The 71,545-nt window shown below is 47.2% G+C and overlaps 2 protein-coding genes and 1 pseudogene across 2 annotated transcripts; 2 read left to right on the top strand and 1 right to left on the bottom strand.

The window, feature by feature from the left end:
- The first annotated feature begins 347 nt into the window (after window positions 1–347).
- LOC149331113 (sulfotransferase ssu-1-like) lies at window positions 348–1,249 on the top strand (annotated as a pseudogene).
- Window positions 1,250–6,337: 5,088 nt separating this feature from the next.
- LOC149331112 (neprilysin-2-like) lies at window positions 6,338–10,813 on the top strand. Its single transcript, XM_089555870.1, has 2 exons — window positions 6,338–6,373; window positions 8,798–10,813. The coding sequence occupies exons 1-2, from the start codon at window positions 6,338–6,340 to the stop codon at window positions 10,811–10,813; spliced, it is 2,052 nt and encodes a 683-aa protein (XP_089411996.1).
- A 3,687-nt stretch (window positions 10,814–14,500) lies between these two features.
- LOC149331111 (phospholipid-transporting ATPase ABCA3-like) lies at window positions 14,501–69,883 on the bottom strand. Its single transcript, XM_089556333.1, has 23 exons — window positions 69,635–69,883; window positions 61,589–61,777; window positions 56,291–56,475; window positions 55,218–55,343; window positions 53,002–53,119; window positions 51,363–51,517; window positions 49,144–49,299; window positions 46,721–46,893; window positions 45,682–45,895; window positions 43,682–43,850; window positions 41,284–41,543; window positions 40,959–41,158; window positions 39,451–39,745; window positions 36,434–36,587; window positions 34,905–35,030; window positions 32,976–33,233; window positions 29,140–29,396; window positions 26,298–26,459; window positions 23,722–23,880; window positions 22,678–22,859; window positions 22,076–22,249; window positions 19,021–19,243; window positions 14,501–15,003 (listed from the first exon to the last, which is right to left on the bottom strand). The coding sequence occupies exons 1-23, from the start codon at window positions 69,870–69,872 to the stop codon at window positions 14,626–14,628; spliced, it is 4,551 nt and encodes a 1,516-aa protein (XP_089412459.1). The 5' UTR covers window positions 69,873–69,883; the 3' UTR covers window positions 14,501–14,625.
- Between the last annotated feature and the right edge of the window lie 1,662 nt (window positions 69,884–71,545).

Raw genomic sequence — 71,545 nt, 5'->3', positions numbered from 1 at the left:
GTGCCCTGACACCTCCCAGTACACGGGCCTCTAGAATTTTGCCTTCATCGAAATTCGGCCACCGTTGCCGGGATTGAACATGCGATTTTCGGGTCCACAGCCGAGCGCCATAACCACTAAGCCCCCACGGCGGCACCATGAAAAAGACTTTTGAATAGCGGCGAATCATGAGCTAGTTGATAAAACTGAAAAATGTTAGTGCGAATATTACGGGACTGCGAGCTTCGTCCGTCGGCCTTCTTTCCTGTACCTTATTTGTCGCCCTATTAATTTTAAAGACTGCTTGCGAAACACGAATAAGTTTTGTTTGTTCTCAGGTCTCCGATACCAAACCTGTTACACGCAATGTCTACGACGAGGTCGACGGCTTGTACCTTGGATGCGGCTTCACGGAGAAGAATATGCGATCTGCCTTTTCATACAAGCCCCTTGATGGCGTCGTGTTCATCGTAAGCTACCCCAAATGCGGCACCACGTGGTTGCAGTTCATCGTCCACGGCATCTTCAGCGGTGGTGCGGGCGTATTCCCAAGCGTTGAGGAATACCGGAAGGCGATGCCATTCTTGGAGGCTACAGGAGCCGAGGGAGCAACCGCCATGCCTCGACCAGGGGCCATCAAGACTCATCTACCATTTCACTTACAGCCATACTCCGCAAGGGCCAAGTACTTGTACATAACCAGGAACCCGTATGACTGCTGTGTGTCATATTACTACCATATGAAATCCCTGCCACCCTACGAGTTTCAAGATGGAACTTTTGACCAGTTTCTGGACATGTTTATTCGTGGAAGAGTGGAGTTCAGTGACTACTTCGACCACTTGCTCTCCTGGTACGAACATCGCGGAGTGAAGAAAGACACTTGTGGTTGGATATTAAAGATTGCGGATTTCCTCGGAAAAGACGTCTATGGGGACACAATCAGAAAGGAGCCGCAAGTCTTGGCAAAGATACTGGACTTGAGTAGTTCGAAAACATGAAACGGCTGAATACCGAATTGAGGAGATGGCATAAACAGACTGATGCACTGCCACCGGCGTCTTGGACTGAAGCCATGAAGTCCTCGAAAGGAACTCTGGGCGCCGTCGCGAGGAAACCACCAAAAGGAGACCATATCCGTAAAGGAATAGTAGGAGATTGGAGAAATAATTTCACACCAGAGCAGGTGGCAAGAATGAAGGAACGCATAGAATTTAAGACGCGCGAAAGTGACGTGATGAGTCTCTGGAAGGACACAGATATTCCTTGAATACCATAAAATGTTGTGTCCTTGATTTTTATGATATGTGCCAAGAATTATTGTGTGTATGTTCACCCTGTCACTGTTACCAAACACAACAATAATGTTCTTCTTTGACTCACGGCTTTCAGGGCTAGTGCAATATTTCCACTTTAAAAACTTTTAGTTCATTGTTTTATGCGGTCATCGCGAGCACCACCAGCTTTAGGTGCGATTGTTTACGCGTTCGGCAAAGATTCCTAGCATGAAAATTTAAAGATGAGGACTTAAACTAAGGCTTCGTGGTTGATGGCGGAGCTCTGTTTCTATATTGTCAAAGTAGATTGTCATTATCCGTGCACCGTTTTGACGACGACGAAAAAAAATGTTTCAACACTAGCCAAGGATTTCTGCTCGTTAGTAGTCAGTGAAGCTAATGGGCGACTTGAAAGCTCATTGTGAAAGCGGCAGTGATTGAAACACTGAACGGAAAGAGAGTGATGGTTTGTCTTCTATTTTGTGATTGAAATGCTATGTCTTTCAGCCTCATCTGTCCTGTAACAGAATGGAACTTCTCTATCTTGAGCGTGCTTCTAGGCTAGCCACCATCTTCGCTACTTTCTCTTATGCCTGCGATATCGCTACAGTGGCTGGCAATATTGGCAGGCGCTTACTCTTCAGACAGCTACGTAGCTTTCTTTGGTAGGTGAAGGTGAAAGATTAGCTAAAGCATGCAAACCTCAAGGAACACTGAACTCGTTAATTGCCACACGGAAAACTGAGTGTGTGCTCAGCACTCAGAAGAAAGTGTATTATTTAACTTTAGAAACTAAATCATATTTACAAGAAAGGGGAGGACAGCAGCCTCGGAATGACCAGCAGCACGCAAGCGCCACGTTTCAATGCAAAACAAGAGGCATCCGTTCGAGAAAGTTGAAAAAAAAAAGAAAATAAAATGTCCCTGCACAAAACAGCCCAAATTCAAGGGGCTGGAAAAATATTAGAAAAATAACAATATATCATACTTTTCGGGAGACACTCGGTCCTTTCGTTTCATTTTTAATGCTTTAGCCTAAGAAGGATTTATGCAAGCATTAATGACCACCGCCGTCACACGAGGCTATGTGCCCACGTGGCCGGATAAGATTTAGATAGGTATGCCACCTTACATATAACGTACCTTAGTGTGTGAACCTCGGGTATAAAAAGCCTAAGTATGCTACCTCGGATATAACAATGTCATGTGCTGACCTTGGATATAACCAACCCAAGCATGTCACCTTGGATATAACGAACTTTCGAGTCTTGATATCGAGCTTAAGCGCACCACCTCGGATAGAAGGTACTTTAGCATATCAAACTTGGTTATAAGGAGCCTGAGCATATACCACCACTAGAAAAAGAACAGTCAGTGTGTGTGTGGTCCATAGAAGCAGGACACCATGGTATAAAAATGCAAAAGACCTATGAACAGAACATCCTAATGCATTTAAACCATCATGGCCTAAGAGTTTGATTATCTATCTATTTATCTATTTATTTATTTATTACTTACCACAATGCACCGAAGTTCTCCGTTTAACCAACTCGAACGACCATTCCTCAGTGGTTGAGGTGCAGCGTGCCCCGCTCACGACCCAAAGGACAGCGGTTCGAGCCCCGGCTCTACCATTTTTCTTTTGAGCACAATTTTCCTCAGTGGTTGAGGTGCAGCGTGCCCCGCTCACGACCCAAAGGACAGCGGTTCGAGCCCCGACTCTACCATTTTTCTTTTGAGCACAATTCCTTTTCGTTCATTAGAGGCAATACATTATGGTGGTGGAATGACGTCACGACTCTGTAGACCAATGAGGAATTGGGTAGTGATGTCATCACTACCTCGGATATAAGGTACTCTAGCATATCAAACTCGAGGGTGGAGTGGGTGAGGGAACAAACGCGGGTTAATGACGTCCTAGTTGAAATCAAGAGGAAGAAATGGACTTGGGCATGTAATGCGAAGGCAAGATAACCGCTGGTCCTTAAGGGTAACGGAGTGGATTCCAAGAGAAGGCAAGCGTAGCAGGCGGCGGTAGAAAGTTAGATGGGCGGATTAGAATAAGAAGTTTGCGGGGATACGATGGCCGCAACTGGCAAAGGACAGGGTTAATTGGAGAGACACGGGAGAGGCCTTTGCACTGCAGTGGCTGTAATCAGGCTGATGATGATGATGATGTCATCACTGTATTACTCTGTGATCGCTGTGGGGCCTCTGTGACGCCACGCCCTCTCGACCAATCCCGAGTTTCTCGACATGCCAATACGACATGCCAACATGCCAACAACAACATGCCAATACGGCGGTTTCTCTACTGAACGGGGACCCTTAACGATGCCGCGATAATAAACTGATTCCCCAAAATAACTGCACTTATTCTCGCCGTACGAAGGCGTACATGGAAGTGAAACGTAAGAGGGGGACACGGAGAAATTATCAGTGTAACACTAGACTTGAAAGCAATCAATCCACACTCAAAAACTAAGTGTAGAATGGCAGAATTTACAACCTTGATTAGAAATGAGTCGGAGTAGTCAAGAGAGGATGTCGAGATATGTCGCGCCGAAAGGCACTGATGTTTTGTAAGAAAAAATATCGAAAAGAGCCCAGCTAAGAAGTCACATTTGGCAGAAGTCCATTGATAAAGAAGCATGTTGCGCATGATACGCTGGGAAATCAAAATTTATGCAAGCAAGAGTTTGGATGGAACTGACGCAAACTGAGTCAGATCAGAGGCTCCCCTGTGCTGGTGACCATCACGGTGCCGAGGGCCACTTTAACGAGACGAGCCCCGAGGTAGTAACTCATGCCCTGCCCGAGTGCAAGAAAGCGAGAGCATCCAGAAACAATGACACGCTGGTGAAAAAGCTAAATAAGACGTTCACATCGAGGACAGCATCATCTCACACCTGTGCAGTTGCAGTCGCTGTTGCTGACGTTGTCCTCATCAGAGACGGCACATGCCCACGAAGGTAGGATTAGCTAGGGTCTGGAAATACAAAAAAAATGCAGCAGTGATAAAAGCCAGAGGGTTGGTTTAGGCGCATATCATCAATACGTGTGAAAAAGACAGCGAAGAAAAAACTTAAAGAAAAACAGATAGATTGTGTTGGAACAAAGGAAACAGAGACGCTGAAAGCGTGACTGAATTTGGAGGAATCACGAAAAAATGCCTGTGGCTTAGCTTGGTTAAGCACGGTAATTGCGAAAGCAATATCCGTAGCTACGCCATGGTTCAGCTGGTAGTGTAGCTGGTGGTGATGCTTGTGGTTAGACTTGTGGTGATGCATCGGCTATCCAATTCAATCCAATCAAATCCAATCCAATTCAATCATATCCAATCCAATCCAATATGCTAATATGGTAGCTACCGGCCTCGCTACGCGACGGGCTGAAAGTGCAACTAGTATTGCTTTCGAAATAAAAGTTTAGCGCACTCACGACGAACGACAAGGTGGACAAGACAACACAGGCGACAAGGTAGACAAGTCAACACAGGCGCTTGTAGTTCGTCGTGAGTGCGCTGAACTTTTTCGTGATGCATTACCAACTAGCTCAGATGTCGATCCTTATTTGGAGGAATATTGTAGCAGCTAACAGTGGATTCCGCCGAGTGAAATAATGAAGCCATGTAGGCACTGACAAACCGGTCTCAACGCATATCCCCGTGAAGATTGCAGCGAAGAGGCGAATTGGAACTGACAGATTAAGTTCTATCCTTTTGAGGAGAATCTCCAGACAAGTCCTCCTCTGAAGTGCGGACCGTCGGCAAGGCAACATGCAATGCTCTAATCATTTAATTTCCAATCACAGTCCGCAAAGGTTCGTCATGAATACATAAATACAAATTTAGGCGGAGTATTTAGCATCGCATTAAAGTCGCATTAAAGTCTAAAGTCGCACAAAAATAAACCACTGTCATCAATTACAAACCGTATGCACCGCAGAAAACACACAGCGAACGAAAACAGAACTTACATGCAAGTACGCGCTGACGTTCCAGGCTCCCGAGGCGAAGTCTCGCTGTTGAAACCGAAATCCGACGTTTGTACATCGTTGCCAGACTAATAACCGCTGCTTTCGTTGCAAAAAATGGAACCGGAACCGGCCGACGTGCTCGGTGTCAGCTTTCGCTGTCGAGGAGCGCGCGGCCATGCGCGCGGCAATGCGGACGCCATTTTCTTCGGCTGACGCTGCTGCGGCCGTTCAAAGTTTTATTTTTCACTGCGCCCCCTCATGTCAACACACTAAAACCAAGGCTGCAATCGAAAGAGTCATTGTTTTTCTCACTAACTAGATGGCAGCGCACGTCCACGATGCTCCAAAACGAGCTATTTTGCGCGGGGGATTTGAATCGATCACATGCGAACGATGGCCTATGGCGCGATAGCGAAAGTATCTGCCATGAGTATCCGCGTATTGCGTTGCTAGAGCACGTATCAAAGCCGACGTAGATTGAAGCCTTACCACGGAGCCCTGTTTGCCAGCACTTTTCTCCCTACCCTCTTTTTTCACCCCTTTCGAACTTCCCTCAAGGCGTGGTGAAGGTGTCTGCTTGGAGCGGGCGGTGTCTTCTGGGGGATAAATAGCGGAAACTGCAAATATAGCGCTTTTCCTTACGCCTTAACCTCGTCACGCATTGATGATGCAATGCGTGCAAGTTATTCCCTGGCCTGATGATGCTCGGCTTCATAGGAATGATATGGTTGAAAAGCGGTTCTTTATCCCACCTTGAGGCGAAAACACTTTGTGCCTTGGCGCTTTTTGGCCACTGATGTCCTTGCGTCAAAAAAATTCACTATCTTCGTCATCCTCTTCGTTAAGCTGTAGGTGTTTCGTATTCCTCGGCCACTGCAATGGAGATGGAGCAGGTGGAGGCGGACGTTTTAGGTTAGGAAATCCTAAGCTTTCAACGTAAATGCTGGCACCGATCACCTTGCAGCAAGTCCCCTTTTCGGATATCGTTGTACAGAATGAAAAATTTTGGAAAAGGAACAAAAACCAGTTACCGCTGGGTAGTAGTAGAAGAAGAAGTTGCGTGCCTCGGGCTGCCCACGTCCGCCATTGAAACCATACCTGTGATGAGGACTGACTCTCATCGGTCTTTGGCGACATCGGTAAGTCGGACGCCCTGTGCTCTGAATCTGCGCTCTTCCCAGTTGAAGCTTCAACTGGCTGCAGCTATAATGTAGGGCCTTACTAAAATCAATATGAGCTGTAGAACAATGCTTAATGGGCCGTCGCCAGCTGTTGCTGCCTTAGGCTGGGCTGTAAGGCTCGTCCAAGTGAGAAGTCTGAGCATGTCGTGGTCTGTTCTTACAACCGAAATTCTTTTGCCATTCAGTCCCTCATTTGCGACTGCGAGCTCCATAATTTCCAGATCACTTCGTGAAAACTGCGAGTCTTGCTTTAATAAGAGCCAAGACTGCAGCAGAGCGTTATAACCAAGACCTACTGAACTGCAGACCTTCACACATGGCGGGGTCCTCTGGAGTAGCGTGCGCAAATTTTCGTTAGCTTTTTGGCCGTTGAGAACGCTCGGTTGACCTGTTGGTCCGTTATGATCATCATCACCTTTTGCCATTTTGTGCATGCTATTTAATACATTTGTTTTGTCTTTCTCTGCTATCTTAACATCAGCAATGAAAATAGCCATAATAACGACTTTTTTTTTTTGCTCCCGAAGGGCATAAAAAAAGTTCTTTTGTCCGCTTTATTTTCATTGGCATCACGTGCCCAGCATAGATAAATGGATGATAATGATTACGTGGACAACGAGAAAACTTCCTTGTTGATGCGAACATTGTAAGGAAAATAATTGAGCCGTTTCGCGTAGCAGTGCCTCTGAATTATGAGATGAAGATTTTGCTCTATTTGAATCATCGCATTGGCAGACTGTGTTCGCCGCCACCTTATACTCCGCGAACAGTAGGGCAATTACTGTGACTCAAGAGGAATTTCTTTTCTTTACGTATTTATAGGCAGACATGCCGCACGCGTGCGCAATATGTGCTCTGTTCATTGTTCCGGGAAGCAGCTCCTGAGACTGTTATACCCGCATCTACATAAAGATCGAAGAGTGCTAAGCGAATTTATATTCGTCCATCGAGTGCGAAATATTTAGTGAAAAGAATGAACTCCACTTAGCTGTGTGGCTTATTAAAGTAGTGCGGATCTTAACTGAGTGATTTTTCCATGAGGCGAACGATGGCGGTTTTGAGCATTGTATTTCTGGTTAATTCCTTTAGGCTTATCATACGGTGCACACGAATGGCGCTAAGTTTGATAGTGATGCGTTGGCTGGGGTCCTCATGTTAGATATGCTCCGTGTTGGGTGGCATTGGCTTCAGACATCGCTAATGTGCAGCTAGCCTCAGTCCCTTCTGTTCTGGGAATGTGCGCAGAAATCGGTGTGGTATTCTCACAGACATTTTTTCGGAACTTTCCGAATTGGCTTCTCTGAAAACGGGCTTTTGCTCTTCCGTGCGTGTTTGTGATAACATGCTTTGATTCGGATTGTCTACCTTCGAAGAAGCGAGAGCGGATGAAGTCGTTAGACTCATCGCAGAGCAGGCCGTTCCATCAAGAGTGGAGGAAAAACGACAGGGCTTTCACAAGCTTGACAGAAACAAAAGAGAAAAACGGAAGTAGTTAATATTCGTAACGTCATAACTTCACAATAAGTAACATTGTGTCTTTTCACCGCCACGCATATTGTATGCAGTAAACTAGAATATAGGCAGAACATTCGATTTCGCTTTCAGCGGCGAGGTGCACTGCTTCTTGGGGCAGAAGAAGGAAACTTTGACCGCATTGTCTTATAGTTATGAAAGACTGCATACCTCTGTGAGCTCCAGTTTCTGATAATTCAGCAAAAAGTGAGCACACTTTTTTTTTTTCTAAAATTCATTGTTTGTCGGGTCGGTGGCAGCTTACTCAGTGTTCGCAGCAGAAGGCATGCAGCACATTTGAGAAGTATCTAGGTTCCGACCCCTTGCACGGCTCGCAGCTTTTTTGATTTGAGAGTGTTCTAACTTTAGTTTGGCCACCAATGCCGTGTGAAGAAAGGAACTATCATAGATGACTATAGCCGAATGACGTGAACGCCGGAAGGTGCCTGCAGCACACGGAAATGAGAAAAATAGAATATGATGGCTTGTACAAAGTTTTTGCACAATACTTGACACTATTTTGTTCACCGTCAACTTATGATCCCAACGAGTGTATTAATACGATATCAGTCGTGAAATTTACGCATTAATACAATATCAGTCGCGAAATTTACTAAACCAATGTATATTCCCCAACCTTTCTTAATAACAGCCCGACCGAAACGCGAGTATATTGCAAGCATAGCAAAGATAGTTGCTCCCTCATATTGTCCAGTCTGCCTTGCGCCTCTAAAAAGGGCTCTCTGGCTTCTGCATGGTTCATGCGCAAGACAAGGAAATGTTCCCAATAGGTTCTTGTCATCTTGTATGTTCTCCTTGCCACGGACTTCGGAAGTGTGGTTAATAAAATTTTCTTCTTCTTCCTCTCAGTGGTCCTCTTCGCAACACAGAAGCACCCAGAAGAAGTCTGCTTGTAGCCTCAGCTGTTGGGCGTGCGTTGTCGTCGCATCCATGGCCGTTGTAGGAATCGCCACTTTTTTCTCTGTTTTCTACCTGGTGGCAACGGCATTCGCTGGAGCTCGCAAAGAAGAATACTTGACGAGCCTCAGCTGCAACAGCAGCGACTGCTTCAAGATCGAAGGCCTGCTTGGCGCGTCTCTGAATGCCACGGCCAAGCCATGCGATGACTTCAAGGCGTACGTGACATCCCGCTGGTTGCCAGATCCGCGGAGCCAGGTGACTGAGCAGTGGAAGTATCAGTGGCACGTCAAGTACGCCTGGCTGCGCATGCTGGCCGACGAGATTCGTAGCCGTCCCTACTCCACGACATCGCTGGGCGCCATGGTAGCGAAGTCCTTCAGGGCTTGCGAGAATCGCTCAACAGAGAACACTGAAGAGACACGCAGGCTGTTCAAGCAGCTGACGCGAAACCTGAGTGTTCCGTGGCCCGAGGTTCCACCACGAGACGCAGACCCATTCGAAGCCCACCTCAATTTGTGTGTCCGGTGGAACATGCCGCTCTGGTTTGACGTGACCCTTCTCCCAGACCGCACCGTTGCCGGAAGACAGAGAATTTACATCGGCCCTAGTGTCTACGCCAAGTTCTGGAGGAGCCAGTACAGTTCCATGAACAGCGACTCTGTGGTGAGCCAGTACCTAAATCAATACCTGGCGAACTTCCTCGATCAGAATGATACAGGTCATAAAGCGCAGACGGTTGACTACAAGAAGGTCTTCAACTTTACGAAACAAGTGGTGTTCAAGCTTGAGGCTGTCCACGGGAACAAAGGTCCGGAATTCTTCTCATTCGAGACACTGGCAAACGCGCTCGGCCAAAAGGCGGACCACTTTGTCTCGCTAATGAACCGATACCTTCGTCCAAAGCACGCATTCGTGCCAGACGACGTGGCCATTGTGAAGAAAAAAGGCACAGCGGAGGTTGCGCGCTACATCACCGCGAACCACGACCCCGCGCTAGTCCTCAGTCACCTGGGTTGGTGGGTTCTTCAGATATATGCGCCGATTGCGGATGCCAGATTTTTCGTTCAAAAATACGGCAGCAATGAATTAGCGGACCTTCTACGTCCACTCTTCTGCGAAACGCAAATGGAGAGTTCCTTCAAGGTACTGCTCCTTTCCAAGCATGTCGCTTTGAATTTTCCGTACAAAGTCAGGCAAGACATTGACGGGGTCCTCCACAACGTCCGAGAAGTGGCCGCCAACATGTACGAAGAATCCAACTTAGCGCCAACCATGAGCTCAAGTTTGGCGCAGAAGATACGAAATATGGGTGTTGACTTGTGGCCAAAGCCGGAGTACAGTTCTAGGGGCCTGCTTCAAAAAATTTACACTTACCACTACACAAGCAAGAAGACGACACTAGACCACTGGATTACCGAGCGCAAAGCTAACGCCGATCTCATCGGTACCGAAGCCTACTTCGAAGACAAGAGACTGCCCCATTCATTCTCCAAGGACTCCGTCTATTATGACACGCTGCTAAATGCCGTCAGCATGTCGATGATCGTGGCGCATGATCCCTTCTACTACCCGAACGGTGAAGCGGCCATCAACTACGGAGGCCTGGGAGCCGCATTCTCGAAGACTATCGTGGAAGGCATTACCACTGAACTTGACGCCAAGAAAGTTGGCCCAGTAGAAATGGATGCCGCGAATAGCAGCTTGACAACGGAAGTGAACGAAACAGCCACAGTCTCGTTGCCAATCAAGGGATTCCTGCCGGCCTTTCGTGCCTTTCAAGCGCACAAGCGAGGTTCGGCAGCATTGCATGGGTTTACTCCGGAGCAGCTGTTTTTCATCAGTTACTGCCACACTCAGACCAGGATTCGGGCGGCCGCCGACTGCAATAAGGAGCTTCGAGGTGTCGTAGACTTTATATCTGCTTTCCAGTGCGAGAAGGGCTCGCGTATGAACCCTGAACATTAAAAAGAAGTAAACAAATACTCCTATAGAATTTGCTACCGTCGTATAGGCTGGAATTTGCTACCGTCGTGTAGGCTGCAAATCTCACGATGACATATCTTATGGGCCTCTTTTTTTCTTACAGCAGAGCACTCTGCCGATGGAAGCTTTCGTAGAATCTGCTCTTAAGGTACAGTCTTTGTCAAAAGTTGAGCCCTGGGGGTTTGTTTCTGAGCACTATTGTGGCGCTCCTGTAGGACTTGGAAGACCCACGCATCCGAGGGAGCAGGACTAAAAATCTTCTTGCCTTGAGGACATTTGGGACCCTGAGGACTCATTACGAGCAAAGCAGTGTGGCCCAGAAGCAAACCCCCTGTGCTCTAAACTTCTGACAAAGGCTGTACGTCCTTACGCTGATACTGACAGCCGCTTGGGGACAATCATTCTTTACTGCTCGTATGTAAAATGCCAAGTTTAAATTCGTTTCCTGTGTGTCAGGTAACTTATGCGCCGTAAGAACAAAGGAGTCCATGACACTTATGCTCACAAGGTGTTTTTTTAGCGCGCTTTCATTAGAGGGGGCGCTAGAGAAAACGCCGTCACTCCGTGTTGAATCCTCTGAGTAACTCGTGTAAGTTGTGAGGAGGGTCGCGCTATCTGTAGTGAGTGGGAGGAAGCTGGGGCAAGCTCGGAGGACCATCAAGCAGCTGCATGCAATGGGATAACCTCGGGGAAAGCTCGGAAGAGCATCGCTCCAGCTGCAGTTGAGTAGAGAGGGAGGGTGTAAAACTAGCGAGAAACGCGGTTGTGTGCATATGCAGACGGCAGAAAGAAGAGGAGAAGGACGAAGTCTCCGGATGAACATGCAGCGCAGCAAACGGTAAACTTTGGCTGAAGCGCCTCCTTCCACAGGCTACGAAGCCGAACGACGTCCATTGCGAGTGGAAGAGCAGCACAAAAGTAGAGAACACCAATGTCAGTAAACCGATCGAGTGGATATAGCGAAGCGGCAAGCCGGAGCAGAGGGGAGAAGACAGTATAACCTTACTAAACGGAAGCGGAAACGGGTGAAGAGCGACACAGAAGAGGCGAATGATGAAGTCGCCGGTGGAGCTGGTAGTGGAGAGGTGGGTAGAAGTTACTCCAGAGACCACCGAACGGAGGGTATGGCGGCTCGAATCGCATCGGGCAGCTCAGGCGGTGTATCGCGAGAGGAAAGCCGAGGAACGACTGCAAGAACATTTGGATGCAACTCAAAATTCAGGCTTATAAAAACACAAGGAAAGCTAAAAAAGTGTGCACGTGCAAGCGCACCTAAGTCCTGATCCAGGTAAACAGAGGATAATATTTAGTAATTCTGTTTTGCTTGATTTTGATTTCGAGAAGAGTCTGCAAATCGATTATTTTTTTAAATAACTAAGGCCCATCGTCTGGGAGACGACTAGGGTTTTTTCTCATAACCTAAACACAATCTCTTCATTTTTCCAAGTTTAGGGACATACCTTTTAGCATTGTTCCAGCCTAATCTACAGTACGCTTTAAACCTCAATCCCTAATCTTATGACTTCTGTGATGAGGACATAAAATACAAGACACTCCGAAAATTTACTGTACTAGCTAAACTCACAGCTGCCGAAATTCTAAGCTGGTTCTAAGGAATTTTGTGGTTTTGTTTTATTTTTAATTTCGTTAAATCCGTTGGAAATCCTGCATCAGCAAAGCGGTCTGTTTGTGGATATCAAGTATCAGCAAACCTGTTGCAGGCGTCACACGGCTCTAGATTTTCCAAGTACAGCTTCATATGCTTTTTTTTTTCTGTGTATTGCATATGGCGCAAGTGGCGTGAAATTTTCTGCTGTTTGTTGTGACGAAATCCCAAAAATGCAATTCAGCCCAACTGACATTAAAGTTACATTTATAAACTATTGAGCAATAAATACGCTGCGCGGGAACAGTCTGCTAGTGTTTGTTGAAGCCTTATCATCAGTTTGCAATTTAATTCAAAATAGATGATAAATTAGTGACTGAACTTTTGGGGCAACTGTAATATAAACAAAATGGTCGCCCTGTAGTATCCAAGAGTCCCCTCTAGTTCACTGTCTGACGAACACGCAGTGCATATGATGCTCATGGACACAAGAAAATGTCCGCTTAGATAACCACCGTCGCACAACCGCATTTTATTCATGGGAGTAAAATATTCAGCGTCAACAGTCGCGAGACTCCTCCGTGCAGTTCTCTCGAATCTAACTCGAGGCACCAATTCTTGTCTCCAGTATCTTTACATACCCACATTGCTTCCCGTTTTGCGGACAGTGTATCATGCGGTGGTGACCTGTAACGATCAAGCAGGGAGTTAGACGGGAGCTTCGAATAGCAGCGAGATTACCGACGTATCGTATCGAAGATGGGACGTTCGACCAGTTTTTCTACTTGTTTATGGATTGCAAGTTCGACTTCTGGGACTATAAAAGAGCTGCAGATTCGGCTAGTTGGTGTAGATTCATAATGATGGTTCAACAGCGCTGTTGAGCCATCATTGATTCTGGGACTACTTCCACCACTTGATGCACTGGTACGAGCACTGCAGCGATCCCAGCGTGTTTTTTGTCACTTACCAGGTACTCATGAAAGACACCGCGGCTACCTGAGCGCACTTGCACCGTGTCCTTAGTGGATAGAAGTTGCTGGAGGGTGGTGGCAGGCGGCCTTAATACCGCAGAATACGTGAGCCCATTCAGCCTCACGTATTACTGTTCCCGTTAGTAGGGACAGCGATGAGTAGAAAATTTCACCTGCCCTCACACCTATTTTCTCCGCAAGACACTAGACAAAGGCAATGCGAAAGTGCAAATTCCGTAATGGTTTGGTTTGGTTTATGCGGTTTAACGTCCCAAAGCGACTAAGGCTATGAGGGACGCGGTAGTGGAGGGCTCCGGAAACTTCGACCACCTGGGGTTCTAACGTGCACTGACATCGCACAGTACACGGGCCTCTAGAATTTCTCCTCCAAAGAAATTCAACCACCGCGGCCGGGATCGAACCCGCGTTTTTCGGGTCAGCAGCCGAGCACCATAACCACTGAGCCACCGCGGCGGCAATTCCTAAATGAGAAACTCTTTCTCTGTGTGGTTTCATGCTTTACGGTGGAAAGGTGCCCGGTCCATTTGCCATTTTCCGAATTGCATGAACTGCGGTGAAGGAAAATCTCGTTCTGCATCTTGCCCTAGGCTTAAAAGTTACAACCGTATGCAGCAGCTATCAGCTGACCGCAAATAGAGAGTTTAATTAAAATTTTTTGGGCTAGTTCGTGCATATTTATTTGTGTGGGTGTGCAGTTGCCCTGTGGCTGCCTATGTTCGCGGTATAACCTTCCACTAAATAACACATAGTTGTTTGGACATGTACAGTCTTAACAGGAGATACAGGCACTCCATGCCGTCATAAGGCACAACCAGGAGTCTCACGGACCACTCAAAGCATCAGCAGTTATTCAACTTAAACCGCATTTTTCTAAGCTTATGTTGACCAGAATAATACGCTTGGAGCTTGCAAGGTTGTCCAATTTCCACTTCAAATCCAGCAAGTATGCAGAGAAGAATGTCGTGAGCAGAAAGCGTTGTTTTTGTTATTTTTTCTTCATTGTTTTTACTACGGACGACTCAATTCACGCACAATTTTTTGGGGGATTAAAGTGCTTATATTAGAGGCGCGAGTGTGTACTGTTAAATCACTAATTTTAGAATCCCCCACCTCTCTACATTTGAAAGGGGGGTTGAGGTTTTGGGCACATAAAACTTTTGTCATGACCTCACGAAGAAGGGCAATAAGAAGTATTAAGACTGAGCAAAGGCGGGGCTATTACGAGTCTTCGTCCCATATAACTGACACGTATAGACACCGGACTCCAAGCGTGGTGTATTTGTTCTGAGGGGCACTGAACCCCCGAATGAGCGAGACGCAAACTCTCTGCTAGAATCCCAGCGTGAGGCCATCATGCGCCCCGCCACAGCCGGCTGCTGCTGCAGCTGTTTTTCGGCCGCGGCTGCCGCTTCGCTGGCTTCTTTACGCGTCACGCTGCGGAAGATCTCCGCCAGGGAGGTGTCCGCGATGAAGAACTCCTTGAGCTTGAACAGCCGCTTGATGCGCGCCATGCGGGCGAACATCTGGCTCCACGGCATTCGCACCCGAGACATGCGGAACTCCAGCACGCCCTGCGAAGACAGTACAAGGCGGCGCTCGGAGCGGGCAGGCGTCCAAAAAAGTAAACATTTAAGCGAATCATTGAAATCAAGGTTATCCATATTTGCAAATCACCTCGATAAAAACTATTTTTTCTTCCCAAACAGCATGGTTTCAGGGCAGGCTTCTCATGTGAAACACAACTTTTCGAATTCACAACTGATCTTCATCTAAGTCTAGATTATTTCAAACAGACGCCATTTACCTAGATTTCTCTAAAGCATTTGATTGCGTTCCTCACCAACGTCTCATCTGTAAACTTGCATGCCTGTCACTCGACCCTTTAGACTTTTCCTGGATTCGCTGCTTCTTGACCAATCGCTCGCAGTTCACCGTCATCGCTAATCACGCATTCGGCAAACTACGTAGTTATCTCCGGTGTACCCCAGGGTTCCGTCCTTGCTCCGCTGCTCTTCCTAATCTTCATCAACGACCTGCCATCTGGAATCTCGTCATCTGTCCGTCTTTTTGCGGATGATTGCGTCATTTATCGCCGCATATCTGATAACACTGACCAGAAATTATTACAGGGACGACCTAAAAAAAATACAGAAATGGTGCTCCGACTGGCTCATGCAGCTTAATATTTCGAAATGTTAATGCATGCACATATCACGCAAACGTTCCATTACTAATTTCCAGTACTCCCTGAACTCTGTGGCGCTGTCAGTAACGAATTCATACAGGTACCTTGGCGTCGAAATACGAACAAATTAACATGGTCAGACCGCATTATCAAACTTTGCGCAAGCACTTCCAGAGCACTTGGCTTTATCCGAAGATCACTACTAATGTCCCCTCCATCAATCAGACAACAAGCATACGAAACATTCATTCGCGCTAAAATGGAATATGCCTCAGCAATATGGAACCCTCACCAGGCTTACTTAATACTGCTCGAAGCTATCCAGAATCGGGCAGCGCGCTTCATAACGTCGCAATATTCGTCTCGACACAGCGTTACCAACCTAAAATCGTCGCTCGGCCTTGAACCATTAGCACTCCGCAGAAAAGTATCAATTCTTTGTCTTTTACACAAACTATACTTTAACTTCCCTGCACTACGCCTAACTTTGTTATCTGCTCCCTTACGCTCATCTGACCGATTATTCAACTCCCTCAGCATTCAGCGGTTGCACGGTTCATCCAACGCTTTCAACAAATCTTTCCTTCCCATCGCCATAGAAGAATGGAACAATCTTCCTGAAACCGTTGTCATCGAAACTAATCCCGCCAGATTTAGGCAGCTAATAACAGACCACTTGAACCAACTATAGCTACTTCCCTCGCGATGCTCTGCCTGCAATTTGAACTGCTTGTTCCATTGCGACCCCCCCCCCCCCCCTCCATCCCACAAGTGTTTTCCCACTTATTTAATTTCCGTACATTTTAATGTTTAATTTTATATACAACTGCTTTGCCTTATATATTCTGTACTATTTGAATTACCTGACGCTAATTGCACGTCAAACTTGTTATTCTTGTTATTTTTTGTTATGGTTTTTTTATGTTTACATGCCTTTGTATGACCGTTTCACACCACTGTCTTTCCCCCCCTTATGTAATGTCCCAGACGGGATCTTTAAGGGTTCAATAAATGATGATGATGATGATCACTAAATTCGAAATAAGACAGAAGGGTGTATGGGCTTGTTGGTTCATATTTGAAAGGTAAAAACGTAGCGCAAAGAAACAAGGACACAGAAAGACAGACAACACAAGGCCTAGTGTCTGTGGCGGAAGGTGTTTTGGAGAAAGTCTGCAATAAAAAAGGCCAGGATAACCAAGAAGCCATGAGTAAGAAAGGAAAAGTTGCCGTCATTCCTTATTTTCATAAGCTTTCTCATAATCTAAAAAAATATAGCGCAATGTTCGGGAGCCAGAGTGGTTTTTTCGGCGCCTAAGAAGTAGAGTCATCTGTGTACGAAACATTTCAAAAAATCTAAAAAGAGTGTTGGTTGTACGAAAAAACATAGGAAAAAGTTTGTAAATTGTATTGAAAATGTGATTTATCAGATTCCTCTTTCATGTGGCAAGCAGTATGTAGGGCAAACCGGCAGATGCCTGAATGATAGGCTTCGAGAGCATGGGCGTGACGTAGATAATATGCGTGGAAAAGGGTTGTCAGCCCACTGCCGTGGGTTTCACTGCATACCGCTTCTTGAACAATGCATGGTTTTAAAATTAAAAATGCACAATAACCGGTTGACACGAGAAATCATAGAAGCAGAATGGATATCACTTTTGAAAGATGATTGTGTTAGTACCCCCTCTGTTTCATTGCTGGCAAAAGAGCTCGCCTATCTGGCTGATATGCTTTGCTAGCGCATGGTTTGTCGGCGTGACGGTCTTGATGTCGATATAAAACCACCTTTCCTTTCTGAAATAAACCATTGTTGGAAGTTAGCGCCGTGTGTTGTCTGTCTTTCTGTGTCCTTGTTTCTTTGCGCTACGTTTTTACCTTTCGAAATAAGAACTAAAATCAGTATCTACAGTGAGCTGCCAAATGTGCCGATATATTTCCGTGTTTTAACGACGAAGAAAACGCTTTCACTGTAAAACCAAGCATTTATGAGCTAGAAAATTTTAACGAAATGCCCGCATTAACGCCACCGGCCCTCTAGTAGCCAAGTCGCGGTGACATCAAACGAGACAGGCGGATGCTTGAGACTATGGGATGCATTCACTTTCAGCCAGCGGTCCCGGATTCCTGATCTCTGTTGACGTCACGACTTGCCGTCGAGTAGAGGGAGAAACAATGTTTCACTTTTACGTCCAATTTTCTCAACATCACATTTCTCTCTGGCTTCCGAACAAACAATAACCTATCTTGAAAGGGTAACACAAATAATTTTTACTCATCGCCTGGAACTAAATAAAGTACTTTTTTTTTTTTACTGAGAAAGTAGTGTGACGGTATCTCCCTCCACGTGAATGTGATATCTGTTGAAGTGAAGGCTCCAGCCAGAAGAAGGAGTCTCCACCCTGCACCGCTATCTTCAGGAAGCAGCACACAGCAACCACCTCCCCAAATCACCCCATACCCCCTAATGACCGAGGGTAAATCAAACTGCTTTCCTACAATTGCCGCATCACTGGTCCGATCGTAGCGTAATTTTGTCTTTTTTATCCGTCTTGTTGTCCATCGAGTTAACGCATAGCTCAACCGGAGGAAATATCCTTGCAAGCACCTGTTGCCACTCAGAAGAGTTCGACAAACACACACAGCACACATCTCAGAAGCGAACAGGAGGCTCTAGTTTCTGTGCCCCCCAAAATTCGCAATTTATCTCTATTAGAAACTTATCAAATAGCCAGCAATTAGATAAGCTGCGAAATGTATAATCTTTATGCTTTACCACCCCATTAAAATATCCTAAGTGTTCAAAGTGAACAGGAGGCATAAATTCTTCTCAGGGCATCGGAGGGATGTAACTTGCAATAGCAAATAAATTAACAGTTGACGGTCTAATCTATGAGTCAGGAACGTAGAGGCTAACGAAGAACTTAAGGACAACGCAGCGAGCTATGGAAAGAGTAATGATAACTGCCACGTTAAGAGATCGGAAGCGGGCGGAGGGGGGGGGGGGGGGGGGACACAGGCGGCCTAATAACATCCTAGTCGAGATTAAGAGCAAGAAGTGGGCTTGGGCAGGGCATGTAATGCGAAGGCAAGATGACCGCTTATCCTTAAGGGTAACAGAATGGATTCCAAGAGAAGGCAAGCGTAGCAGGGGGCGGCAGAAAGTTAGGTGGGCGGATGAGATTAAAAAATTTGCGGGAATACGGTGGCCACAACTGACAAAGGACAGGGTTAATTGGAGAGACATGGGAGAGGCCTTTGCCCCGCAGTGGGCGTAGTCAGGTTGATGATGATGATAATGTTCTCTTTCTTTTCTCTAGCTCTCCATCCACCGACCTACAAATATTTGAGAACAAACTGCTACTCGAGCGGCCTGTGTTTCATCGACGGAGAGGAGGCGACGCACCTCGTAGGTGTGCACCAGCTCGGCGAGCGGGAAGTTCGAGCAGACGGCCGCGGACAGCTGGCGCTGGTAGTGCTTGTCATCCTTTCGGTCCGGGTAGGTCTTCAGCGTGATGGTGTATCCCTTGCCGAACTTCTCCTTCAGTTGCGCCATGGAGCCCAAGCACTGGAGAGAGCCGTCCCCCAGGATGGCGATTCGGTTGCACAGGAACTCCACGTCCGACAGGCTGCGAGCGATGCGTCGCGGTTAAAGGCACACTGCGGACAGGTTGACTCTCCCAAGTTTGCCTGTATCGATAGATTACCACTTACTATTTACGAAGAAACTACTTGCACTAAGAATGAAGGTATTACAAGCTTGAAAATGTTGAAAAAATAAAATCAGGGCCAGTACGCCTTCCCAAATTTGCCTCTTCGATTGGTTACCGCGTTCGAACGACGAATCTCCAGTAATATCCACTGGGAACGGAATTGTGACAAGCTATAAGCGCCACAAAATGAATTGAAGAGTTGGTTTTTTGCCTGTATCTATAGATTACCACATAACAAGGACAAAGACACTTCTTTCACTAGGAATAGATGTGTTACAAAGTATTAAACGCCAAAACATGAAATACAGGTAGCACAGTTAAGACTATTTTTTATTCGCACGAATCTCAGAGGCTAAGTTACACAGCCATTCGATTCGAAACGGCAATCACGGAGTCATTTCCTGTCTTGACGTCAACAGTTTGAATCAAATGGCGGGAAGAATTTTAAAATAAGTTTTCTCGCCAGAAAATGGGTCTTCTGCTGTGGGAACAAATCGACATAGCCAAGAAATTCCACAGAATCTATTTGTACAAAGAGAAAAACTGGATGGAGTTCGTTTTCCCAGTCCCCTAAAGCATGCACTGAAACAAAAAGAGGGCTAAGTTCATTACACTCTCCTCGCGACGAACGGTTTATCGGGGTGAAGGGCAGCCTAGATGCGACTGGCTGTGCGCCGGTGGTTTGCCCCTTTTACCGAATTTACGGCCTTTAACAGACTTACAGAGTAACGGTTGAACACTCGGTGCTTTGCTATGGTTAACGAAATTATACTTTTCAGGATATATTGTCAGAATCGAATGAAACACGAACAAGACAACTATAGCGGGAACAGCAGCATGACATCGATGCCATAAAGACCGCTGCTTGGAAGTGCTAACAGACACCACGCCTCTTTTTCAGGAGCTGTTTTTATAGACGTATGCTCCCGTTGCAGTTGCCCTGTTCGCGTTTAATTTGATGTTTTCATCTGACGCATACCGACTGTGCGTTGTATGTGGATATGTGCCAGAATCGAAAATTGAGAGGCAGCTATATTTTTGCTCCCAGTCCCGTGACACTAGGGTCATTGGGTGCAGCTGCTGTGAACAAGATCTTGGGTTACAATCTGTGGTGTGGCGGCCGCGTTTTAATGGAGGCTAACGCTAAATACCCCCGTGTGTTGTGCAATGGATGTGAACGTTAAAGCACCACCACCATGATCGAAATTATTCCGAGGCCCGCACCTACAGCACCTATTTTTTTGTGAACCTCTTTGAGCAGGTGCGCATAAGTGACGTAACCGCGCGGTAACGTTGCTTATGTGTAACTGCTCAGAAAGGCTCATAAATAAAGCAAAAGGCCGTTTCATACCATCGCTTTACAACGTGGCAAGTTAACCCTTGTTGCGTTTGCAGCGAAGGCTGTCTAGCCATACAGCGCTGCGTTATACCGTGAAGTTTGCAGCGTCAGCCATACGACCTCAGTTACTTAGTTACTAAGACCTTAGTTACTAATTTTTAACTAATTAAATTCAACTGAATTTGAAGCATATATTTTGCTGCAATTATATATAATTGAATTACTTTCTGCTTGGCACCTTCCACAGTTGGCAGTTGGCGAAGTGGAAAGAGCATGGAGAGGGAAGAAGGTGAGTGGGTGAAAGGCCACGTGAGGCTCAGTGTATTCAGAGGTTATGGCGAGAGCGGAGGAACACACAAGCGAAAGATGGCTGCCACGGGATGAACCCAGAGGGTGGCTGCAGTGGAAGGAGGAGGTTGTTACGAATACGGAGGAATGCGCAACCCGCTGGATGTTTCACGGAAGAATGCAGGGTCGTATTGCCTAAACAAAAGCTGCAACAGCTTTCGCTGGTTGATGCGCCGAGCCGGCAAGCCTGGCTCTACGAAAGTTTCTTCACAAGGGTAGAAACTTGAGCGAGTCGGTAACTGTCATTCATGGTATGTCGGGTGGCGCAAAATGGGACAAGGGACAGAGAAAGCCGCACACAACACAGGCTCTAACTTCCGACTGACAGAACCTAGGTGACCAAGACGAACGTGAACCGTGAGGCAAACAGGCGCATGCACCCGGAAAAAATAATGAAAATCAGGTGAACGAGGAACAACGGACAAACAACTCAGCGATTATTAAAAAAGGCCAGCTCTCCTTTGGACTTGGAGATAGACGGCTTGCTGACACATTTATCATCCAAGGCAGCGATTGCCTGGGTTCTGTCAGTCGGAAGTTAGCGCCTGTGTTGTGTACGTCTTTCTCTGTCCCTTGTCCCATTTCGCGTTACCTCACATACTATGAAAGTTTCTTCATGAATTGTCAGAATATATGGCACAAGAGCTGCTCAATACCAGCAAACCTGAGCATGTGTTACACAATAGCATACGACAAACACGAAAATGAAAATTCATTTTTGGAACTAGTATTTCGTTTGCAACGTCTGAGTTTTTTTTTTCGGCTCGCCACGATTGCTTAGTGCCTGTACCGGGCCGCTGTTGTGCCTTCGGGCGCGGGACCGAATTTTGGCTGTGGCGGCCGCGTTTCAATGGAGTCGAAATGCGCAGACGTACGTGTGCTGTGCGATTTCGGCGCACTTTAAAGAATTTCAGGCGTTTCAAATCGATCGTAACCCTTGGTGAGATTTGTAGAAGATGCGTGCCATCGTTCTTTCAAGGCGTGATCCTGGTGGAGTTTGCAACGCAAAAAAGCCAGCCAGCGACTGGCAGCGGCTGATCTGTCAAACCTCCATGACGTACCTGTGCGACGTAAGTACGATGGACATCTGGGCCATGCTTTGGAGGGCGCTGATGTACTTGACGACGCGCCTACGTCCAGCCGCGCCCACGCCTACGTAAGGCTCGTCCAGCAGCAGCACCCGCGGCATCCCGAGGACGGACACGCACAGTGATAACTTGCGGCGGTTGCCCGCACTGCGCACCGCAGATGTAGTTCATACAAAAAACTGGAAGTTGCTTAATGAAATAAAACAGCGCAAGGAACGGGACGAAACACGAAGGAGCAAAACACAGACACGTAACTAGCCCGGCATCTTGCGCTTCTGGAAGTTGCTGCCGGCGGCAGAACCCTATCGTGACCCGCTACTACGACTCAGTGGCTGCGAGACAAAGAGAAAAGTAGAACTGCGCACGTAAGAAGGCGTCAAAGAATAGAGATGCGCGGAAAAACATCATAGGCGGAGACATTGAACTTTTGGCAACGCCGACATACAACCAATGATGTCATTTCTCAACTGTTTTCATAATCATTTGTCTCCATCTTATAGGCGTGGCTTTACACTCCGAACACCCAGTCCCCGTATTACACTCTTACAACCGAGTGACCACGAGTTCTTCCTCACCTGTACGTGCTTACGAGCTGGTCGGCTATGTCCTCGAGTCGGAAGATGTCGAGCAGCGCGTCCAGATATTGTTGAGTCATCGCGATGCTCCTGAGGCGCATGAAGAACAGTAGCGTCTCCACGCCCGTCAGCATGTCCAGGAGGCCGTCCTTCTGGGGACAGTAGCCCAGGTACCGTTGGAACTGTTGTGGACGGGCAGCGCAGAGATATTACAGAAAGGTACGCTGCTGGGCAGTTGGTGCAGTTTAATTTGAATGAGAAGGCGCCATACCGTTGGTGTCGGCTTGCCTTGTGACTGAGAAATTTGTGCAAACCTTCTTGTTCTAGTGAACGTCTAATGATGCCATCGAGAGTATATGGCAAAGGTTCGGTTCCTGCGCCTGCTACTTAGGCGGTGGCTTACGGTTGGTAACATCCTTAAGTTTTGCCATAACAGTCTTAATCGGTATTGTGGATCTTGTAACAATTGATCATCGGGAATGTAAATGTCGCCTTTAATGGGGGAATGACGCAGCTCTGGTTCCATGTACACTTACCACCGTTGTACGGAAGAGTTGGCAGTCAACGCGCCGCCAATCTATTACCTTATGATAAAGTGGTTAGCTCGTTTTTCGCCAGTTTTTCCTGCGACTCACTGTCGTCATTGCACTCTCGCTGTCATCGTTGCGCCGGCGTTCATATGCGCCTGTGCATGCGCGAGTTCAGCTTTTGTCTTTTATGTTTATTAAGTTTCAGATCAATTGAGTTCATTTTAATTAAAGACCCCTATTCAAGGATATTAGTTAAGGGGTAGGGATACGGATAACACGAGGCTCAGTCTAACATCAGCTGCGTTATCTCTTGGTAGAATCTTGGTGGACAGGTGATGGCTGCGACTTGGTAGGGAAAGCCGTTCCAGACAGATGGTACGGTGCCTTCTCGCTTTTCAGAAATAAGTAGCGTGCGACAAAAGTCATTTCTCATGCTTATGACACCGGCCGGCAGAAAGATTCACAGCGAGCTTCTGCAGGACCATGCTAGCAGTAGGTTTAAGGAGAGTCTCACAGGCCGCGTGTCCCGTACGACCGAGAAGGGCCGAATGTAGGCGTCGCCTGAGTGTGGCAGTATCTCCCCGGTGAGGATCCGAAACGTCGTGGTCTTGCCGACGCCGTTGACGCCCAGCAGCCCGAAGCACTCACCAGTGCGAACCGTGAAGCTAAGGCCCTGCAAAGAAAGCATGTGCCGGAGAAAACGGTGGCGTTCAAGGGCCACTTGGCCTCGAAACGGTTGCGTGAATGCTCCAACAATATCTTTACTGGATAAAGAAGAGAAATTCTTGGACAGGAAGCTGATATATGAGTCGAATTAGGTTGTCGGCCCATGTGGCATGGAATGTTTTATGTTTATCATGCGTCAGTGAGCATCCTAATTGTGAAAGCATATATATTTCTTACTACCACAAAAAGAGGCAGGGGCGGTGGAGTGGAGAGGGGTAACGGCGTGTCACACATTGATTGACGGACTGGATCACGCCACCCGCTCCCACGGTCTCAACTCGTGATTGGCAGCGGCTGTTCTGTCCGAACGGAACACTATAGATAACGTACACTCTAGCGCATTATTCGCATTGTTCATCTATAACTGTTTCAAGGACAGACAGGGTTGATTCAGGTTGTCATCCATAGAGATATTTAAACGACCCTGTTGTAATCGCAGAGTGGCTAATTCATACCCAGAACTTCTGCCCCAGCGCGTTGCTGAAGGAGAAGCTATTCGCGAAAGCAAATTTTTTCACATCGTAATCCTGACCCCGTAACTATTAATACATGCGCATATCTCTCCTTGAGGTCCTTGTACTTTTCTGCTATTTATTATCAAAAGAGCAACCCATTCATTTGATATGATAGTCTTAACTACTCATTGAGGGCGCTGCGCAAACTTTAAGCGGGAGATTTTGCTACACATTGGAAGATTAGACCATTTCCATCAATTTGTTGATAATAGCGCATTACAATATTCATGATTTTGTTCACAGCGCAACAAGAACGGGAAAAACGAAAGACGAAAGAGTAACACGAACAAGCGCTGACTATCAACTAGTTTTTATTGAAGAACAGAAGGGGTATATATAGAAACACTTATCAAGCACACAGACGTTTTCTGGAAGGCACGTGGGAGTTCAGATACCTCAATTCCCTCTCGGATAAGGCAATGGAAGGGCTGCTGATACATAAACTGCCTTTCTGGTGAATATAAGCGTACCCGATTATAAGAACACGCGCATCCTGTTCCGACACGGCGATAAGGTCACACGCGAGATAATGGAGGCCTTTTATATTCACCGGAAAGGCAGTTTATGTATCAGCAGCCCTTCCATTGCCTTATCCGAGAGGGAATTGAGGTATCTGAACTCCCACGTGCCTTCCAGAAAACGTCTGTGTGCTTGATAAGTGTTTCTATATATACCCCTTCTGTTCTTCAATAAAAACTAGTTGATAGTCAGCGCTTGTTTGTGTTACTCTTTCGTCTTTCCCGTTCTTGTTGCGCTGTGAACAAAATAATGAATACTTACCAACTCGCCCAAATTTCTGCCTTGCTTACAATATTCCACAGCTGCCTTGCAATCACAACTGACGTAAAAGAATGTTGCACTTGGCCGGAAACAGAGCCACCATTAAAAAGAAAATATTACTGAATAAAAAAGTTACCTCACCGCCGGTTGTTTTCACAAGTAAACTGAGTTGACGTCGAGACAGGCTTTCGGGCGCAGATTCCTGAGGCTAGGCTACACCACAGTACATGTAGAAACTGATCACGGAGTCTTCCTGGTAATGGTTTCGTGTAATTTTTTCAGCGATAAACCATTTTTTGCCACCTAACAAACATCACCGTAGTGAGAAAGAGCTCTAATTATCAACAAAAAAATCTATGAAGTTGACATCAGTGTCCCTTTAAGGCATATCTTTTTCAAGATAATCGAGTTCTGGCCCTCCCGCTCGACCACGGCGCATTTCTGGTGTGTTTTCTTTTCTACGGGAAAAAGGTAGGCTGTGCATCGTAAAAGTCTTGAGACGATTTATTCTGCCCTTGGCTGAAGAAATGACAGATTACAGCACCGACGCATCGCCCCCTCTTCTCCTCTCCTCCCCTCCCATTCCGAGAAAGGTACCCGATCAAGTCCACATAATCTGCGCGTTCACAAGAGCAATCATTTTGCGGTCTCCTTGCCCTACTGAAACGTTCCTTATGAGTGTCTCATGGAATTATCGGAATAAGATGCCCGCATGGCGTGGAAAAATATTTGGAAATTCATACACTTCCCATACCTTTTACGTATGGTTTCCACATAATTGCACACAACATGCAAGACATCCCGCTGAGACCATGAATTTCCAATTTCCCGTATGCGTTGCCCGTACGGTAGCCCGTATTGACTCCTCAAGCTCCAAAGGCCTTCCATAGTGTTCCATGCGGGATACATAGAATTACAGAAATCACCTAAGGATCCATTCACTGAAGTGAATATTGTTGTCATCGAAGGGAATCCGCACGTTTCTTATGGCCGCTTACTGCACAGACAGCGAAGTTGTCACAATCTACTCCGGTCGAATTCTGATATGCACTTCGGCAGATGTACTTGCCTTGAGAACGACGTTGGTCTCCAAGTAGCCGTACGCCTTGCGCAGGCTGTGCACGATCATAGCTGGCTTCGACTTGTCCTCACTAGCGCACAGAACTCCGGACACCAGGCCAGCCACGAGCTCAGCCTCCGCTACGACGTCGGTGTCCTCCCATGTGTTCAGCTGCACAATGCATCGGCGGGAATTACTATGGGGTGCCTGACCAGAACCTTGGCGGTGCAGTGTATTGCTCTCCGGACAACGTGGGTAATCAGTGTGCTAATGTAATCGCGGTGAGACCCAGGTTGATTCTTATCTCTCATAGTACTGGACCTTGTAGTGGCTCAAAGGAGTATTGAAATGGCGTCATTGGCTTATAGCGTGAACGCAGTATAGGGGCGTAGAAGGCTGCCTGACAGGCACAGTTGCCGCGGGAACTGCCTGACGATTTTTTTTTTCAATATGCCCGCTCTTTAAAGCCCACTTTTGGGAGACCTTCAAGAAGACAGTTGATTTTATACTCTAAGTCTGTGCACTGCTCACGTGGCACAAGATCGTGTACACTCTTAAAAAAAGTGAGGTAGTACAATGGTAGTGTAAGAGCAGCTGTTACTGTTACTGCACTTTACTACTTTTTTTACTTAATATTTGCTACCCCCTTCGAGGTAATTAGCAAAAGTCGGCCCTTCCTGCGTTTTTACTAGCCATGGTCGTTTGTTAGTATCTGGCTACCGTTCTTTTAGCCCTAAAATAAAGTCTTAGAAGATAATTGATTATAAGATAATTGACTGCTGTGTGAATAAAATGGTTTCATAATTAAACATTTCTGGTGCGTTAGGCGGCTAAGTAGAAAAACCTGTTCCTGCAGTCGGAACTTCATAATTAAGGCTGGTATCTTAACTCAACGGGTAAGGGCCACTAACCCGCAGCTGAGAGGATGACTGACGGAGTGTATAAGACAAAGAAATATTTCCCAGTCTACGAGCAGTGCGCCTGTCGTGCTTGTGTGACTCTCTGATATGTGCTTTTGCTGCATCCTGAACCAGTTTTGGTGTCCGGTAGGATTTTTTCATGCTGTTGTCTCGCATTATTTCTACATGCAATCTGCAATATGTCTAAGCTTAAGAGTGTGATTTATGGCAGCACACCCTAGCAGACCTCACTGGCCTGGTGTCGGGCACTGGTCGCATTGAACATATAGATTTTTTTTTATTTTTCAAGTGCACACACAAATTTAATAATCCAAGCCAACACACTGTACAAAAATCTAGCAACATATGCGAAAACAGTTTGTGTCCATATTCTTTGCAAATACTACTACTTCTTTGTTTGTGACTGCAGTGCTCTTCCCCACCTTTTCAAGGTAGTAGCTTTGGCTAGTTTTACTTTTACCACCACGAATTACGAAGAAGGTAGTAGTTTTTAGGAAAAGTGTCCGCACCATGGCAGCTAGTACTGTAAGATCAGACAGTGGAAGTAAAAAAACCCTGGAAGGAATGCTAAGTCATAAAGGCTGCATGCGCAAGCCAAGTGCTCCTCAATACACTTAGGGCCCCACTTACCGAGTGTAGGCTTAAGTGTTGCTGCCGAAGCCTGCGGCCTAACGGTATGGCGTAATGGAGCACTCAAGGAGCAGTACGAGACGATACCCTCCACCTCAACCTAAGCTTTAGATATGCACATTTCTGTGTGCTTGTATGAAACCCTCGAGGTAGCCAAAATTTACTGGGCCACAGCGCTGAGCTAAACTGCGCTTTCGAAGTTCTCAATGCTGATATGGATAATATTACGATGGGCAACACGCCTCCGAATAAATAAGGAGACTAACAGTAATAGCTAAGAAGGGAAGTATTCAGTGCCAGTTAGCGTATCTACTAGTTCACACATATTAGCTGTATTCAGATGCGGTACATCGCTCAAAATTTTATGCCGAAAAAATGGATATTCTAACTCAGAAAGCTATCTTTAAAAATTCTAGACAATCTCAGGTGAAACACCTGGTATAGCCTCAATATGATTGCTGAATTTAATGGGGCCGCGTGTCGAAAACTTCGATCCCAAAACCCTGTTCACTTTGTACTTAATGAAACCGGCATAAGTTAGCCTTGTGAGCACTGTAAATGTCGGTAGTTAAATAACCGCAAAATATATCGCCCCCTATCGTGAAGTAAATCCAATTCCTTTACTAATATTAGAGTTGAAGAGTCCCCACTGGCATCATTACGCAGTCAGTATTACTGAATTATTCATTTATTCCCAGCTCTTCTGCGCATCCAAAAAGGGCCTTCGCGTTAACATCACACTCGCAACACATTGGGATAAATACGATAGTACAATGGCAACCACACGCTGCTAGTGAACCCAAAAATTCCTCTTACTAATCGGTCTTGTTAACAACGAGTTTCGGACACATAAAATAGGAACAGTTCTGCGTTCTTTTACGTCTTCATCGTTTTCCCACGTTCGTCTTTTATATGTGCTCAACTCGTTCTTTGCAATAGCCATGCTCCAACTAGCCCCAGCAAGAAGTTCTTCTAAACTACCTTGTCGATTCAGGTGGACAGCATTATCATCGCCAAGCAAGTGAACGCAGTCGTTCTTTGCCGGCGGCGATTCTGATGCCGTTTAACTTGGTTGCATCCTCTTTACCTACAATGCGAACACAGAAAAAGAATCGCAGTTCTTTGGAGGGTACCTCCAAAGCAGCAACGCAACCTCCGGAGTTACTCTAGACGGGAAACCATTTGCTTTAGAAGAATGACACTTAGCGACTGCTTTTCTTGATTAAGAAGTGAAGTTAGCCCGGTGTATCTCGATCCAGCGCTCAGGATGAAAGCAGGTTTCTGGTCTGAACAAACGCTACCTTCTTCCTCTCGATGCCTCTCTGCGGTGTTAACGCTTGCTTCTTGCTGTATGCCATAGCCGTGTCCTCGTCGTAGGCGACCGCTTCAGTCGAGCTGAGTGTCTGGTCGGCCTTCCGCAGGTACCGCTCGAGGATCAGGAGTAGCAGGAACACCGCGGCGCCCTCAACGGTCAGGGTGGCGACCTCGTAGAACGCCGAGTACGGGTGCACGTCGAACGGGTGGATGAGGTAACGCGTCGGGTCCTCACTGTTTATGTCTGCGATGCCAGAATAGGCTCTTGAGTCCCGGGTCAGCATGTGTGATTAGAACATTGTTCCGCATGACTAGAAAACTGGAAGAAATCAGGCCGTTTCGCAACGTCAAACACGCGCTCTTTTAAAAGTTAGTGACAGCACACATTACCATAGGACGGCGCGTGGACACTCAAGAACCAACTAGAAAACTGATAATAGAGTCAACTTCATGGTGGCCTTTGGGTACGTGCGATGTCCAATATTCTCGGGTAAAAAAGTTGAAAATTGAAAAATTGCGAGGTACTGTTATGAAAATATTTAAGGTAATGTGGTCCAGTGTTCTAATATGTAGCAAAATCGTTCTTTTAAAGTGTTTCGGTTTGGTTTATTAGGGTTTAACGTCCCAAAGCGACTCAGGCTATGAGGGACGCCGTAGTGGAGGGATCCATCGACCACATCGAGCAGTCAAGACTGCCATAGAAAACCAGTGGGGAACCCTCTTGATGATAGCAAAAACATTAATAGAAAAAAATGCAAGACGGCCGTCGTTTGATGCGCGAATATGTCGGTTTCTGTAGTGAAACAAAAAAATGCGTTCATAAAAGGTTTCCTGCTGAAAATTGGCTTTGTGAAAAATTATTGGGTATGTGAATTTCTGGCTAAGTGGCTTGTCGATCCAGCAGGTCATCCGAAGGTCGCAAGTTCAATCCCGTTTGTGGCGGCCGTATTTTGACTGGGGCGAAATATAAACATGCCGGTGGGCTGAAGGATTTCAGCGCACGTTAAAAAACCAAAAGTGGTCGAAATTAATCCGTAGTCCACAACTACTGCGTAACTCACACCCCATGTGTCGCTTCGAGATGTGAAACCCCCCATGTTACAATTCAGTCTCCGAGAACCAGTGTTCTTTTTTATGGGAGTGCAAGAAAAGGAATGAATTAATTTCACCTTTAAGCGAACACCTTCTTGGCGAAGCGTCTTATGCTTGCAGATCCTAGCACCTATCCCCCCACCTAATTTCTAAAGCAGCGATCAGTGCTGATGTCGTGTACATGTCCAAAGCACGATGCACAATGAGTTAATATGCGAGATCGCAATTCCACCCTCTCCGCTCGGGGAGCAGTGATATACTAAAGTGTGCAGTAGTCATCCAGCCAATAATAGATATGCGAAAACAATGCCTCGTTTCTTAGTGACGGTTCGATATCTAGACACGTCAACAGGCTAAAAGACAGCTCCCATCAGGAGTCACTTGAACAGCGCACAACGGTTTCCAGCCACCTAGGTTCTTAGAGGACCACTTGAACAGCGCACAACGGTTTCTTAGAGGACTACACTGCTTCTATTTATTATTTTCTGACATTGTTGTGAACGCTGTCAAACTTATTTATGTACTGGCGCGATCACAATATTACGGGACGTGGCAAAGCGTGGAAAAACTGCGTTTTGCGTCACTTAACGGCGCGCTCCCGCTCGTTCTTTCTTCGCAGGAATCTGTGCACATTCACTCCTACGTTTCGCTTGGCGAACGTAAATTGGAACCGGCGCCAGATGCCGCATCGATATCCGGCTAGCGTCTGTCTGCCCCAGCCGCTGATGAGGGCGAAACAAATTGTTGCCGCCGTTCGCGAAGCAGCGACTTTGCGTAAAGGGGAAGAGGCCCGCAGTGACGTGTTCTTTGTTTTACTGCGTTAGCACTATGAGCGACACTTCCCCAAAACACCATCTCGGCGTAGATCAGCTACAACCAGTAAGCACCGTCGACGCCTAGTTCACGGGGCATTAGCTTCGCAGAGTGCTGGACACGCAGAAGACACCTGAAGGAATTGTTGCCGAGCATTGCTATACATTTTTTTTCTGTTTCGCGTAACCGCATTTTTCGCGCAGGGTTTAGTTTATCAACGGTCTTCGCGACCATAAGCACTTGGTCATCCCGGCATTCGGATCCCTGTGGCCCGTTCGTTCAGCGCTTGTGCATTGCCATTTGATGGTCATGACTGCGAGGAGCCCGAGAACAAACAGAATACATAATTGCGCGCCCCTTGTCCTTTACCACGAGTCGCTGCGCCGCGAAAGGCGACACGAGGTCTGCTTCACCCATTGGCGGCTTAGGCAGACGCTTGCCAGACATCAATGCGGCACCTGGCGCCAGTTCTTAGCTACGTAAGACGCGCGTAAAGTAGGGCTGACAGTACAGAGATGGCTGCAAGGGGCCAATGGGCGAGAGTGTGCCGTTAGGTGGCGCAGAACGCAGTTCTGCCACGCTTTCCCACGTCCAGCAATATTCTGATCGCGGCAGTACATTTTCCCTGTACTCCACTCTGGCTTTGATGACGTATATTACTCGTGTATCAGCAAAGCTAGCAGATCGATACTTCTTGGATGTTCTGACATCCCCTGTTGTTTAGTTTGAGATTGTGCGAGCATTCCTTAAAGTTTCTGCCGCACGAGGAGATGCGAGGCGCTACGTATGCAAGTTCTCAGGCTTTTCACGCCTGACGCATCTGCAGTCGCTCAATACTTGTTCAACAGTCGTCAACCATGGCTTTCCTCTAGTCTCCGATTTTGAAGCCTGCCTTACTGACTCGTCTCGCAATTAATTTCTATTGTACCACATTTCCTACGAATAGTTCCCTATCTTCTTCTGCTATTCATGGCAACTAGCTGCTCTAATTAATTCAATATCATGCGAAATTTGCCGTGAACACTGCAGTGCTTATTGCTGATTCCCTTATTCACTCCCGTTTATGTTTAAGTTCCGTCCGTGCTTCAGTGCGGCTTTGGCAGTCTATTGCATCATTTCGACTATACGCACTTTGGTTAAGCGAAGAATGAAGCGCCAGAAAAAGACAAGGACGAGAGGGTAACAAACTCGCTTAACATGTGTCATCGACTGGCCCAAACCTTTACGCCTCTTAATCACTTTGGTGGTTGCCTCCATTGTACATCAGTTGCAGACTACGCCAACGATTTCGGCCATGTTGGTGTTCATCGCCTCAGTATTGTTCTGCTCTCGCTCGTCTGCTGAAGAATTACTCTTTCTCCAGCAAAATCTAGACACTTTTCATCCGTACTATTGTATTTTGTTTATTTAGCAGTTTACGTAGATGTATTTCGATGTTTATAGACCAAGGACAACTGAGGTGAAGTTACTCCAGTCAGCAGCCGTGGTGGCTCAGTGGTGAAGGAGCTAGGTTGCTGACCCAAAAGACGCGGGTTCGATCCCGACCGCCGCGGTTGAGTTTCGATGGAGGCGAAAGTCTAGAGGCCCGTGTACTGTGCGACGTCAGTGGACATTAAAAAACCCCATGCAGTTGAAATTTCCGCAGCCCTTCACTACGGCGTCCCTCAAGGGCTTGAGTCGCTCTGGGACGTTAAACCCCCCCTTAACCGTAAACCATAAAAAAAATAATTACACCCACGGGGTTCAACGATCACCCCAAGTCACCGAGAAAGCACAAGGACCTGTGACCAAAAGTTTGCTAAGAGCAGGGCGTATATAAATCCTATACCTCGCAATCCAGTGGATACGCACTACCATCTGAGTTCACAGCTCTAGCTAATAGCGATCGAGGCAGCGAAAACCGGGCCGCAGGACTCACGTTTGCAGCACCGCTTCAGCGAGAGCTTGGCCTCGGTGACCTTCGTCCTGCACTGAATCTGCAACTGCAGGCCTCCGCGGCGGCACACGGAGCTTTCGGCTGACAGCTGCAGCACCTTCGTCATGGCGCGCGAGTAGGAGCAGGAAGGCAGCAGGCGCATCACCTCCCGCGCTGTGCCGATCACAGCGGAGACGATCACGCTATTGACGTCGTCCGCGTAGTGCTCCATGAACACCTCGCCCAGGCAGCCCAGGGTAGCTGCCGAGAAACGGGAACGACGTTAATGCGACAATGGTTCAGCCGTGTACGGTGCAGTTTAGCATCGGCAATACAGTCTTTTCAGTCGCTGCACTAGATGTCTAAAATGCGTATCCACAAACCATGTCACGCAGACATGGAGGGAGCAAACAGCCGACAAAGCCGAAACAGTATTTGTGGAATTCACCAATGAGAACTTGGCAGTGTAAGGACTCTTTACGTGAAAGATAATTAGAAAGTACAAAAAAAGGCAACTCATGCCAGTGGCGGAGTCCGACCCCGGATCTCGGCATGTCGCGTACGTTGTTGTAGCAATATTTGTATTGCAATACGTTCCATGTCCACTACGATAGCCAAGTGCGGCTCTGGTGCACACACATCAAGGTTAAGCAGCACACAGCACTAATACACCAGAAAGTAAAAGGTTGGCTAGCCGCTGACATAGCTCGGTTGGTAGAGATGGGTACGCGACGTGCAAAGGTCAGGGGTTCGGATCGCACCGAAGGAAAGTGATTGCCCTCTAAATGGTTACTTTATAATCGATTGTCTTTCGGATAAAAAAAATGGTTGAACTACTAATATTTCATTGACCAAAAGCACGAATGAAGAAAAAATATTTTCCTGTACTTTTCTTGTCTTTAGCTACTGCTGGCTTCCTGCACATGTCATGACGAGGCACACAGTTTGCTTGCCTAGTTAGTTCCACATCAAGCACAGCAATAATGAAGTCTGAACTTGAAGTTTTTGCGTCCTCGGCACGGAAGCCCCACAGAAACCTAAAATGTATCGCACGCACTGCGAAATGTCGTATTCAGCATAAAAAATATTAATTTCTGTAGTTGCACGCAAGAAATTGACATCCGTTTCGTATCAGGAAAATTTATATCTGAGCAAAAAGGACACTGAGCACAACTGTATGCAGTTTTTTTTTGTTTGTAAAAATCATTGTGTGGCTCGTTTTATAGTATTTGTTGAGTTACGAAAGCCCAATTTATTACCGAGAACACAGTACTTAAAAGCGTCACATTTATTCCCTCCGCCACTGAACAGAAACTTTTGATGCGTACTAACGAAGAATACACCGTGGACACTGCTTGGAAGTGAATAGTATACTGTTACCTAGCCTCAGAAATAAGCAATCGAAAATCTATTTTGGTCATCGCAGTTTGTTTGTGAAAGCTACTTGTGATGGCGACGCCTGCTCTTTTTCGTTCGACCTTTTCTAGCTTATAAAGCTCTGTTGTCCGCGAAAGTTAATTTCGTTGTCGTTGAGCCGGCAATATATGGGCAGAAGACAATTTCAGTTTGCCTTATTGTCTTTCTAGAACAGCCTGGCAATATATGCAAGCAGTTATTAGCCACAGAGCGGCTACCGTTTCAATGCATACGTATCAAGACAGCGGTGTCGCTTATGCTACGCTTGACTTTTAGGGTCGCTGATGATTGGCAATCATTACCAGGAATTCAGGACAGTGCACCGATAGTCCTGCTAAGCCTAGATTCCTATAACGCTTCAGTGGCAGCTGCTACGTCACGGATGACGTCAGTGCTCTATTTTTGAATATTCAAGGTCATGACGCCCCCTGGTGGCAGCCAAGAGAACCAGAAGCGCTAGTCCAGAATTATCGGTAATGACTGTGCCCGGTAACAGTTCGAAAACAGATAACTTACAAATGACAAACGTCAGGATGGCGAGCTTAGAAAAGCCATGGCCCGGATCGTCGAAAAGGAAGGAGATTATGTAGATTATGGGCAGGGCCGCGTATCCGTGGAGCAGGTTGAGCGAAAAGATAAGCGCTGGGAAAGAGACACAAATAAGAGACGTGAGTTGGACATTAAACTTTGAGACTTGTCCTATCTTGGCCTTGACTGGCCTTGCGGCACAGAAATCGAGTGCTATTATCAGGTGATAATCAGGTAATAAATATACCGATAGTGGTATTTCAAAGAGACTGTACCCCAACTGGGGGTAATGGCTATCTGTGTGCACTTTTAGGATGAGAAGAAAAGAGGCAGAAAAACGAATACCGATTTTTTTCTTCCTGATTTGGAATACTTGGCTTATTCCAGAGAAAAACAACGGTAATTGGTTTGAGACTCCTATAAAAGAGCGAATTTATCAATTCTGGCTGTATTCGTACGTTAATCCTGTTTCAGATCAAAATAAAGCACTGTTATCCACCGGTAATAGTTGTTTTTGACATAGCTCGTATAGAATAATTCTTTACTTTGTCCATCGCAATAAAAGGGAAAGAAAAGCAACCCTGCTAAAATTAGGTTGCCGGAAGTAATGAGGTCATAAAGAGGGTGATGTCATGTGATGACATCATGCTGCGCTAAACGTAACCCCTTCATGTTATATTTCGGCGCTGTTGCAAATCTGGAGCACTGCTAGCGCGGTGACCACTCGCCTTGTAGTTACTGCACTAACGATAGCAAGCTATAGTAACAAGATTTCCCAGCCTGTGAAAGAGCAAGACACGAGGAGGATGCGTCTAGCAGGCGACTATCCTGCGGACTAGTCACAAGCATTCAAACAACCCTGTGAGAGTGTGGCGAGGGTGATCTCAAAGCGCGTCGTGCACAGCGCCTAAAATTGTGTGTGATAGGAAATACTGCAAGAAAACTTCCCCAAACACCGACAACAGTAAAAGCTAAGGTAGCGGCACCAAAGAAAATTTTGAGGAATGAAAAAAAAAAAACGCCTCTGACACCAGGCAGCTCAACATTAAGAAAGCTCACTCCTCATCGTTGATTGTTTTTGGCGTCTGTTTATTAACTTTCCAAAATGTTCCTTTTTCTCCTTTCTTTTAATTTCGTGCGTTCTTTTCCCTTCATGAACTTTAAAAGTATTCTCTTCTGTTGGTGGTAGTTCCTGGCTGTCCGGTGTTGTTCGTGCCTTGCAGCGCACTGACCATTTTGTGTTCACCACGGAACAAGAATAAATGTTCAGTGGCATTACCCGCAAAGACGGGCAGGCGTAAACCAACTACCTTTAATTGCGTGGGGCAAAGTAGCCTGAGAACGGGAACGGAACCACATTTTATTCGGCCTAAGTACGACCGATGGAAGAGCGGGAAAGAAAAAGAACAGTATTGTTTTCAACACAGGAAGGCTTGCAAAGGTTGTCCGCGTACGTTCCTCGCCCCTCCAGAATCCATGTTGCCTCCCTTAAAACACTCAACAGTGACGGCACTCACAGATGTCGGTGTCCGACAGCGTCCCCCACTGGAACAGCGCCAGTGGAGGCAGCACGAACGTAGCGGTACCCATGTAGAAGAGGAAGTCGAAGCCAAAGTTCAACGTCCAATAGAGGTCCGAGGTGAGACCAGTCAGGATCTGCAAGTGCTTCACCTGCGGGAGCCGACCGCAGCTGGAAATTCTGAACTGACTGTACCTTCTTCTTTTAGTTGTGCTCTTTTTGAGCCGTCGACTTGGGGACGAACGCACAATTAAGTTTTCCATGATTTAGTGTTTTTAAATGCTGGACATCAATATGACCAACCCTCAAACTTTCAGGAGCAAAACCGCAAAACATGACGGGACAGAGGCAGGCGACAACACAGGGCGGTTGTTCCGAACTGTCCTATCCTGTTTTGCGGTTTTGCTCCTCACGATGTCCTACCAACTGGCCTACACCCAAGTCCTTCTAAGTCACATCACCATTTTTTTTATTTATTTGTATTTATTGTACCCTCAGGGCCAAAGGCATTACAGAGAGGAGTGGGTTAATTAGGATAAAGAACAATGAATATAATACAGTGAAAACTGGTAGTACAAAATAAATTTTCTCCCGAATAAAACAAACAACATTCACAAAGCGTAAATAATCTAAAATCAATCTACACAACAAAGTGGAAAAAGATATACCACATGATCAACTTCCCTTTGAATAAGCAATGTTAGCTATTGCGTCGTGAAAGGTTTTGTTATCTGCAATGGCTGCAATATTGGGGGGAAGGCGGTTCCATTCCACAGATATGCGGGGAAGAAATGACTGAAAAGAAGATTTGGTGGGGCATGTTGGGATGCCAACCTTGTGGCTGTGATCGATGCGACGCGAAATGTATTTTGGGGGTGATATGAAATAGTCGTGAAGCGCAACGTGATGATATAGCTTGTGAAATAGTGTCAGGCGACCAATTTTAAGGCGAGACTGTAACGGTGGGAGTGAAACGTAAGATTTCATAGCTGTGATGCTTGCGGTACGGTTGTAATTTGAAAGAATGAAGCGAACGGAATTATTTTGGAGCAGTTCCAAGGAATATGCGAGGAATATATAGAATATATACAAGGAATATATATTTCCCAAGGAACGCTCATTCTTCTTTGTCCGGTGTGGCATCGGAAGAGAGGCGAGAGAGTAGGACCTGTCGAGGTACGAGAGTGGCGTAAGCATGCAGTTAATATTAACAGAAGACGGGTGCACTTCTTGGAAGAGGAAAATAACTGAAGGGCAGAAACGCGGTTGTGTGATGCATCACAAGGGCAGCCTTGATGTCTGCTATTCTTCGCTCTTGAGCGGCTGGGCAAAAGAGGCCAGCGTTACAGCCGACTCCATAAACAATGGCAAGAAACAGTAATTTTACCTCGACAACTGTACATGATCTAGACGCAAATTTAGTCGTAAAGTAAGGAGTTCTTTTTTAAATAAGAAGGCAAATTCTGGTTTTTAATTTGCGCACTCGTAAGCAAACGTGGATAGCAAAGGTCCGATCAGGGAACTCAGGAAAGGGCCAGTCTCAGAACCTCCTCAGAATAGGGAGGTTTATATTCCACTATTATCTCTTCATGCCATCGTGTCCGTTTAGGATGGCGAGAGCTCTTGGTAGGTTTAGAAGCACCATTTTGTTCCCTAGGGATTTCTTAGGCCTTTGCTTTATCACGAAGTTGGCACCATTCTTCCTGAATTAAGAACACTAGGTGTGGTAGCCGCATATGGCGATCTCTTGGTCGAGGCACCTACTAATGCCGACTTCCTGAATAAATTTGTGCTGCCAATAAATACAGAACCTTATTTATCATCGGCATAAACAGTAAAGCTGCACATCGAGTTTTGCTAAAAGGATGAACAGGTCCGTATAACATCCATATGAATCGATTTGGTTTTGCTTTTATAGCGTTTTACCTCCCAAAGCGACTAAGGATATAAGGGACGCCGTAGTGGAAGGCTCCGGATAATCTAGACCACCTGGGGTTCTTTAACGTGCACTGACATCGCACAGCACACGGGCCTCTAGAATTTCGCCTCCATCGAAATTCGACCACTTCGGCCGGGATCGATCCCGCGTCTTTCTGGTCAATAGCCGAACGCCATAACCACTAAGCCACCGCAGCGGCCCATTTGAATCCGTCTAATGACTGATAAGAGGGAAGCGCAAAAAACGGCGGAGAAAAGAGCAGAAACACAGAAGGCAGGATAGGCACCATCCTGTGTTCTAGCTGTAGCGGTTTATGTGCTGCCCTCTTATGATTCACGTTTGAACCAACTAGCCCAAACACAAGTTTCAGTAGAAATAACGAAAGCCTGAAATATTTAAGCGTCGCATAATAAAATGTCTGTGTACACGTACGTAAGAAAGTCTATTTAACAATGATCCTATGCCCTACTTTATCAAAGCATCGAGTAGAGTGTTCAAACTTGCCGTATTCTAGACTATTTGTGAAGGAGTTGGGATCTATTTCTGGCCTTAATTAGCACTTTTTAACCACTGTCATATTTAAGCGTGAAATTATGTAATGCTCATGTACACGTACGTAGAATGTTAAATAATAAAGTTCCCATCTAACATTCATCCTATGTTCGGACTTATCACTGCGTCGAGAAACGTGCTCAATTTCGTAGTTTATAGACTATTTGTGAAACAGATCTGAGCTTTCGCTAGTATTATTTTGCACTTGTAACCTCTTTCATATTCTGATTATTTGCCATTGTAAGCTATTTTTTATCTTCTAAGCTATACAGTTTTCATTTCTTCGTATGCACTGTTCTTACATACAAACTTTATGCTACAGTACTTCGTTTATCTTCACTTCACTAACTCTGAAAATCTTCAGAAGGGCTGTATACAGAGCTTTACTTTCTGTCGAAACATGTTCATTGTTCACTACACTCCTCCCAAAAGCTACACAAACATGGACCAATTTTCGTATTTTTTTTTGTCTCAATCTGAGGCAACCTGATCTGGCCTCAAACTCGATTTCACATCACCCTCACCTGCAGGGCCCTCTCGGCAATGGGGAAGAGGACGAAGTTGCTGCACATAAGGCTCGAGACGAGCGGGAAGAAAATGGAGCGCAGCACCTTGGGCAGAATCTCGCGGTATGTGTTCTGGCTGTCCACTATCTCTCCTTCTTCCTTGGCGGCGCTGGCGAGGTTGCCCGTGTCCGTGACGTCGAACGTGAACTGGGCATTCTCCACCCCAGTAATGTTGCGGAGACGGGCGTCGTTGTACGCGGCCACCGTGAGCAGCGCGCAGTGCTGGATCTGGCCGTTGTACCATAAGAGGTTCCTGGAAGACGAGGAGTTTGCATGAAGATAGTATGGCGTCTTGTGTGCTGTTCAACGTTCCAAAGTTTCGCTTTTGCTGTTAGAAGCGCGGTAGTCAAGGTTTGCCCACTTTCTGCTTGAGGTTTTTTAGCCCTGCATACCATACTGTGGCACTTGATTCATATAATACTGTGTTTTTTAAGTGCGAATAGTATCGCCGATGGAGGTAAGAAACGCAGAAACAAAGTCCGAGACGCTCCTGAGAATCCTTTGTTTGTAGCCCGCCACGGTGGCTCAGTGGTAAGGCGCTCGTCTACCGAGCCGGAGTACCTGGGTTCAAACCCGACCGCGGCGGTCGCGTTTCGATGGAGGCGAAACGCAAGAGGCGTCCTTGTCCTGTGCGATGTCAGTGCACGTTAAAGATCCCCAGGTGGTGGAAATTATTTCGGAGCCCTCCGCTACGGCGCCTCTTTCTCTCTTTCTTCTTTCACTCACACCTTCGTTCCTACCGTTACGGCGCTGTTCAGGTGTCCGCCGAGGTATGTGTGGCAGATACTGTACCATTTCCTGTCCTCAAAAACCAATTTACCAATTTACCAATTTACTGTGAAAGCCAAGAAGTAGTGACAACTTATGTACCACCATTTCCAAGATTTACAAATGTTAGCTGCCTACCATGTTTTCTCCTGGCAAACGGTGAGAAGCTCATGCGGAAACATCGTCACTTTCTAACCCTCGTAAAGTGAAAGAAAGAATTCGCACAAGCGGTGGATGCCTGCGGTACACTGCAGATCGAACACGTACCGCCGTAGGGTCTTTTCTACTGGGGCTGTTCCTGGGCTTTAATCTACTTTGAAAATACGTCGATTACGGAGGTTGCCATGACGACTGTATCGCGGTAACAAATTGTATTCGGCGATGGAAAAACACTTCTTCAGGGAGTCCAGCGTCATTACGACTCCGCATGGCAGAACACACCTCGAGGAACAAGCGTACGTGCTCTGCAGAAGTCGCCCGTAGCAAGCTCCTCTGCGGCTACGCTGGCTACACCGCGTAGAGCGCGCCGAAGCGGTGAATTCCATCAGTCAGGAGCTTTTACCGCGGCAGAACTCGCTACTGGCAGTAGTTTTCGGCCAAGCGGCAAAGCAATCGCCGCACTGAACTTGTTTCAAACGAAAAGCAGAGTTCGGCTAGGCGAAAATCGAACAAAAGACCTGCTTATAGGGCAGACGTACCCGGCCGCTTTCGTCATTTGGTAGCCGAAGTGCGAGTTGAAGACGTATTTGTACAATTGCTCTCTGGCATAGTCCAGAAGAACAGTAGAGATGTTAACGGTCGGCCCGAGGTGCCTCAATCTGTAATGGTTGTCGTTAGCGAACATCGGGTCCAGGTATTGGTCGAGGAATTGATCCTCCGTGTCGGCCTGCTGGAAGCCCTAAGGAAATAAAGGAGACGAACACACAAAAAAACAAAAACCACATACGAAATAAATACAACGGCTGATTGGTGTTAGTTTCCGCGCTGCTCCCTTTATCAGCATGTAGAAGTCTTGTAACTCACATGCGCGTATCCGATGACCTCCGGGAAAGAGTAGCTGAGTGTGTCGCCCGTGTGCAACACGTCCGGGCTGCTGCCACGCAGGCCCACATACTCGAGGAAGAAGAGCAGGGACAGCAGGGCTGGGGGCAGGATCCAGCTAAACAGTGGCATCCTCCGCTCACGCCACACGTGGATGGCACGTTTCACGAGGATGGCCCATACGCGGGCAGACAGCGACGCCTCCGAGCCTACGGCCTGGGCCACCGTCTTCACCACCGGCACTGTGGCAGCAGCAGAAGCGGCACAAGTATACAGCACTCCAAATCAACACTTATAATTGTGAAACGATGGCAAGGATTGTATATGTACTATCAGGGCCAAAAGTGGTATACTCTACGCGGCGGGAGCCGGAGAAACGGAAAGCTGCGTTGCAACGCCATCTACAGGCGGCATCTGGGATCGACACAGCGAATGCGTGACCTTTATTATCAGCAGACATGTCGCTTGGCTCGTTTCAGTGTTTCGTGCTTTAGCTCACCAAAATGCCGCAGTTCTCCGTTGCTCCGGCTCCCGCCGCGTGGAGTATACCACTTTTGGCCCCGACAGTACGTTAGCAATTTGGCTTGGGGTCAGTTTTATAATACGCTTAGCTCGAACTTTCGCAGCGTTTTTAAGGAGCATAGCTCCTTTAATCAAACTTAGGCCATAGGTCCAAAGGTGCGCCGAATGGTACTCTGCTTGGTGCTTCTGGTTCTCAAAATGCTTCACGAAAGCCCCTTAATCCCGGATATAATAAAGGTTCCGTATATGTCGCAAGCAAGGGCCACCAGCGTCCTCGATACAGGCGTAACTTTCATCGCACACGCAAAAAAAAAAAAAAAACCTGAATTCAGCAGTGTGCACGAAGACGAAACTGCAACTTGAGCGTCGAATAAGATGGTTAGAGACCTCATACTTCTATAGCGTTGCTGAAATAACTTTGAAGGAAGGCGACAGAATTACTCTCCAGATATCCGCAACATCTATTCTAGCAGAGTTATGCATGGATAAAGGCATAGCTGTAAGCAGAATGCATTATTTCGAATTTTTACTTCCTCCAGCATTTAAAAGTTGCGTTTACAAATGCAGTAAAAGCCTACCATTGGCCAGAAAAAACAAGTCGAACCTTTCTTCAAATGCGCCGCTATATGAGCAAACTGGATATGGAAATACGTCATTATTTCCGGCATGTTTCATGATCTGGCAGATGCGTACCCGGATCAATATAATTGAAGGAACGCTATAACCACAACGCGTCCGCCATAAGTCAAGTGAACATTTTCGAGTGACAGGACCACACCATACTTTAAAGAGCCATTATTTGTTTCATGAGCTGCAGGACAACGAACGTCAAGTTACAAAGATAGCGTTTCCGGCCACAGGGTACAGCAAAAATGCGTAGAACGGCTTTCATCCCCAACAATTCTGGACAAAAGCATTATTTGACAAAAAATAGGAGTTTCTGAACGCAGTTCTTTTTCCGTATAATGTAATATTTCACTATAACAAATAATGTGTCTGCAGATCTCCCCTGAGCAGGCCTGCAATTTTTTGCTATTAACGTTTTTGCTATCGTCAAAAACGTTCCCCATTGGTTTTCTACGGCAGTTCGAACTGCTCGATGCGGGCGATGGAAAACTTTTAAAAGATTTTACGACGCATCGGAAGAATGAACCATTCATTGCCTTCAATATTTTTATAAGAGTAGCTTACAAAATATTGCAATATTCAAAATTTTATCTAAGAATGCCAGAAATCAGCAGGATAGTTACATACACTAGACAATGAGGGCATAGAAACAGTGAATGGCTTCGTGGGCGTAGTCAGGGAAATCTAAATTCGCGACCTACCGCACAGTCCGCCTAATGACATACAGGGAAGGATGGAACATTGGAAAAGGGCACGCGATGGCCACATGCATCACGCGTAAAGATGTAGGATCCGATTTAGGCAAAGTTCATGTGGCCTGAACCGCAGTTTCGGAGTGGAATAGTTCTGAATTAGTTTACTGTATTCTGCGGGGACACAGCTTGTGGTTATAGCCACACGAATGGCTCCACTTTATTTGGTAATGCCGTTTACGGGAACAGAGCCATGCGCCTAAAAAACGTTTTATTTCCAGACGTTCGCGCTTCGTCTGAGACATTGGAATACATACATTTTCTTGACAGACTTAAGCAAGAAAAATCATCATAACACTAAAACACTATATGCATAAGAGACGAGAGCGTTAAGGCTAAATCTCCCTGCCAAAGTCATGCGTGAATAAACTTTACGCAGGACATTTTCATATGCCATTAGTCCTGAAAGAAGTGCAGTGAGTGGCTAATGAGGTCGAGGAAGTCGGAGCTTCGCGTCCAGCGCGATGAGAAGCCCTCACCTCTGGCTGCGATGACCGTGGCGTCGTCTCGGGCTTCCTCGTCCTCAGGCCGCTTCCGGGCGCGGTGTACGTGGTACTGCTCGCCCACCCGGATCATCACGTCCTCCAGCGAAGTCACGGTGAGGCCCACCGACTCGATGCCGAGCTCCTTGGTCTGCTCTTCCAGCTTCTGGGTTGGTCGAGAGCGCAGCATATTGTTCTGCTAAAATCAGAGTGGCTCTACCATGTCGTCACAGAGGCAGCAACGTCCAGCAGCATTTCTCCTCAGCAGCAGTGCGCTTCGAAAACATGTTGCGGGTAGAGCTGGGAGAGACAGCCATCTAATTTTTTACTGCTACAATAGTAGCAGGCTCATTCGGCAAGTTTACAGTCTCGGCGTGTGATAGCAAAGGACTGAGCCCGCAACCGCCAGAACTGCGTCCCGCCACCGCCCTCCATAAGCTTACGTCCAGAAGAAGCCCGTAACAGAAGCCCACCACATACCCATATCTGCTGTCCAGAAGCTTCCACGCAGCAGCGCAGCGAAAAAAAGAAGAAATGAATTTCCAAAACCTAGTGGGAAGGCGACCAGTAAAAAGAGAAGGACGAAAGTCCCCTGTTGTTGCAGCTTCGTTGCATCAGTTCGTATGATCATCCGTCAATTTTTTTTTCTCCACCATGCTTTCTTGCATGGCACAATGAACCATGCTCGTTTACTAAGGGGACAGGGATGACTAATTGAGGTTTGTCATGTATCGACTACCGGGTTGCTAACAAAGAGTCTGCTCTTGCCGAAAAGGAAAAATTTACAAACCGGAAAAGGTAAAAATATACAAAATCAGTGACTGGTGATTACAGAACTGATCACAAAAGCGAGTGCTAGCTCGCATGCGGTAGCGATTACGCTCGGAAAGATGCAGCTCATACATAATGCTCGTGCGAGTCGAGATAGTGATCCATATGTGCGGACGGAAAAATCGGAGAGAAAACTTAGGCTCCCAGAGTAAAGGTTAGATTTGGGCGAGTTGGTAAGCATTAATGGTGGGTGAACAGCGCAACAAAAGCGGGACAAAGACAAGGCAAGCGCTAACTAACAAGTGAGCTTATTGAAGAACGGAAAGGAATAATATACAGTGAGCGCCAACGATGAAAAAACAAACAAACAAAAAACAACGACAAAAAAGGTACAGAACCTATGGCACGTGCGATATCTTGCCTCGCACGTGGCATGTGTTCTTTACCTTTTTGTAGGTTTTCTGTTTCCGTTTTCTGTTTGATCGTTGGCGCTCATTGTATATTATCCCTTTGCGTTCTTCAATAAGGTCACTTGTTAGTTAGCGCTTGCCTTGTCTTAGTCCCGCCTTTGTTCGCGCTGTTCATACACCGTGAACACTTAAGCTCCACCTTAAGGGCATGACGCAGTAGCGTCAATATGCAGGATTGGTCATCCTCAACACTCATAGATGCCTGGAAGTCCTCGCACCACTACTGGCGCAGTGGTGCAGCGGTTAAGCGGTGCGCCACTGCCGTGCAATGGCAGGTGCTCCCAGCGGTGGGCCTTGTCGACCCAGGTTGCTCTTCCCGAGCGACCAATCATTAATGTAATGTAATTGCCACCTGCCATAGTGGGCAGTTTGTTCGCCGGGAAGGTTGTGATGACGCCGGAAGGTCATATGGCCCCCGATTGCCTCCTATGTTTCTCCTCTGGGGATTTTTCCTGAATTTTGCGCTCATCGTCAACGATGCCGACGGCGCCGACAGCAACGCTGGATTTTCTGCCACACGGGCTCCTTAACGATATCGCGTTATGTCGGCGGTTGGGCAGGAATAATCGGAAAGAAGTCAGTCAAAGCGGCAATAAAAGATGCGTACTTTGGTATTGGTGTGGATATCGACTGTGGCGCACCTACTTCAGGGTAAGGTCGAGGAAGACGTACTGACATTTCTCCGAGTGCTTGCGGAAAGACTTGATTCAGTCTCCATAGGGACTAAAGACTGTTGTGGGTATACATGCTCTGCACCTTGAACATGTCGATGATCACGCTGGTAGCGATGATCTGTCCCAGGAGGAAAACCGCCTCGTTGGGTGAGTCGCTCTCGAGGCGCGCTTTGGGGGCGTACTTTCGTACCATAGTCTCCATTTTTGGCACGTTCGCCCGCCTGGGCAGCTTGTGGATTCGCATCCGGTAGCCGGTGCCGAAGCGTTGCTTCAGGAACGCTGGCGAGCCGCAGCACCTGAGAGCGCGGAACAATGCAGATGCCAATAAAAGTAGTATATAAAAATTACAATGAGTTCCGTGTCAAGTTCTTCATTTTAACTTTCTGGCTTGCGTGTTTCGGGAAACACCGAGCGGATAGAGCACCTTTTGGGGTAGCCCGGCTTCACAAAACATTTATTGTTGCGTTTTACAATGATTGCTTTGATATGACGTAGCATATTTCCTCACACTCTTCTTCAAAGTACTTGCAAACTGTTAACAAACAGCTGCATCCATGAGTGCTCCGTGAAACGAGAAAAATATTTCCGAATGTTTTGCTTATATGTCTCTCTAAAGGCCGAGCTCTCGTTCGTACCCCCAGCCAGGAAACATTACCATGCGTACGTAGGTGCCTTAAAAATCCATCGACGTCGAAGTTATGTTTCATACTTTCAAAATCTGTTCTAGGATTAACTTGGTAGTTCTTCACGAAAGGACATCAAGGTCCACTGTGAAATCAGAAGTCCGCATTGAAAATGTTTGCTCCCTTGTATTCCTAAGGGCGCGAAGCCTACTTTCACCCCCCAGTTTTCCTCCACTCGTCCCAGCCGACAACAGAAGCGCCACCGCATATTGCTTACTTCACAGGTGGGTGAAAATTTTGCAAAATTTATTGTTATTGAAGATTCTTCTATAATTTGCGCACTTAAGTTGGCGGCCACAGCACGAAAATTGTTTAGCTAAAAACCAGCTCGGAGAGTGTTTACCACAGTAACACCAAGTGTCATGATTTTTTTCACACAAATCGAGGCGTGAAATGACGCAGCAGCTCCAGTAGGAAATGAACGAGAGCAACCAGTACCTGATGCGTCCGTTGGCCATAATGGCGATGCGGTCACCAACGACGTCCGCCTCGTCCAGGTTGTGGGTCGTGAGGAGGATGCAGGTTGTGCGGCGCAGCTTCAGCAGGATCTCCCAGATCTCGCGACGTCCCTCGGGGTCCATGTTGGTCGTCGGCTCATCCAGGATCACCAGCTGAAGCCAGCGGAGACTGATTCAGAACTATCCCCTATTAGACGCTAGCTCGCAAACAAATCGTTTGTTGCTATCGGTGCTATCGGCTGTCCATGAGTCCAGACCCCTTCCTTGCACCTCTTACAACGCACCCAACAAGAAACCACCATGCGCTATCCCTAACACCGTACATAGCTAGAATTAACGCAATTATGTACTCATTTTTCCCCCGGACTATAGTTGACTGGAACGAGTTTCCACCAAACCTTCTCAACAGTACTGATTCTTTTGATGCAGTTGATTGTTAACGCGTTATTCTCTGAGTTATGGTTCAGTATGTTCGTGTTTATTTTCCTAGCTTGTATTGTTGCAGTCACATTTGTTCACATAGTTTGTATTTTAAAATCGCATTTGTAGTTTAAAAGCTGTGCGTGTTTAATTACCTTGTTATTTTATATAGCTATTGCTTCTTGATTCATCGATTTGTGTGTGCACGTTTATGCCCTTCTGCTTGGGCATACTGTAAGGCCTATTGTATTTAAAAAAAATCTTTCCATACCAGGCGCAGTGTGTCCGTGGCAATGGCTTTTGCTGCCACGCTCAGGGTTTGCGGAATCGAAGCCTGTGCGCGGCGGCCGTTTTAGACGGAGAAGAAATGCGAACGACCCCATATGCTGTGCCATGTCAGCGCACGTCAAGAAACCCCCGGTGATGTAAATTAAATCGGAAGTCTCTTTGCCAGTTGCATCTGAAGAAGCCAGAGCTGACCGCACCACCCAATAGCAGGCAGCAGCGACATAGATAGTGTGGTTATCATTCTCAGAATGTACGCGTTCGCATCGGAGTATAGGGTATATAGGATGCGGCGTAGAAAGGGCAGTGCATAGAATCGCCCTAACTAATGCACGCTCATTGAACCGCGGAGAAACTGCACCATCGAAATGCGCAGCAAGCGAGAGTGGCGTGTGGCGGTTCGGGGATTCACTGTAGAAGACGCAGCCCCAAATGTGTCACTATTCTGTGAGAGCCCGTTATTAGTGGCTGTTTTGTGTACTGGGCAGCATACGTCACAACCAGAGAAAATCGCAACTCCAGGAGAAAAACACTTTCGTAAAAAATGATCTAACGGACAGTGATGCGTAGCTTTTTTCTTTCTCATCCAGACAAAAACAGCAGGCTAAAAATCTGGTGCTTTACTCTGTTTAATTATATATCATTACATCGGACATCAAGGCCTTACGTGTAATGCTGTATCTCCCAAAGCCACCGCATAGTTTTATAGCCTTAACAGTATATCAGGAAACCAGAACTTTGGAACAGGGGCACACTGGACTGAAGGGATCGTAATTGCAGCCCCTAACTCTTTTTTCCAGTTTCAGCTCACGCGTACATGTATTACTCCATTTCGCCACAATATACATACGTCCGCATCGGTGGGATTCAATATCAGAACTTCTGATGACCATGCAACCCTGATGAACCCTGATGAAATCCTGATGAAACCCTGATGACCATCTCCGCCAAATTTTCAGTGAATAAAGTAAAAAAGGCATGGTGCGTGTTTATCTCCCTCTCTTCCCTGTACCGCACTTTCCCGAAAGTGGCCAAGAAATCCGCAGCTGCTACGACGTCACAATCGCCACAAGCTGGTCAATCTGTCACCGTTTCCAGGCTGAAATTTTCGTGGGATACATTCGACGTGTTCAGGGGACGCTCACCATAGCTGTACACTTTAGCAGGGTTTATTGTTTTGACTAGGGAAGGTGTTAGAACTTCAGCAAGAGATGTTGCCGGGCTAGTTGGCTTGATACTTGTAATGCCATGAAAGGTTATGCGCAAAAAAAAAGACGACACGAAGACAGAAGCCACGACAGGACGAGCTCGTCCTGTCGTGCCTTCTGTCTTCGTGTCGTCTTTTTTTTGCGCATAACCTTTCAAGGTGTTAGAACCTCGCCAAAATCATTTAGAAAGTGCAAGAACTTCGAACTAGTACATTCATGGGGGCTGCGTTTTTTTGTGAATTCATTCATATTTTCTTTCCATGTCGTTTACCTGCAACTTTCAGTAGTTAAATGTCATGGCACTTTTTTCTACACACCCTCCACACCCATTTAGAGGATGCCCATCAAAGCTCTTTCCAGGATGTCTGAAGAGTTCAGAACGTAAACACGCTGTGATGCTTGTGCGTATCAACCTGGGGCGTGCGATTTTCCCCCACACCACCGCACAGCCATGGTACATGCAGTAGTAGCACATGACAAGTTGTCATACCTTGGGCGTGGCCAGAATGGCAATCGCAGTGGACAGCCTGCGCTGGAGACTCAGCGAGAGCTGCTCGGCCATTACAGAGCGGTGCTCCATGAGGCTGGTTTCGTGCAGCAGGTTTACTACCTCGTTCCGGGCTTTGTCCAGCGGCACGCCTTTCACCTGGGAGGGTGAGAAAACGCAGGGATGGGCGCACCCGCCGAGTAGCAGAATGCGTTCTCTGTTAAGACACGAACAAGTAAGCTTCAAAAGGCTTGTCGTCCATGATAGAGAGAGGGCTGGCGTATGTCTCTTGGCAATTGCAAAGTGAACAAGGAAGCGGGAAGCCTCAGGATGCTTTTCAACGTTTCCGCAAGAGGACTTGTCTTTGTCCGGGCAAAGATTTCATCATTGCGGGGGTCTCCACTCCAAGGAGGAAGGCACGATGTCGGAGGGACCCTCCTTCCCCTCACCAGGCCTTTCTGCTCGGAGTGAAGACCGTATTTAAAACCCGCCAATGATGAACGCTTTGTCCAGAAGACGACAAGTCCACATGTCAAAACGCTGCAAGCACACAGAGGCCTTCCCCTCCCGAGTTCGCTTTGTGATAAGACTTGCCGGCTTGTTTTGTTCAATACTGTGTTGCCTTTCTACTGAACGAAAATGATGAGGCCGAATTTAGGCAACGTACAACACGCACAAGCCGGGGCATTAAAACTTTATTTGAAGGCGGAATTGAGGCGCGTTCTCGTGATCCTCTCGAGAATATAATCAACACTTTATAGCACTGCGTGAATGCTCAGATAAGACAAGCATGCAAGGGATCAGAAAGAAAGGAACCACAAAACGGAGTCTCAAGTGAGCGATTTTACTTCGCTGGTACGCACTACTGCTCAAAATCCTATCCTAGGGAGAAATCGTTCCTCTGTATAAACCAACAAATGCATTATGTGTTATATAAAAAAAAATATCAATCAACAGTGTAGCTCCAAAACATTTCCAAACTTTCTACACAGCTGCTCATGCTGGTGACAAGAAAAGGCGCTATTCACGCCAAGCCAACAACAGCGCACACGCTTCCACTACCCTTGCAATATTTAAAGCAGTTTCTTATTTCGTTTCAGCTCCCACTTTGTGCCGTTTCGCTGCGTCTCTTTACTGGACCCAGCCTACGGAAGCTGATGCACGGATACGTGCGTGCTCACTTCGGGCATAACTGCTTCTCGTCTTTCCTGTAGGAAGTTTTGAATGTTTTTTGTAGCCCGCTGTTGTAGATTGTTCTTTCTGGTGCAACAATGAGGTACTTGCCGTCTTAGAGCGAATATTTGTTTCCGTTATATTTTTTTACTAGTGTAGGTCGGCCCTATTATAACTCACATAAATCTTCTTTTAACTTTTTGTGTTAGCATTCATTTTTTTTGGAATATAACGTCGTGGCTTGCCGGTGCTATCACGAAAACGCTGAAATTCCAAAGTTGAAGCCTGGGCGTATGCGTGATATGCAATTCTTCACTAAATCGATATCCTTTTCACGCAGTAGACTCAAACGACGCTGGGAGGAACCTTGTCGGCTTTCTGCAGCTTAGACTCACGAATTCCAAGGGTTAGCGATGTGCCATATCTTTTACCTGTTACTCAAGTTCCACATCACGGACGAAGCGCATTTGCTCCTGATCTGGACAATAACTTTTCGCCATCCTTATAGTGCAAGCCCTAATGACCGTCTTTCTAACTGAAAAGGTTTAGCCTGAGCGAACACCGCATAAAAAACATTGCTTTCAGACCTTTAGTTCGCGATGCACATGGAAAAACACACACGATACTATTGCTATACGTGATTTTATTTGCAGAACTTTTCATTTCGTCTTTGGCGATAATTTTGTGACGTGTAAACACAGTTCGTTAATATTATTTTGTTGGTCACAAAACTCCCACAAAGATTTAATACGAAGACGCAAGCCGTACTTAGATAAGGTATGAAATAAACAAATCATTCACAAAACAGTCATTTCTATAACCTGTGTGTCACACATAAGTGAACATAATGCAACGCAATGTAACGTATCGAAACTAATATGAATTGAACACAGTACTAAATCTATCGGCAGCGGCTACAGGAAGCAAGATTGCTCTGGCAGCAACTGATGCGGCAGCTCCATTGACTTCCTCAGGGACCATAGCGTTCGCCGTCAAAGTCGTGCTCGAGGGCTTTTGCGTCACTTCCAGTGAATAATATAAACGCGTACAATGGCGAAGAACATGAGGTGCTCCTCGACGGTAAGGTCCTCGAAGAGCTCGTTGTTCTGCGCACAATAGCCGATACTGCGGCGGGCGTCGCGCGTACATATCCTGATATCGTAGCCGCCGATCAACACCACGCCGGAGGTACAGTCTAGGAAGCCTGCAGTAAAAAAAAAAAAAAAAAAAAAAACGTCCATAAATAGCCGTCGTTAAATATAAATCCCACAAGCGGTTTGTGTGGCACCCTGAAGTACGAAGCTTCGAAAGGGCTAGGATGATTACTATACGCAACCTATAGTCGCATACAACTCAAGTACGAAGTGGCTTTTCCCCGACAGAGTACCACCTCCTTCCAGCCAATGGCGTCGGTCGATTCTCGGGGACGTACTAGACAGTGCAGGGAGCGACATGACCATGCCTACAGGGGACCATGCCCGACCATGGAGGCAGGGGACCATCCCCCTCCATCTGCCACTCTCGGCACGGTTACGCTAGCAGGCTCATAAGAATGGACCCAACGCCATCGGTAAGAAGGGCGTGCTCTGACGGGGAAAAGCCGCTTGATTGTGAGTCTTAACCAACTGTGGGGTGTTGTAGATGGAGAAAAGACAGCACTCACTGCATGACCCAGAAAACAAACCGGTTGGTTGCATATTTTTGACAAACGCCGTACACAAACGGGAACTTACGAAATTAAGCATCCGGAGCTCGTACTATTGCGAATGACTGCAGGACGATCTTACCGAAAGCAACCAGTGTCTGCCCGTGCTTCTATCTTGTACAGGGGAAAATTTCTGCCCTGTGTTTGACGGTGCACAGCTCAAGCCTGATAACAGTGCCAAGAGAAACCTCGAGTCTCTCCAAAACATTTTAATTACAAGAACGCAAAGCAGGGCCCGTGAGGTGCGCAAATATAAGCTCGTGTGATCGAAATACTGGCTGTAAATGAAAGCATTCAGGTGTGAGCGGTTACACACACCACATTACTAAGTGCGGTGCACACGCGGCAATTTTTTTTCCTGTGGAACGTGCTCGAGATTATGATGGCAAATGAAATGAGCGGAATGGAACCAAAGTAATTCCTGAGCCACCAAGTCGCCTTTGACTGCGCAAAGGTTTTCTGAAATACACGACGAAAATATTAATTCCCCTCAATAGAGAGGGCTTTCTACCGCGTTAGGACGAATAATGCGGGTTTAAAAGACCACGTATGTGGTGTTTGTAAGCTACATTCTTCGTCCTAATATAATGGCTGATGAAATGGGCTCCCGATCTATACTGCTAACTTCCCAAGGTCCCTTTTAGGTAAAGCGTCTGTCGAAAATATACAACTAACCGGGTTCGCTTTTTGGTTATTCGGTGGGGTTCTTTTCACGCTGCCCTTTTGTTGCTTAGAACACGACAACTAACCGGGTTCGCTTTTTGATTATTCGGTGCGGTTCTTTTCACGCTGCCTTTTTGCTGCTTAGAACACGCCCCAAACGGCGAACGTTAAGGTAAAAGGGCGGAAATTAAGATGAAGACTAAGATAAAAAGGAAACAAGTTAAACGTTGAAACCCGAGTATTCTTGGCGCTTGACTAGCCTACGATCCTCGCTATAGGTACAACGACAAAACACTTAAGCGCATCGTCTTACTCCTTACCGGCGATCATGTTGAGCAACGACGTTTTACCGGCCCCGTTGTGCCCTAGAAGCACAGTAATCTGCTTGTCGAAGATCCGGAGGCTGACGTCATCGACCGCCACAACGCCATCATAGTCCTGCGCATGTGCGAGATATTTGTAGCAGTGCTTGCTACAACTCAGCACGCCTAGTACACAGTACCTGTTGCACAACTTCCATAATTCTAACTGACCACCTTTCTCCTGAGACTGTTTTACTGCATCCAACCTTCTCTCCAAAGAATTCACCCGCTCATAGTCCCGTCTGGACGACATGAAAGCGCATGCTTAATTTTTAAGGTACAAGTCTCATGCAAAGAAAGTTCTTCAAACTCTCTTCCTATAGAAGGTTTGCCAGGATTTCTGCGAGACAATTTTGAACCTCACGAGGATTCCCAGCGCTTAAAAACTGTAGGGGACACTAGTGCTCCGCCCTAAGGGTACGACGTGATAAAATTAAGTGGTTAATGACCTTATATGTCGAATTGGTCATTTTCAACTTTGCGATGTCAGTGCGCGTTGAAGGTCCCCAGATGGTCGAAATTATTCCGGGGACCTCCATTACGGCACCTCTTTCTCTCTTTATTCTTTCACTCCTACCTTCCTCCCCTCCCTAACGGCGCGGTTCAGGTGTCCTGCCGAGATATGTGAGACAGATACTGCGTTATTTTCTTTCTTCAAAAAACAATTTACAAATTCATAGATACCTGGGAGTCTTCATAGCAATCCCGGCGCAGTGTTGCAGCGGTTAAGCGATGCACCGCTGTACTGCAAGGTTGCTCTTCCCGAGCAACCTCACGAGACCACTCATTAATTTAACTGTCACCTGCCACGTTGGGCAGTTTGGTCACAATTCGGTGGGCAGGTTGTGCTTACGTCACAAGGTCACGTGTCCTAGGTCGGCCACCTGGGTTGCCGGGAGGACGCCAACGCCGACACCGGACATATTTTTTTTTACGACAAATGGGTACTAACGCTCTCGCGTTAAAAAACAGCTACAGAAATTTATTTCCAGTAAGGGCATTCGAAGTGCTTTCTTACACGTCCAAAAATGGTGCGCTAACCGATCTCGCCTCAAAAGCGATGAAAACGATTGATTTTAACTGTGCTGAAATTCGTCCAAATAAAATTTTTCCTACCATTCGGAGCCGCTAGATTAGCTATATTATCACCATCTGCAGGACTCTACCGTTTAGTTTACTGAGTCATGCGATCCGCGTACCGAGTTATAATGACACCATCGGCATTCGACAGGTATGACGGGTCGAAAAGGAAAGACCTGATCACTGTGGAAAATATTCTGCTCAGCCCAAAAGAAAATTCTGCTTGCACCGCAGGAGGTTTACTCACAGTGCAGAATGTTCTGTTAATCCAGCAGAAAATCTGCTTACGCGACGCAGAGCCCTGCTCGGCTTTCGAGACCTAAAGACCCAAAAGGCCTAGGTTCAACGGACGCGCACAGCGTTGTTTGACAATGGGGCCCCGGAATAGGGGCTCTACCTAGTAGAGGGGAAAAGGCCAATAGGGTCACACCCCAGCCGCCTCTCTGTGAATATTAATTGGTTGATAAATGTTTTTCACCGCCACCGCGCAAAATTCTGCTCACTTGACAATAAAAATTCTCCATGCCATACATAAAGTTCTGCTGACCCTGAAGAAATTCCTGTTCGCATGGAAGAAAGTTTTACTAAGCCTAGAGAAGTCGACATAGCGAGCTTGAAACTCTTGAAATGACCGGTAGGTCGGTTATGGGAACACGAACTACAGACTCTTCCTAGCAATCAGAAAGGGCGCGTCTCGTGAAAGCGAGATTTTTTGTTGCGGAAGCAACACTACGTGAGTCGCCGAGCCATTTCGCGGAGCTGACGAAAGGCTATAATGCACATGTGCGAGCAGCAGTGACGTCACACGGCATACAGCTGGCGCGCCGCCGCCGTCGCTGCGCGGGTGACTCAGAGGTGCCGCCGCCGCGCTCGCCAGTTGCGCATGCGCAGTAGCGGCGCATAGCTAGCGTGCGCGGGTCGCCGCCGCTGCCGCGCGCTCTCCATCGCCTCTCTCTCTCTCTCTCCTCGTTGCTTTCGCAGTCCTACAGGTTTAACCACAGCTAAACCACTGCCGATTTTCACTTAAGGAGCGACAGACAAGACACTGCGAAGGCAGAAAGCGAAGGCCCCGTGACAGGGAGGAAATCTGGCACCTTACAAACGTGCACAAGGTCAACGGTCACCGGTTGATCGGAGGGTTCGTTTTCAAAGTTGGGTTGCTCCTGAGCGGTCCTCGACGGCGCTCTGGCGAAGCTCTTGGTGGGCATCCAGTACCGGATCTGTGGAAGAGAAGAAATTGTAAACATGTTAGAGTATAACGTCCCGAGCCGACCCATGGGTACCTGGGAACGACGTAACGGAGGGTGCCGGATTAATTTCAGCCACCTTGAGTTCTTTAATCTGAGCTTATGGTTTTTGGTTTAGTTTTATGGGGTTTCACATCTGATAGCGACTCCAGCTATGAGGGACGCCGAAGTGGAGGCCTCCGGCCATAGGGAGCCTTTTAACGTGAACTGACATTGAACAACACACGCGCCTCTAGCATTTCGCCTCCATCGAAGTGCTATTCTTACTTGTGCCTTGGCCGGGATCAAACCCACGTCTTTCGGGTTAGCAGCCGAGAACCATAAGCACTGAGCCACGGTGACGGCCTTTAATGCACGCCCAGATTTTCAGAAATGGGTAGACGGCTTAAAATTAACGGCATTACTTTCCGGAGCTAACGAAATAGGATTTTGCAGGCCTGCAGTTTCACAAGAAGAGCATTCAGGAGAAATAAACCATGAATCACCAATAGTACAGCAAGTCAACCCGAGGCCTGTACTACGCTGTGCATACCATCTATGATGCAAGATTCAAAAATGTGAAATGTGTAACTTCTCATTGCAGAAGGGCGCACATTCCTGTTATATGCAGGGTGTTCCACCGAAGACTGTACACAATTGTTTGTTTAAGGGGGTTTAATTGCACCAAAGCGACTCAGGCTATGGGGGACGCCGTCTGGCTGAAAGGCACTCCACGCTTTGGCTGTCTCCTCATTTCGAAGGTGAGTTAAAAAAAAATGCGGGAACCGGGACGTTTAATTCGATTTAATAGGGAAATCGGCCGCACAGGACAACAATTAGCAGTTTCCAAGCAAGCTAGGAGCGTGCAGACGGAATTCCAGCGATAAAAAGGCGAGCTCAGAATCCTCTGTAGTCCACCTTTAAATTTACAGGTCGCTAACCATGAGAGGGAAGTAAACCGGCTTGTGGACCCCGGGCCCCAGAGAGAACACGTTGTCCAGGTACCACAGTAGAGTAGCCAGGGTGAAGTCGAACATGGAGCCGACGAAGACGATCTCTGCTAGCGTGACATTGTCTGGCGTTGCGTCACGGTCGTAGAAGTTCCCCCAATTCGCTCCGTGTTCCACTGCGGCCACGCGCACACATGCAACGATCATATACGATTAAAACATGACTACCCATGTCATCGCTAACCAACAATTGTTAACCTTGCCGTGGAGTAGAGCGCATCTGTAATGGTGCGCCAGGCGGTCCGGAGACTTCTTTTATTAAACTAATATGTACAACCGCTAGCACCAAAAGGTAAAGGAGCTGGCGTACCGGGATTGTAAATTCGGCGGCCTACAGACCTTTTCAAAAAGCGGTCTATGTGCGTTGCCATATTGGGCACTGGGCTGTGTTCGCAGTACGAGAAAGAGTTAAGGATTAAGCTCCCCCAAGCTTCCCCCGCAGCCCAGAAAACCGGTTTTCCTCGAGGGTCGTGAAAAATGACAATATATTAGCTCACACGCATGGCTCTGAAACACAAATATGCACTGCATGAGGGCTGGAACCGCACAGGGCCATGCGGGGAGCAAATTAGTTGCTAAAACTACGGTTCTGTTCTCGACACTAGTTTGTAAATAGTTCAATCTTATTAAAAGCAAAATTCATCTTTACAATGCTTCGAAGATTGAAAAGTTGAGTGGGGCTGTTGGCCGGAAATAAAATGGTTAGCAAGAAAGTGAAAACAATGATTCTGCTAATATTTTAAGAGTAACGGGCTAAAAAAATCTGGAAGACGCTTAAGCTGCGCCGTTAAGAGTGGAACGTGACAGCGTGTTGTAGCACTGCCACGGAGCCTTCGGGCTACGGCCGCTTATCTGTTTTTTTCAGCCAGCGTCCGCTTCGGCGGACGCGGTTGTTGCGACTCGCGTCTTTACTCTCTCTTTTTCTCTTTCCTCTTATCTTTCAACTCTCCTCTATCTGCACGTGGCAGCGGTGGTGGCTCGGCTTGAGCCAGTAGGCAGGCCCGTGCACTCTCCTTTTCATCCTTTTCTCAGTCGCAACCAACCAACTAACCAACCAATCATGGCCCGTTCGGCGCGACGCCTTGCCCGTTCGACAAATCGAAAATTGTTTTTTAGGAAAGGTAATGACGCAGTAAAAGTCTCACTTACCTTGGTAGACACCCGAACCGCGCTTGATACGTTTTTTTTTTATGCAGCCGACGATTATAGGTCACTGGTTCGAATCCCTGCCACGAGGCTCTAACTTAACCAGTACGTTTATGCTGCACAAAACGCTGAATCGTATGACACTATCCGTAACATTATTCGGCAATTTTTACGCAGATCCCGATTATTTCCGACACGCGGTGCCGACTACTGCTACTACGACGACGACTTTTCGACCGACGGAGATGTGTACGCTGTCGCGTAACAAAACAGAGGTTGTGTTATTCGTACAGCTGATTTCGATGGTGGTTAAGCGGGAACGTGACAGTGCATGTCATAGAGGCTCACCGTTAAGCATAAAATCTGCTTCATTGCTTCCTGCATGGTGCCTACAGGTGTACATAAAGAGTACAATAGTTACTAACAGTTTACTTTACTAATAACCCAGCCACCACAATACCACCTACAACACGGATGGTTAGGAATGAAAGCTGTGCCTGTTAGTCGACGTTATAAACAATACGAAGAGGAATAAAACAAGTGTATAGATGACAAAGCACGCTAAGAAGTGTTTACTGTCGAAAAACGGCTAAGGGGAGCATGAGCCTCGTCTTCAAAAGACGGTGGGTTTGACGCCGATTGCAACTAGCTTGCATCCATTTGAATACCCTGGTGGGTAGCCATGCTACCCACCACTGCCTCATTCACCGCTGCCTGCCCACCCGACACTTCATTTGGGTGCAAGCAATGGACCGGCCTCTCGCTCGGCTTTCCTGGGGTCATGGCTTCCAAAATGAGCCTGCGCTTTCGAATCCTGCCATTATGCGCTTAAAGCAAGCTCTATACAAAAAAAAAGGCCACTAGAAGGGCTTTAACGCTCAAAGGCCAATTCAAAGCTTCTACACTTCAAAGATCTCTGGAGGAGGTGTGGCTAGACACCAGTTTCCCAATCATTTCACCCTTGAAAAGCCGAGCAAGAGACCGGGGAATGATTTGCGCCTATTGGAAAAACTAGTGGGTACCTGACGGCACTGAGGATCGAACTGATCACTTGCCTGCGAGGCGAATGCTCAAACCACAAGGTAACCGCTGCGGCGGTCGCCGTTAGGCACCAATAAGGAACCATGAAGCGCTCTGTTCTGTACACGTCAGAAACAGATTTGAGGGAGGGCGGTGCTTGCAACAAATTTTGTTCGATTTCTTGATGTATTTACATGAAATTTTTGAAAACAAAAGAAAATGAGGTCAAAACCGAGAGAAGAGTCGTGTGAAGAAATCTGCATCACAAGGTAATCATCTAGTCAGAAAACCGATTGTTCGCTCCTTTCCCCGCTACTCGCAGCCACGGCCACGGGTCAGGTAACATGTTTAGATTATTTTCCGGTCGATTTCAGCAATCCAGTCAGCATAAAAAAATGAAGCACACAAGCGGATACAACTAGGACGCCGGCCCTACTCCAACCGCTCCTACCAAGAATCGCCCGTTAAACTTCCTCTGCCTTATTACTAGCATTTCAGCCGCGCAGTGGGCCATCTGTGGCACCTCTGAAGCTACAAATGCCTCTACAGGGAGGTTAACTCTACTCCTAACCTTTCAAGACTGTTCGAAATTTAGGGCCGCTGTCAGGGCTTGGTTGTACTACTTAAAAACCGCGCTGCCGCAAGACTTATGTCAGAGGCTGTACACTATACTCCGTCTCACAAGATGTTTGCAGCACTACGAAAGGTACAGCTCTCTCGTCCAATCAGGATGGCGCGCACTACATTAGTGTGTTCCTACGCGCCTGTGGCTCGATCCACCTGATGTCCAGGTGGCTTCTTTCTACCTCTAGCAGGTGGCGCGTGATGTCTTTTTATTCTTTTTTTGGTTTGTTTTTGGACAGGCGGACGCCCGTTCCAAAGGGACTAGCCCCACTGTTTTTTTTTTGTCGCAACCTGTACTCATCAGGTCCTCTGTTGTCGCGTCGTAGTAAATTTCAGTAATCGTGTCATGTGCATATAAATTTATTTACTCCAGCGTGCCGAGGCAGCCGAGTGTCGATGGTGGCGAAATGCAAAACAAGCCCATGTGCTGCGCGAGAGGCAACGCACGTTAAACGGGCTCGATCATCTCATCGTCCTCATAACAACTGAATTCAGCACCCACGTTTCGTCGGTGAAGAAAATAGGCCTACCCTGGCGTCGCAGCTCCGCTATCTGGCGCAGGTACCGGCGGCGACACTGCACAATGTGCGTCGCTTCGATTAACATCGCATTCCGAGAGCGCTTCTTGTATCGGAAGCCAAGTTTCTTCAACATCCTCTGCATTGTCGCTGCGGACACGGTCGGTAGCGTTTCGTCCTCTTCGAAATGCGCAACCACCTTCGCGATAGTTGGAATTTCCCCTCTCTGGAAAAAGGTGTGTACCACCCTTCGCAACACGCTCAGGTCAAAATCGCCCACCTTCTTCGTCCGCTCGCGGCCTCTTCCGCTAGAACGCTTCTTCGGTGACAACACTCGGCCCGCGTTCAACGTCTCCGTTGTCCACTTGTAAAGCGTTCGCTCGCTCACCTGCGTGAGTTTTGCTGTCCTCTTGATGAGCGCATTTGTACTCCAACTGCCCCCGCACTCGACGCGAAGCGCTTCAAGAACATTTAAAGCCACCTGCTTCGCCTGCTTGGGGAAACAGCGCACTGTCGGTGTAGAGCACACAGGAGACACAACAGACTCGACCGACGCCATGTTGGAAAGTGGCGACGCATCACTACCTCGCAGCAGGCCTCCGCAGAGCTGTGTCCGTACGGGCTTTGTCTGGTAATTTCACCAGTGATTGAAACACTCCCTACCATTTAAATATACCTGTCCAAATCATGTTTTTAGTTGCAATGCTTATTGTTTTGATTAATAGTCATACACTCCTCAAACATTCGAGGGACTATTTTCTGCGTTTCTGCAGCCCTGATTGGACGAGAGAGCTCCACCTTCCGTAGTGCTGCAAACATCTTGTGAGACGAAGTGTAGGCATAAAATACTCCTTCCAATTCCATCCTCCTCCTCCATAGCGAAAAAGTTAGACTGATAGCTGGTATGCAACTCTCCCTCTCAGTGCAGCCACATGAGAGCACCCTTTTGAAAGTCTACACAAAGTATTCCCACCTCTATGTCATGACTCCGCGGGACTTATCTTCTACATCTAGCGCGTCTACCCCCTAGAGACACACGTGATTGTTGCGACGTGCTGCTTCGTCGACACAAATTCGCTCATAGGCGGCATACAAAGCTCCAGTGGGACTCTAAAGCTCTCGAAACAGTAATATATCTTGCGCGAAAAGCTCATCGCATGTGCACTGTAAACAAACTGGCACTACAATGTTATATGTAGTATCAGTCGCGTGCAGATGGAGCAGCGGTAAACCTGTAAGATTAATAAAGCTAAAGAGGAAAATTAAACAGTTTAAAATGGGCTCAAAGTCAGCCCTTTCTCAAAATACTACTAAATTAAGTGAAGGATGCCAATGTCTTAAAAAAGAAATGAAAACGGATTTGACTTGACTAAGTGGGTAATTGCGCAGTAAAACTACCGGATGAAAACATTCCAGATGTGCGTTCTGAGAAAAGCATCCTAAAGTACGTGGTTTATACTCATATGGTGAAGAGGTCATTGAGATATAAAAACGATGCAAAAAAGTAACATATCCAAACTGGTCCCAAATAGATGGGCCTGTTTCGTAGGTGAGAGGAGTCTCTTAGCAGCTGACAATAGTTGAGTTACGTCGACAAGGTGATCTAAAATACAGCGCGGGTAGCAGCTGTGAAGCTTGCTTGGTTTGTGACTCCAGGAGAACAAAATGAATGAAGCAAGACTATCGAAGCTTGCTGTAGAAATTTGGCATTCACGACTAGGTTGCTGCACCTGCGCTATGTCTACATTGATAAGCGCGTTATACAGAACGACTGAACTGAATTGAACTCGTTATAATAATGTTGTCGCATTCGCATTTCAGTGACCTGGTAATTCGCTCTTAAATAGACGAATATTCTCAGGCTGAGAAACCCACTCGCGGGAGCTCAGCTCCGGTCTACATTCCTCCTTTTTCCACTCACCGAACTTTTCGAAACGCTCCAGCACGCGGAAGCTCCAGTGAAGGCTCATGCCAGGAAAGATGGCGGTCATGAGCTTGTCCTTGCGCTCGATGTAGTAGTAGCCCTGTCCGCCGGCGTGCTCGAGCATCAGGAAGGGCATCACGCAGCTGAAGGTCCAGTACAGCATGGCTCCCGCTATTGCAGAATGCTCTGCGTGAAGCCAACGAGAAGGGGGCTTTGTGACCAGAGTTTATCGATATCCAAAGCGCCACGCCGCTGTGGGTCAGTGGCTTTAGCGTTCGAGGCAAGGAGGCCGCATTTCGAAGCAGGGTAAATGCTAAAGCACCCTTGCGGTGCGCAATATCAGTACACATCATAAATTTGCACAACGAAAAAATATATCTACAGACTCACTGCAGTGCATTATTTCCTCCTTTAACCTCCCTTCAGCCTTTCCACCAAGTCACAGTTGGGCTGTCAACGTCCAATGAGACTGTTGCTGCGTATTTCCTTCTTACCAACCATGATGTTGTTCCGAAGAAAATGTGTTAAGCCTGGTACTTAGCTACTCCCAGATTCACGTGCTTTAGGCTCCTGTCAGGAAGGCTCAAGTAAAAAAAAGAAAAGAATACTCTGGACAGTTCGGTGCCATGCGGTGGTCCTTCGTGGCAACGTATGACACTCTTTTGCAGCTACACACACAAGCTTCATGAGGAATGGAAAATGTCTATCCTAGCAGTGTTCTGTATCACCAGCGGTGCAGCTTTGGTACGCAAAAATATTGCACATGCAAGAATATGTAATCGCTCTTATTGCCTCCACCATTCGCTTTCCGTTCGCAAACCGCCAAGCTGCCAGGAAAAAGCGCTTCCAACATGTTATGGAGAAACCTGCGCATATTGGTGTAAACTGTTCGAAAGTCGTCTCTGAATCCTTTAAAATGTGGATAAATTTCATTCGTGCAACCAAAGCAAGTCGGGAGGAACTACCCTCCAACTCATAATGGCAGCCTATCATGGTACTCTGGGCTGGCACCCTACCTTGGTGTAGCTCATGGTGGAAGGAAAACTAAGGAGAGGCCCGCACTATCCGAGTGCGAAATAAGTAGTAGTAGTAGTAGAAAACTTTTATTTAGATCTTTTAAGAGATTCGCGGATTCGAAGCCTCCGTCGTCTTTCGTGGCGCCGGCGACTTGAGGCTTCTCTTCAGCAAGGTTGGGCCCCTAGTCCAGGGCTCCACTGAGTCGCGCTGCATCAGTAGCGTGCCGCACTAAGGCCCTTTGGGCCGCGAGCTCGCTGCTGGTGAGCCGGCTCTCCCATTGCTCCGCACTCGGGAATTCGTGTTGGTGGAATGCTTTATTTCGTTCGCACTCCCATGTGATGTGGTATAGTGTGGGTGTGTCGCCGCACCAGGGGCAGTTTGCTCTGTATTGTGTTGGTGACATAAAAAATGTAAAAAATGTGCCAGAGTCACGTGTTTTCGCAGGAACCACAGGGAGTCTGCTGACGCCGCAGCCAATAATAACGTTGGGCCAAGCTGCGCCTGCTTTATTGTCTGCTCCGCTGAGATGGCAGCGAACAAGGGGAGGGGACAGACTCCACATCCGGCTTCAAAAATGAGACATAACGGCCTCTTCTTAATTCCTTCCTCTGCCTTCCTCCGTGGTGTAGCTCGTTGAGGTCTTCTCAATAAAACAAAAATAGCGAAAAGTTTTGAACTTTCCGACACTCCTCCTCTCCTGGCGCGCCGCCGGAGAACCGAGCCTCCCATTGCCGAGGCGCCGTAGTCACGTGTTAGCGCGCGCTTTTTGGCTCCGCAGCAGATGCCGGCGCCATTGCCGGGGCTTCTTCTTCTTCTTCACCTCTTTATGATGGCACATACCCACGTGGGGGGATTGGCCAAGGTGTAGTGGTATACATAAGAAAATTTTCATAGGATTAAACGTGAGTTTTGAAAAACGTATTCATGAAAAACGAGAGAAGAATATTTGAAGTGAAATAACAACGAACATTTTGGCGAGAATAATAATAATTAAAAAAAAAACTCCGAGACTTTTAAAGGAGTTAGCAAATCAACCTACCAGTTGCAATTATGTAATCATGGATATTCCCACAAATTCAACTCAAAGCAAATCCTTTGGCGCTCGCTCCGAACGATAACAACACTGGCAGAGATAACGGGAGCCCTAACCTGGAGAGAGGGACCTCCAGGTAAATATTTCTCTGAAGTGCGAACTTTGGACAGTAGAGCAGGAAATGGTCCACAGATTCAACGACCCCGCATGAATCACATAGGTTTGTCGGAGCTGGGAGTCGCGCTTCGTTTTCTTTCTGTGCAATAGTTTTGGCGGGAAGCATTTTTTTTTTTCATCTTTGACGGCGTCTACGTGTTGCGGCGATGCCGAGCTTCTGTTGCGCGTATGGATGCAACAACCGAGGAGGCAGTGGAAAAATATTTATTGTAATTCCGTCCGGAAAAAGCAACGCGGCTCGCCGAAAGGTTTGGCTGCACAGGATCGGCCGGGCAAACTTCGATAATGTTGTGGATCCGCGTCTTTGTGAGGTAAGTGGCCGGTTTTCAGTTGTCAGTCATGTTTTTTCAGATGATTTGATGCGAAGCGCCAGCGGCTGCAGTCTTTCTTGGCACTAAATGCCGTTTGGCGTGATTTTAGATAGACTCGTTCGCTAGCGGATACGAAAGCCGTGCTGAAGTGCAGGTTTAATGTTGCTCGCATAGCGTGTGGGCTTGATTGCAGTCGGGCTCGTTCGCAGGCTCGTTCGCATGTTGTTTGAGCCCCGCCGTTTACGTCGCTGGCTATGCGTATTTGTGTTGCTGCAGCTGGACTCCTGGGCTCACGAACTCGATACTAAAGGGGTGGTACTCGCTGTTTGAGCCTACGCTGCTCATGCTGCTCGCGGTGCAGGTCTAGCTTTCATGTTGAACGCATCGCTAGATGTATTTGTTTTGTTACAGTTGCACTCCTTCGCTCACGAACTCGACACCAAAGGTGTGGTACTTGCTGTAGAAGCTCCTGCTGCTCATGCTGCTCGCGATCAAGGTCTAGCTTTCATGTTGCGCGCACTGCTGAACGTATTGAGCACACTCTCGACACCATACACGATTGCGTTTTGGTTGTTTTTTTTGTTAGTCGGAAAGGAATGATACAATGTCTGTTGCGCTAAGCTGCTAAATACTTCGCAGTGCATTATTGAACTTTTTCTTGCACATTGCGTGGCTACTGCGTCTAAAAGCGCTTTCATTTTCATTCTTGTATTTTCTGAGCGAAAAACATATCCTTGTAACGAGCTGAATGGCTTGTAATTCCTGGCAATCTGGGAAATTTAATTTTTCATCGTGTTTCGTTTCGTAGTGCATTGTTATTTTTTATTTTGTATTCTAATATTTGTTCCGCTACCATGCTGAGTTTCGTGTGTACTTTCTACCAGTTTTTCGATGTCATCAATGCTGTGTACTGAAGAAATTACAATGTTTTATTCCGAAAAAATATGCTGCGAAAGAGGTTCTCTGTGGCTCGTGCCGAGCTGTAAACAGGCAGTAAACTCATACACCTAGCCATGACAGGGCCTGCATGCTTATGAGAGCAAGCATAGAGCATCTGTTGACGTTAGGCTTCGTGGTGGAGCAGCGCAAAGGACGGGACACAAGAAACGTTAGGCTGGCAGTTACTTTTTTTAAAGCCGTGCATGAAATTTAAAACATTAAGGTCTTTTAATGTATATTGACGATGTGCACAAAAAATAAATCGTTTTAGCCTGCGGAAACGTTTTCTGCGTTTTTTCGGAAATTGTTTGCAGCCTGCGGACAGTTGCAGGCTGCAAAATCATTTTGATGCAGGCGACATGTGCTGTGTTTGTCAGTGCACGTAAAGAAAGGCAACCCCGGTGGTCGAAATTTCCGGAGCCCTTCACTACGGCGTCCCTGATAGCCTGAGTCGCTTTGGGACGTTAAGCCCCCTAAAACAAGCATAAAAGAAAAAGAAGCATGCAGCCACATTTTGGTAACTATATATGATTATGTGGTGTTCACCATTCTTATGTTCAGAAACATACAGCTATAATAAATCGTTTAGCGTCTATGGGAATGGGAGGTCACGGAACGTAACAACACGCGAAATGCTAGTTTTTAATCACACGTTTGCTTGTAACCATAACAAAAACTTTGCAAGAACATATTTCTCATAACATTCCCAAAGGTAGAGTTGCTGAAAGCATAGATGGTCTTATAAAAATTTGGCATCGAGAATGCCTCGATGCCAAATTGCCTCGATGGATATTCACTACAATGCCGCGAGCTCACTTGCGCAAGCCAATTCCACCGTGTGTACCGCGATCAAAGCGATCGCAGTACAAAAAGTTCTGATAAAGCAGTGCAACGTGGGTCAGGACACTTATCTGATAAACCAATTTTTGTATCTCCCACGCCACAATCTCAATGCGGCCGAATCGGAGGCAGAAAATGCAAAAAACAAAAAAATCGCTGTGGCTTAGCTTGGTTAAGCCCGGTAATTGCCAAAGCAATATCCTTACCTACGCCATGGTTCAGCTGGTAGTGTAGATGGTGGTGGTGCTTGTGATAAGACTTGTGGCGATGCATCTGTTATACAATCTAATCTAATCTAATCTAATCTAATCTAATGTATTCTAATCCAATCCAATCCAGTCCGCCGCCGCGGTGGCTCAGTGGCTATGGTGCTCGGCTGCTGGCCCAAAAGACGCGGGTTCGATCCCGGCCGCGGCGGTTGAATTTCTTTGGAGGAGAAATTCGAGGCCCGTGTACTGTGCGATGTCAGTGCACGTTAAAGAACCCCAGGTGGTCGAAATTTCCGGAGCCCTCCACTACGGCGTCTCTCATAGCCTCAGTCGCTTTGGGACGTTAAACCCTATAAACCAACCAACCAACAATCCAGTCCAGTCAGGCCGCCGTTCATGTGCACCGCCGTCGCACACGGACGGCGCGAGATCGCGAAGCAATGTTAAGCCGCTGGTGGTTGGCACAGCTACTGCTTTCTAGCGACGTGAGTCGAGCCTAATCTCTTCAGCGTAACGCCACAATCACGCTCCTAGCGGAGAGCGCAGGAGTTAGGCGCCGGTGGTGGCACCGCCGCGGCTTGCGACGGCGCGAGTCGGTCGCCCTTCTCTTCGGCGTGACGTCACAAAGCACCTGTTGCGCTCCTAGCGGAGAGCGCAGGAGTTAGGCGCCGGTGGTGGCACCGCCGCGGCTTGCGACGGCGCGAGTCGGTCGCCCTTCTCTTCGGCGTGACGTCACAAAGCACCTGTTGCGCTCCTAGCGGAGAGCGCAGGAGTTAGGCGCCGGTGGTGGCACCGCCGCGGCTTGCAACGGCGCGAGTCGGTCGCCCTTCACTTCGGCGTGATGTCACACATGACGTCACACAGAGGTCAACTAAAGGTCAATGGTGGCACCGCCGCGCCACGACAAAGGCTGAAAGTGGAAGTAATAAAGCTTTCGGTTTAAAATCATGCGGGCGCGCGGTCCGCTGCGCGCCAAAGAGCGAGCGACGAGAAAGCCACTCGTCGAGAGATGATAGTCACTCAAGTGCCGCGAACTCGCTCGCGCTCGCCACTTCCAACGTGTGCTCCGCAGTCAAAGCTAATGAAGAACAAAAAGTTTCTATAAAGCAGTGCAACGGTGGTCTGGGCAGTTATTACAGTAACTGATTTTTCAATCTCTCATATCATGATGTCATTTTGACCGAAGCCAAGTCAGAAAACGCAACACAAAGTTCATTTTGGGCGCGCGGTCTGCCGGGCGCCAAAAGGCAACGGTTGGGAGCGTCTGCTAGCTGCACCCGGCCTAGGTGCCGCCTCCGTCGGCGTCAGGGAGAAGCCGAGAGAAGGAGCGCCGGCATAGGAGGAGGAGGGAGGAGATGTCGCTACATTTATTACATTTAGGCATGGAGGCATGCATTTAGGGGTTTTAGCTTGAGTCTTCCACCGTGTCTTGAGGGGACATGGGGCGCCCTCTGTTTTCTAGGCTGCGAAGCACGGAAACGCCTTCCAAGGGGTGCGCAAGATGACGCCGCTGTCAGAGTAGGGGCGGGGAGGGAAAGAGTGTCACCGAGGCTGGTGCTTCTTAGTCACGGTGTAAGAATAATTTCTTAGTGTGGACACAGCGAACACAGCTTGAGCATACGAGGTCTGTTAGAAAAGTATCCGACCTTTGGGCGAAGAAAAAAAACTGGTATAACTGCAGCGTTAGAAACCTAATCACCTTCAAAGTAGTCTCCTTGGGACTCCACACACTTCTCCCAGTGGTGCTGCCATTGCTGGAAGTATTCCGAAAAGGCCCCTTTAGGAATGGAGTTTAGCTCAGCTGTCGTTGCAGCCATAATGTCCTCTCTTCTCTGAAATCGCGCTCCTTTCAATGGCCTCTTGATTTTGGGAAACAGCAAGAATTTTCAGGGGGCCATATCAGGAGAGTAAGGAGCCTGCTGAACTACAGGAGTCAGGTTTTTCGCCAAAAAAGTCTGAATCAAGTGCGAGGAATGTCTAGAAGCATTGTCGTGATGGATGCGCCAATTTCCTGTTGACCTCAACTCCGGTCTCTTGCGCCGCACAGCACCAGGTAAGTGACGGTGGACATCCTTGTAGTACTCTTCCGTCATTGTTTGACCCTGTGGGGTGCGTACTCGTGGTGTGCAACGCAAAGGGAATCAAAGAGAGCAGTCAGCATCACTGAGATTGCTGCGCACTTGGCGGGCCTTCTTCGGTCTTAGTGATGTGGAATGCTTCCACTGTGAAGACTGGGATTTGGTTTCCGGGTCGTATCCGTACACCCAAGACTCGTCACCAGTGATTATGGTGTCGATGAAGTCGGGGTCACTGTTTGTGGAATCCAGCATGTCCTGTGAGACTTCAACACGAAGCTGCTTTTGCTCCACCGTGAGCAGCTGCGGCACGAATTTCGCCGCAACTCTTACCATGGCCAGATCTTCGGTGATACTGGAATGTGCAGAAAAATTACTGATGTCCACCTCTTCCGCAATTTCTCTGATAGTCACACGATGGTCCCGCATCACCACAGCGTTCACTTCGGCAATGAGCTGTTCGTTTCGGCATTATGATGGCCGACCGGAGCGTGGCTCTCTATCCACCGATGTGCGGCCGTTTTTAAACCAGTTGTACCGCTGCTTAATCTTTGTGCTGCTCACAGCATCGTCACCGAAAGCCGTCTGAATATTCCGAAAGGTTTGCACTTGGCTATCGCCCAGTTTCTGGCAAAATTTTATGCAGTAGCGCTGCACCTGTCGCTCCGCCATTTTCCTTGCAATAAAAAACCGACGAGAGCACTGCGCACTGCCTCACTCAAACGCTGCGTCCCAGCCACTGACGCTATCGGTAGGCGGGAAAAAAAGGTTCAAGGTCAGCTGATGCAGGCGTGCTTGTTTCATATCCATCAGGTGTTCGCAAAAAAAAAAAATAGTCGGATACTTTTCTAACAGACCTCGTATGAGCACAACAGTGACCATGCCGTGGCAAAGTGCGAACAGATTTCAAGAGGAAATTTGTGACCAAGCCTCGGCTCGAGTCCTGCGCATCTGATTCTGCAGCGGGAAGAATTTCATAAGGAGTTGGCAAACCGCAGTCATTGGCAAGCTGCAGTCGGATACAACTTAAGTCCGCAGTGAAGCTCCTCCACCCACATTCAGGACCGGCTCACAGAATTCCTCCACGACAAAAAAGTAGTCCGCTGTTAAAACTTCTCTTGTCACCTAAACAAAAAGCTAATCACAAGAAAAAGTTGCAAGCTCTAGAATTTTGATACCTGGCTTATTTAATAAAGTCAAACATTGAAAAACTGATTTCGTTTACTTTTCTGACTGGCCAGCGGAGTAATACAGTACACCGCGGACCGTGGCCCAGTGTTAACAACTACAATTTTTTAAAGTTGTATCCTACTATAACTTCAAAACGAGAGAAGGTCTACAAAGGACTACAGATGGTTTTGCGGAACCAGTAGCCCAAACTCGCACCCTGTTATTTCTGATTCGAATGATATTTGAACTCAGATTTTGACTCATGTACTCACGGTTGGCGAAGAAGGTGGAAAGAAAGATGCCGTGCACGAGGCACTGGCTGCAGAAGAACATCAGTATGACGAAAACTAGCGTGGGGTCGCTGTACTGTATGAAGGCTCGGCCCTCCGTGTTGCGCTTGACACAGACGAAAAGCAGCATCAAGGTCACGATGATCAGGTGCATGAAGAAAGAGGTCAGGTAGTGGCTCGCCCAGTACACCCAGTCGCTGACGCCCATCGCGCGCAGCATCTCCCTTTTGCCTGAGGAAGGACGTGTTACGCTGACGTCTATACGATGTTCTTTAGTTGCTACACACGCAGTTACACCTCATTTATTGCCCCACTTAAAGGTTCACAGAGAGGCAGTTTCAAACACTCATCGGATACAACCCCAGAATGCACTTGCAAATGCACCTCAGCCTAGCGTCATACCATCACAGTCAATGCATATTGCACCCGCTAGGCATCTTCGACGCTGTGTTAACATGTGCAAGGCGGCATCGACACTACAGCTTCGGCCCGATTGTGACGTCAATCAGTAGTCGATGTGCGATTCGTGTAAGGATTCGTTTTCATGGATGCTATGCCTGAAGCCAGCATTCAAAGAATAAAACATTGGCGCGCTCGAACTTTGCTCCCAAACCTCATTAAATTATTAGCGAACAGTAGTCTGTGTGGAGCGAGTGTGAGCTTATGCGATGGTACTTGTTTAGGACGAGAACAGAGCCTTTAGAATTCTAATGTACCATGGCTCTCAATGGGTGGCTCTTGAGCCTAAACCTGAATTATTACTGCGTCAATCGTGAGAAACTAGTCGAACAATGACAGATGAAGAATGCGTTTGCCGGTAATTTAGAGAACTTGTCAATAGTCGAACCACTCAGGCAATTGTTGATGTATTCGAGTGCCATCGTTAATCCAATCCACAACGTTGCATAAAGGCTCCCGCTAAACCCAACGTAAACACTTATGCACACAGGTTCACCCATTGTCAGAAGTAAGGAGCCCAGGTAGTTTTGTGACTTGTTATTCGCGGCCAGTCTTCCAAATCTCTTGACGGTTGGAAATGCTCGCGTCTTCTCCGCTCAGCAAATTAGGACGTACAGTCTTTGTCAAAAGTAACCAGGCTGCATGTTTTGCTTCTAGCTTGTACAGTGGAGCCCTTAAAGCTTTCCTGAAGTTGTCGTTAAAAGTAAAGACTGAGGGCCTTCTAATCTTCCAATAACTTTTGTTCTTTAGGAAAGTCACAAGGGCTCCACTATACAAGCTTGAAGCAAACCATGCGGCCTGGTTACTTTTGACAAAGACGGTACATAGATGCTACTAGAGTTGCACGACACGGCTTAGAAGGAAGCCCATGGGCCTTAGCCAGTCGACAAAGGCTACATGCGGCTTTGCAGCGATGCTGCTGATGCCACCATTAAATCCTGGCCTCGAAACATTTGCTTTTGAATTTGGTTGATTCACCCAGCATACCATGTCCACTAGGAGGACGTCTTAGGAAGCTCTATCGTATGCTGTTACCGTACTAGTTCATGTACGGCACAAGTTCCTGTAATGCCAACGGTACGTCTGAGGCATGCTTAAACAAGGTCACTAACGCTAGCGCTGCCGCTAGCACAGTAACTCTGTTCTTAAACGCACCGCGACTATTTCGTTTACGAATGGAAATTGCAGGCCATGGATTCTAGCTTGAGTGACACCATGGCACTGGTAACTTTTGTTGCGCTGACAACTAGCGGTGAATGCTAGTCTGTAGCTGACTCAGCTGGCGGAAGCTTCAACAACGAATCTAGAGCAGTCCAGGCGTCTAACAGATGGCAGAGACGACGCACCAGGGTATGAATGTGGCGGCAATTTATTTTCCGGTTGTTTTATCTCCGCCTATATTAGTACTGGTTCTCACCGCCTATTACGCCATAC

This window comes from Amblyomma mixtum, chromosome 8, assembly GCF_055824585.1.
Source record: "Amblyomma mixtum isolate Tamu chromosome 8, ASM5582458v1, whole genome shotgun sequence".
NCBI lineage: Eukaryota > Metazoa > Arthropoda > Arachnida > Ixodida > Ixodidae > Amblyomma > Amblyomma mixtum.
This window is presented reverse-complemented; position numbering and strand designations above follow the sequence as displayed.

Bases quoted from the DNA above. Each gene is read 5' to 3' on its own strand.
- LOC149331112 (XM_089555870.1), top strand. From the start codon at position 6,338: ATGAGGACTGACTCTCATCGGTCTTTGGCGACATCG. The intron at 6,374-8,797 runs GTAAGTCGGACG...TCTTCCTCTCAG, and splicing joins ATCGGTCTTTGGCGACATCG to TGGTCCTCTTCGCAACACAG.
- LOC149331111 (XM_089556333.1), bottom strand. From the start codon at position 69,872: ATGCTGCGCGCGATGGGCGTCAGCGACTGGGTGTACTGGGCGAGCCAC. The intron at 51,518-53,001 runs GTAAGGAGTAAG...TTTTTACTGCAG, and splicing joins GTTGCTCAACATGATCGCCG to GCTTCCTAGACTGTACCTCC. The intron at 19,244-22,075 runs GTACGTCATGGA...CATCGCTCGCAG, and splicing joins ATCGTACTTACGTCGCACAG to CCTGTCGGACGTGGAGTTCC.